This window comes from Gossypium hirsutum, chromosome A02 (genome assembly GCF_007990345.1).
Source record: "Gossypium hirsutum isolate 1008001.06 chromosome A02, Gossypium_hirsutum_v2.1, whole genome shotgun sequence".
Taxonomy (NCBI): domain Eukaryota; kingdom Viridiplantae; phylum Streptophyta; class Magnoliopsida; order Malvales; family Malvaceae; genus Gossypium; species Gossypium hirsutum.
Window position 1 is genome coordinate 79,056,700 of NC_053425.1, and position 72,089 is coordinate 79,128,788.

The 72,089-nt window shown below is 32.9% G+C and overlaps 1 protein-coding gene and 1 non-coding gene across 6 annotated transcripts; one reads left to right on the forward strand and one right to left on the reverse strand.

Moving 5' to 3' along the window:
• Positions 1-19,876: 19,876 nt before the first annotated feature.
• On the forward strand, positions 19,877-43,843 carry LOC107936811 (probable protein S-acyltransferase 4). Of its 5 annotated transcripts, XM_016869580.2 has the most exons (6): positions 20,010-20,560; positions 21,217-21,402; positions 31,436-31,744; positions 33,285-33,518; positions 42,757-43,306; positions 43,424-43,843. In XM_016869580.2, the coding sequence occupies exons 1-5, from the start codon at positions 20,498-20,500 to the stop codon at positions 43,264-43,266; spliced, it is 1,302 nt and encodes a 433-aa protein (XP_016725069.1). In that variant the 5' UTR covers positions 20,010-20,497; the 3' UTR covers positions 43,267-43,306; positions 43,424-43,843. The 5 variants fall into 5 exon arrangements, with proteins under 5 accessions (XP_016725068.1, XP_016725070.1, XP_040942143.1 ...); XM_016869579.2 differs by having other exon boundaries at positions 19,877-20,560; positions 42,757-43,843; XM_016869581.2 differs by having other exon boundaries at positions 19,877-20,560; positions 33,378-33,518; positions 42,757-43,843.
• A 10,706-nt stretch (positions 43,844-54,549) lies between these two features.
• On the reverse strand, positions 54,550-54,656 carry LOC121217182 (small nucleolar RNA R71). The gene has a single exon (XR_005913340.1). It is a non-coding gene; the product is annotated as a small nucleolar RNA R71 (small nucleolar RNA).
• Positions 54,657-72,089: the final 17,433 nt, after the last annotated feature.

The window sequence follows — 72,089 nt, forward strand, 5'->3', positions numbered from 1 at the left end:
CGTGAGAAATAACTTATCCATCGGAATTTAGTATTCGAACAAATTATAATTATTTTCACTCAATTTCGAGATTATGGACACTTTCATACAATTCAATATTCAAATGGAATATAATCCTTCTTAATAATTTCCAACATATATCATTTCATTCATTGTAATGTCCATATAATTTACATACACAATCAATGTAACATAACATTCAAATCAACACATTTTCATGTTTATTTAAGCATTAAACATATAATAAAAATAACATGTTGTATTGTTTTCATACAAGCTTACGTCGATACCAAAAATGGTGAAAAAGACCTAACCGTCAAATATTTGTTTTTCCCCGTTCTAAGCCCGAATCTCATTTCCTTTGATCAAAAATATCACATTTAGCTTACTAATTAGTCACATTATTCAATGTGACCCAAAAATCATATTATGGCAAAATTATGTTTTTTCCCTAAACTTTGTCATATTTACACTTTTGTCCCTAGGCTCGTAAAATGATTTTTATTCAAGTTCTTTGCATTTTAGGCCTAGCCAAATCATTTTCATAACTATAGCAGCCCACAATTTCCACTAAATCACACTTTTATGACAAGTTTTATAACTTTTACAAATTAGTCTTTTTTAGCCTTTTCATCGAAAACTACATAGTAAAAGTCGTTTAACACATAACAACATTCATATTCCTCCCTTAAACATCAAAATACACACATGTAGCACATGGGTAAATTTTTAAACATCAACCCTAGCTCAAATAAATGGTAGAAATAGATAGATCTTGTTACAGGGATTGTAAAAACGTTAAAATCATAAAAAACGGGGCTACAACGGACGTACAATCGAGCTTGGAAGCTTGAAAAACCCTAGCCATGGTTTCTCCATGCAATTTTCAGCCATAGCTTGAAGATGGACAAAAATTGGCATTTAATTTTGTTTTTAATTCATTTTAATTACTAAATGACCAAAATGCCCATACCTTAAAAATATTTTATTTCACATATTTCATGTCCATTTTTGTCCAAAAAGTTAACCAATGGTCTAATTACCATATAAGTACCTCCAATTTAAAATTTCATAACAATTGGGCACCTCTAGCATTTAGAACACAACTTTTGCACTTTTTACGATTTAGTCCTTTTGACTAAATTGAGTGCCCAAACGTCAAAATTTTCAAACGAAATTTTCACAAAACCATTTTGTGAAATTGTAGACCATAAAAATATAATAAAAATAAATTTTATTACATCGGATTTGTGGTCTCAAAACCACTGTTCAGACTAGGCCCAAAATCGGGCTGTTACAAGTTGCTTTTGCCTAGCAATGCCACCTTCTTTTTTAACAACATCACTTTCTATTATATGACCTTAGAGATTTCTAACCTGTTGTCAAATGCAGTAGTCAGTTCAGGTTAAATTCACACTTAAGGAGTTTGTTTTCTAAGAAATTTAGTATTTTAATTTATGTTTTCAGTATTTAGGCCTAGGATAGAAAGATAATAAAAATAAGTGTTTTTAACACACTTTGTAGGTGTTGTGACCCAATAGGCTGACACAGGCCTTAGGTTGTGAAAATATGTTCAATTGAGTGTGTAGGACGAAGATATAAAGGCCCAATTGACGTGGAAGCTAGGGTCAAGTGATGCACAAGCTTCATGGGACCTCAAGGCACCAAACGAACAACGAAGGCAAGATGTGGATGTCATGTCACGCCATGCAAGGGGTGTCACACGACACACATCGACATGCTACCTAAGTGTATCGGGATTATTTTTGTCAGCACAATAAAACTTATATGAAGATGTAGGACGTGTCGAAGACCTAATTTGGGCTACCAACACCTTTATAAATAAAACGTTAGGGGTTTGATGTAACTAAGTTACCCTAGACGCCTTCAAAAACCCTAGTAATTTAGAAGTAGATTTTGTTTATTTTCTTTTTAACTTTTTAATACATTCTTATTTTCCTCTTCAAATCAGTTTGGTTCAAGAGTTTGTTTATTTAATTCAAGTATTTTAGTTTATATTTTCTTTTGCATTCAATTTAATTCTTTATTCTAATTAAGAGATTTACTACTTCGTTCCCTATTATATATTATATCCATGATTATTCAAATCTCTTTTCTTATCTGAATCGATCATGTTCTTTACACAGTTTATTTAATCGAGTGAGAGATTATGAATAACATGAGTGGTTAAATCGCTTAGGGTAGATTAACAAGTGGATAGGGATGTCATTAAAGGAGGTTTTAAGGTTTCTCAAAAGGGATTAGTTAGTATGAATTATGTGTGCTTAAACCAATAAGCTTAACAACTATAGGAAGTTATCATAGGCAAAACGAGGTCGGGAGATAAGTCGAACCAAGTAAATTGTAATTTATCCTGGTTGAGAAAGTGAGATCAGAAAATAAGCAAATATCAACGAATCGATTAGTTAATTAGGGGCCGGGAGGTAATAATTGGTTAATCAATAGATAATCTACCCCAAAACCCGAATTCAAAGTTATTTACAAACCCTAAAGTGAGTTATTCTTCTTGATTGGTTTATTGATTTATTTTATTTGTTTATTTTTCTTTATTTTTTTATCTCTTCAACTTATTTTATGGTTCATCATAATATAAGAAATAATTAATACTACTTAGAATTTTTATTGTTAAAAAATTTTCATTAGTTATTCCATCTCCCTTGAGTGTGATCCTCGGAATACTTCCAAAGTATTTTTTTATACTAAACTATATTACAATTTGACCCGTGCACTTGCTAACACTATCATTCTTAACTCTTATATTTTTGGTGTGATATTTAACTATAAACGATAACACATTTATAGGTGGTCATTTTCTTGCTTTTAGATCTACTTTTGGAAGTATGTAAGATTGTAGGCATAGAAACATAATCAATGACGAAAAATAAGCATAACCAGCCCACTTAACAACACACTCTCGAATCTCTTTACTAAAAAATTTTCCTATATCGATGGACCTTTCTATCATGATAGCATATAAAAAAAGCATAAGTTCCTTCAAGATAGTGAAACTGTGTAAGACAAGCATAAGATTGAATTGTATGAAATAAAACTATACATTTGCTGTCGAGTTCAGAAACTCTCTTCAGCAAGTATGAGTACCCGTTTTGGAAGTTATCCATGTAATAGCCCAAAATTGGGTCTAGTTGGAACAGAGGTTTCGGGACCACAAAATCTGAGATATAAATAATTATTTTATGATTATTTTGAGGTCTATGATATGATTGCATGATTGTGTGAAAATTTTGTGAAGAAATTCTATGCATAAAGTGCTTAATTCGAAGTTAGGGACTAAATTGAATAAGTTGCAAAACTTGCATTCTAGAAGTTTCTAGTATGAAATTGATTTGAAATATTAATTAGGAGGTCTTAAATAGAAATTTGACCAATTTCTAAGTTATGGACAAAAGTTGGACATGGATGGAATTTTTGGAAAGTTTAGTAGTAAGGGTATTTTGGTCATTTAGGGGTAAAATGAATTAAAATACAAAATTGAAAGCCAATTTTGCTCATCTTCTTCACCATGGATGTGTATACCAAGGGAGACTCCATGGCTAGGGTTTTCAAGCTTCCCAAGCTCAATTGTAAGTCTGTTCTAACCCCGTTTTTCAAGTTCTTTACGTTTTTGGAGTCCCGGTAACTTGATTTAGCTTATGCTAGCAATAATTCAACCTAGGGTTCATATTTGGAAAAATACCCATAGGTAAAATTTGTGTATTCTGGTGTTTTATGATACAATATGAGGTTTTAAATTATGTTAGACAACTTGTGCTACTCGGTTTTAAGTGAAAACGAGCAAAATGGCTTAATCGGTAAAAATACCTAATAGTCATAAGTATATGTTAGAATGAGAATTTGATGTTGCCATAGAAGGGAAAAGTGATCATCATGTCATAAAACATAATAATAAGGGATGAAGTTTAATTCCCGAGCCTAGGGGCAAAAGTGTAAATATGCAAAAGTTTAAGGGCAAAATTGTAATTTTTCCAAAGTTTGAGTTAAGGATTGTTTTGAATAGTAAATTAATTAAATAAGTAAAATATGATGTTTTAGATCCCGAAAAACGAGATTTGAACCTAGAATGAGAGAAGAATCGAAAATTAGGAAAGTTGGTAAAATGGTCGTTTTAATATCAAGGTAAGTTCATATGTATAATAAGCATTAATTTATGCATGTTTCAATGTAAAATTGATATATTTACTATGATTTCTGAGGTGCTGAAAGTATGTAAGTTGGTATGATAATAATACAATAATAATGCTGTAATTTATATTTGAAAGTTAAATTTAGTGAATTAATTGAATTATGTTAAATTAAATGATTATGGTGCCAAGTTTATGAATTGATTTAAAAATATGTCTATGGTACATGAAGTGCATTGAATTATCATACATAAATGTGATTTCTATGATTATGGATATTATGGGAAATTGTAAGTTCATATGATTTTTAATAAGACAATGTGTAATTTAATGTTATTGCGTTGATATTAAATGAGATGTAAGTTTATATATAAGTAATACATCACTATTACTTGTATTATGATATTTTATAAAAATATTGGAAATATGTTTGTGAATAATTACTTGATTGGTGAAATTGTTGGAAAAGAGAGAGAAATCCCGGTTGAACCTTCGGAAAGATTGGATGATACAGATGGTATGTAGCTAGGTCACATGTATAGTGCTGAGTGCACATCATGTGTACAAGAGAGCTACAAGACATTATGATGTAGCTAGGTCGCATGGGTGATACTATGTGTACACCATGTAGACAAGAGAGCTACGGGATATATGTAGCTAGGTCGCATGCGTGGTTCCAAGTGAAGGACACCATGTAGACAAGAGAGCTACGAGATAAACTGGCTAGGTCACATGGGTGGTACTAAGTGTTCACCATGTGTACAAGAGAGCCGAACTATATGATGGGTGGAGCTATGTGCTGAAACCACCAAGTATCGAGGATTGATCCGAAGTGTTCAACGGGAGACTCTCTATGTATTGCTTTGTGAGTTTTGTGATGAATAAGTGCAGGAACTTGGTTATGTGAATGATGTGTTCATTAAGTGACCAGGATGTGGTAAGGTTATAAACAAGTAAGTTATACATGAGGATGATTTTATGGTGACCTTGTGATCATGGGCCTATACTTGTGATGTATGAAATGTGGGAAAAATGATTTGTGGTATGTATGTTAAAATGAGGTTAATACAAAGAAAGTGTGAAAGAGTGAATTAGCAATAAAACTGTTTTGGACAGTAGCAGTGACGTGATTTTGAAAAATCACCAAAAATAGTAAAAATTGAATCAGAAACTGAATGAGAAATCAAATTAAATCTTAATGAGTCTATTTTCATATAAAAGAAACATAGAAAGCAAAGGAGTTCTATATTTTGAGATATTTATGTTTTTGTGAGACTGATTCAGAATGATTACGTGATCCCCTGTTCTAACTTTGGAAAATCACAAAAATTTGGAGAAAAATAATTAGAGGCTCAAAATTATATTTTTAAAATACATAATGAGTCTATTTTCAAGATAAATCAACAAGAACATTATCTGAGTTCTGTACTGTGAGATAATTATTTTTTTAGTGAAGAGAGGTCAGAACTGTCAGAAAGTGAAATAGGGGAAATTTTAATGAATAAACTGTACTAATTGGCTAAACCAAAAATTATGAAAATTTTATGGTGGAAAGATATGTGAGTCTAGTTTCAGGGGAAATTTACGGATCTTAATTTGGAGCTCTGTATCTCGAATTATAAATAATTAAGTAACTATGACTCGTGTAGATAGTTTGATGTGAACATTTATTAGTAAATTGTGAAATCGTACTTACAAGAATGCTATATACATTAAGGATGTGGAATGGAGAGGAGGAGGAGGAAAATAAATATATGTTGAATACATGGAAACTATGGAGGAGGAGGAAAATAAATATATGTGGAATACATGGAAACTATGGTATATGAAATATTGATATAATGAAATAAATGATATGTGTTTATAAGAAAACAAAAAGAGAATGTTATGTATCATGACATGTATATATATATGACTAGTCTCAATGTAATGCTTGTTGGGTATGGAATTGAATTGAAATGTTTCAGGCAAACATGTTATTCTGCGCATCTGAATCGTGGTATTTTATAAAGATATGATCTAGCTTTAAATATGAATGCTTGATGATTAAGCTGAAGATATTTGGTAAGATGATAATCTTGATATAAATGTATAAGTGGTACTATAATAAACAAGGTAAAATGAGTATGAGAGACACATGTATGATGACATACAAATGCTATGTTTGTGCTTTAATTGAGGATGTTTAATCATTAAATGAATACCATGTTATATGCTTTTGATTTTGTATAAGTGTGTAAGAGATCAAGGTTGACCAAAGCTTGGAAAATAGCCTAGGTATATTCCACACAGGCAGAGACACGACTATGTGTCTCAGTCGTGTATGGAACACGACTTTGGGACACGGGCGTGTGGAGCCTTAAAGCATGAAATTTCCAAGATTTTCGTAAGTTCTCAGTTTAGTCCCGAACCCTTTCTAAAGTATGTTTTGGGCTCCTTAGACTCAAATAAGGGACTATGTGTAAGAGAATGAACGCTTTGAAATATGAATAAAATTTTATGGCTCGTATTTTAGTTTAATGTCTGTATGTTTGCCTGGTAACGCCTCGTACCTTAGCCCGACCTCGGATACGAGTAAGGGTTGTTACAATCCATTTAGTTCTAGGAACTGTAACTTCCGTTAATACTTTTTTCCATAACTCCCCATCTACGTGGTTCAACATTCTTGTATAATCATTATTTTTTGTATTGGGTAAGTGAAAGAAACCATTGATAGCTTTAGGAACAAAGGATACCTTCTTGCCTTGGATAGGAACATCTATTTCGATTGGTGAAGTCAAATTTGCATAGAATTTTCAAACCAATTCAACCTAAAAAAGTTGTCTTTTTTTACAAAACATATCCCGCTTTAATACATTGGCAATTTTTTGAATGTTTGACAATACTGTAGTCTGATCAATGTTTGCCAAGTTGAACCCTTTTTCTGGGAGCATCATTTGACTTTTGAAAATTGATTTGGACCTCTCTTGCTTCTTCATTATAGAATCGATCCTGGAGTTCATAAATTTAAGATGTGTTTCCCTTCCTCTTATGAGACATTCTTCGAATGTTTGTTGTAAGTTCAGAAACTATGGAAAATCGGCAAGAATTTGGGTTAATGGTGTTTAGGGTGAAAAGGTGGTGTGTAGGGGGTTCAACCGGTGGTGGTTGCGAATGTTTAAGGTGGTTAAGGATTAAGGGTGGTCGGTGGTTTTGGGAGAAAGGGGTGTGGAAGAGAAAAGGAGATATGGGCAGCAGCAAAGGCTTTTTAGGAGAGGAGGTGGTTGATGATAGGTTGATATGTTGAGGTGTGTAAAGGGGGTTATTTACTGGGGTGATTTTAGGTTAAAATTTGCATAAGCATAATCCTAGTAAAATGAGGAAAGGGTTAACCTAAGAAACTAAAACACTAAAAACAAAGAGGATTAGTTTTAAATGAAACAAAATCCTTTTATTTTTCAAAAGATAAATATCAATAAACATAAAATATGTATATATAAAATTTTAATTTTGGCTGCACAGAATATTTATAAAAAATTAAAGCCATTTATTTGAAAGAATAAAATCAAATAGTAAAGTATCTGCACTACAATAAACCAAAAAGACCAGAAAAATTAATACCTAGGCCAAAACTGACCCTTTATTCAGAAAAATTTAAATTTATTTAGCTAATTAGAAAATATTTTCCCAAAAAATTATATTAAAATCAATTCCCAAGCAAGATTGGAGGGGTCATAGACAGTCCCGCTTAAAACCTAATCTCCTAGAAAGAATTTCTTCTAATATAATGATCTAGAAAATATTGTCTAAGTTGGTTATTAAAATAAAAAGGAACTTATTGATCCAATAAAATGGGTGAGGTTTTATTTTGCTCATCTACACTATTCCAATAGTTTAAGGCATTGGCCATTAACCTTGAAGTTACCTCTCTTACCGTCTTGTAATTCAACCACTCCGTATAGATAGACTTGGTAAATAGTAAATGGCCCAAACCATCAAACTTAAGTTTTCCATGACATAACTTCAGTCTCGATTTGAATAATAGGGCCCTCTATCCTACTATAAATTCCCTAGGTTGTATGCATCTGTCATGTCATCTTTGGTCTTTTCTTTGAAAATTTTGGCATTCTCGTAAGAGAACAACCTCAACTCTTCTAACTCACCGATTTGCAACATCCTTCTTCCTTCAACTTGTTTCAGATCTTGGTTAAGTTTTTTTAGAGCCTAATGAGGTATATGTTCCAATTCCAACGATAGATGACAAGCTTTCCTGAAGACCAACCGATTTGGAGTCATCCTTAAAGGTGTTTTGAAACTTGTCCAATACACCCACATAGCATCATCGAGTCTTCTATACCAATGTAACAACCCGTTTTTAGTCAAATTGGAACAGTGGTTTTGGGACCACAAATTTGAATTCAAAATAATTATTTTATTACTATTTTAATTACAGCATGATAATATGATTGTGTGAAAATTTCGTTAAGAAATTTTATTGTTTAGTGGTCAATTAGGTAAAAAGGACTAAATCGCGTAAAGTGTAAAAGTTGCGTTCTATAAGTTAAAGGTGTCTAATAGCTATGGATTATTAAAATGGAGGTCCTTATGCTGAAATTAAACCATTAATAGTGGTAATAGACATTTATGAACATCATTAGTATTATTTACTTAAGGTTAATTTAGTAAATAACCAAATAAACTAAAATTAAAGTAAGAAAAATAAAACATTCATCTTGTCTTCTTTAGTTTCAACCGAAATTAGCTAGAAGGAAGCTATTAAAATAGCTTCAAGGTTTGACTAGTCATCATCCATGCATGTAAGTGTGATTTCGTCCCGTTTTTAATGATTTCTATATTTTTGAGTTCGTTGCAACTTATTCTAGCTAGCCTAGGGACTATTTTGCAATGAACCACAACCTTGGCAATAAAAAACAATTATATAAAAAATATATAATATCACATCTATTCTCATTTATAACTCAAAACATGCATAAGATTTAAAGAATGTCACTTTCTATGTAATCAAATCATTTAAGAAGAAGAGAAATTTATTTTGATTATTTGTTTATAATTATAGATAGATGACAACCTGGCTCTATACAATTTGATGGAAGAACGAGTTTGAAAAATGCAATAGAAAATAAATTTAGGGGAAATAGAGTTTTAAAAATTTTTCCATAACAAGATCTTGGTTGTGATATCTAAAGTAATAAACACTTAATCAAAATTGTACCTTTTCGATACGTCTAGGATGAGCGCTTCGACCAAGTAGTCTTCTTCACTATCTTCAAGATCACGTTTGCCAAGTGTGAGCTCGCTTCAAATCATAAAATCTTTCAAAAAAATTACTAGTGGGGTAATTTTGTAATTTCTCTAAACTTTTGGGTCAATTTGTTAATCAAAAAATATCTCTACAAATCTTCTGAAATAATATCTTCAGAGAATTTTCTCTGTACAACGTTCTCTTGAATTCAAGTATGTGAAAAACAATAACCCAAGGCCCTCTTTATATGGGGAGAGTTTAGAGAGTTCAACTATGATTAAACTTGATCACTTTAATATTAAATTAATATAATATTTATTAAGATAAATATTAGATTAAATATAATATTAAATCTTATTAAAATAATAGAATGTTTATATACAAGATAAACATTAAATTAAATTTAATATTAAGATAATCACTTTAATATTAAATTTAATATTATTTTTGGAATAATTAATCTGAAATCAAATTCTCTGGTAGAGTCCTGATAGGAGTGTAACTCTTTCACTACTCAACTACCAAAGACCAACCGTCGCAGCCACCAACACTACCGTGTCTGGTAATCAGGTGCGACACCATTACGACACCCTGAGCTGGTTTGATCTGGGTCAATGACGACCCGACTAGTTCGGTCTAGCCACTGGTTGGACCATCGGCCCGATTTCACATATCGAGTTCGATTCAGTCAATTTTTGGCTATTGGTCTCAGTTTTGGGTTCCCATGCCCAATTTATGATCTCAGGTCCAATTTTCAAGTTCAATTACCTATTAGGCCAATTATTTGACTTAGAAATTTCCAAAAATATCATATTAATTTTAACTAATTTGATTAATTTAATTTTACTTGATCAAAATTAATTTTTTCAAAAATCACTTAGATTTTCTAAAATAAATTTTCATGAAAATTCTTTAATCAAATTCTCTTATTGAACAATTTTCATGACTCAATTAAATTCCACATCGAATAAATTGACTCAATTAAATTATTTCCAAAGTAGTAGAATTTTCTTCTAATTCAAATGTAGTCTGATCAAGTTTTTGTTGAGCTAGAGGAGGGACTAATCGTTCATATACAATTAGGCTCTAGTAATTGCAATTATGTCCAGAAACATCATTCCAAAAATTTACAATTACTTAATCATGGAGTCAGTCCACAAGAAGTACCATGATTGAAAACTCCTTATTATATACTTTTTACGAAAACAATTTCTCCAACTATTTTGTCCAATGACCTCGTTATGTTTGTGTTACCCTTATATGATATCTTTTATTCCTTTGAGTTAAATCCATTCACTCAATACAATCCTATTTTATCTCATTGTCATGATTTTGTCTTCTTAATTATTAACATGATCACTGTCAATAAATGACTATGATAAATTACTTGTTCAAGAACAAGCAACTTGTTGCCACATTTCATATTTATCAATCCACATAATGCAAATGAGAGGATATCATTAACTCTTTAATTGAGCTATGAATTTCACAGTTGCTAATAAAGTCATGTCATGCACAAGTCATGTACCCAACATACCGGCTATGGGCTCAATCATTTTTAGAGCATAAGCCTCCACTTATATCAAAACACATAAGTTGCATGGTCAGTGACTAACTCAAGATTTAGGTAAATCACACCATGAACATCACAAGTAAATTAATTCACAAACAGATTCAGAATTAATTCATCTTGGATCCAGTTCAATATATTATTGTACCAATGAATACATTTATATCTCTACCTGTGGAGTCAACTGCTCTGATAGCCAAAACTAGCCATCACCCCAATTGGAATTGTGGACGACATAATAATCCTTCTCAGTATTTGAATCAAATGCTCACTTCAATTCTTTTATGGGATTACAGGCTTATTTAGATTATCTACAGAAGTAAGTTGTCTTTCTCGCAATGTAAACGTTCTTACAATGACACTTATCTTCAATTTGCTCTGATGGAAACATTGATGATGCTTTGAACTATATTTTTATGGTCGATCTGATAATTGTTTATTGAAGTTTATTGACATATTGAAGCGGTATGTGCTTAATGGTGTTAAATTGCCCAAATTTGGTGTTAATTTTGCTATTGAGTACAGAGTATCGATAATTGGGCATAAAAATTGATACCTCTGAGCTGATTCGAATGTGCAGGAAAACAGTAGCTCATTTTGGTATTGATACCAGTTCTCGAGTATCGATACTCGGGGTAAAATTATAGATACTTTTGATATTGTATTGATAATTAATGAGTTTTCAATTTTTGTTGAGAAACAGAATGCTAATTTGGTACCGAATTTCTAAGCAGTATCGATACCATCTATGAGAAATATCGATACCATCGAATGAGTATCGATACCTATGTGAAATTTTAGAAACGTTTGCTAAATGGTCTTTAAGCATGCTTCTAACTCATGATATCATCATTTAATGTATGTTTTGTGAATTTTAACCTCACCAAGGGTATTCTTAACTTGGAATCTCTATAAATGTTCAAATTTGAGGATGTTTGCATGCTAGTGAGACATTATGTAATGTGTGATGTTGTGATGGTGATGTGGCGTCTTGTTACTCGAGCTCCGCGTCTTGTTACTCGAGCTCGGCGACTGGGCCGGGTAGGGTGTTACATTTCCAAACTTAAACTACACTAAAATATCAATCTAAACATCACAAGTTCATGAACTAACAATTTTCCCCTTAACACTCCAATAATTCCCATTTGATATACTCTTGCATCTTTACATTTGTACCATTTACATACCTTAACACACTTAAAAATAATCTACTTAAATTACCAAAATTCAATCATACTATTTTCATTCATACATTACACTTAGTCTTTAGATTCTCACTTTCTTATTTATTTTATGATTTATCCATGGAACTTAATTTAATATTCTTTATCTATTTTTCCTCCTCTTCCTTTTCATTCCATGTCCAATATTCATACAAATAAATCTTTACTTTCAAGCAAAACATACATATTTGGAACTTTAATCAATAATAAATTATACTCATATATCATATATTCTTTCTCATATAAAACATAAGTATCAGAAAATCGCTAAACTCTTACCTTTCTTCTCCGAATGTCATTTACAAGTCAATATTTTCCTCCACTTTTCTTTATTTTCTCTCACTTATTTCTAACTTTTAAGTTATTGAATATGCTCTTTAGAAACTCTACTTCATTTTTTCACCTAGATTCATATGAAAATTCTCAAGATTTTGGAGTGAAATAAGGGAATGGGATGACAAATGACCAGATTGCATAAAATGGAAAAGTTTTTTCTCCCTTATATTGATGAAGAGAATTTATCATGTTTCTTTAAAAATATATTCATTTAATTAATTAATAAAATATTTTACTATAATATAAAATTTCCAACATCACCACTTCATCCAATGGCTCATATTTGTTCTCAATTTTCAATTTGATCCAATGGTCTATATTTTACCAACAACCATGATATATAAATATTTTCATAATTATCTCATTAAGAAATTACCTTGTGTTTTTTTTTTTTGCAATTTCATCTAATTCATTATATTTTGTTGGTATAGTTACACATCTAGTTATTCCTCTTTTCTTTTCTTTTTTTTACAATTTAATCTTTATGACAAATCTTATTAAGTTAAACATTCAGTCACTTTTCACATTTTTCATATAATATTTTGGCAATTTCATAATTAATCAATCTATCAACATGTTCATTTGGCAATATAAATATTGAACTCTAATTTATCCTTGTTTACTTATTTAACATTTTAAACATTTATTTTAGTAATGTTACACAAATAATTTCTTTTCTAATTTCATTATTCAACTTTCGACTTAATCATCATAACAACAATTATTAAATCAACCCCCATTATTAATTAAACTCTCCAAATATTTATTTACTTAGTATCTTAAATTTAAACATATATTTTAAATTTCACATATCTTATCATTAAGCCTTTAAAATGCCCATAATATCATATAAATTTTATCCTAATTTATTCATGACATATTAACAGGGAAGCTGATAGTCTAATCAAGTTTTTGAAATCTCCCCATTTGAGAGTATGAGCTGGTTGCTGTAATTTGTTTTTATTTTCTTTTATCTTTGTCAAAAAAAAACAAACAATTTAACATTATTAAATATGCAAACTTAATAATAATTTCTATACTGAAAATTAAAACATAAATAATTTAAATTACTTACCTTCATCTACTTCTTTCCTTAGCTTCTAATCTTCTCCATGATTCACCTTAATTTACTCCGTTCTCCAATTCTTATAAAGAAATCACTTTTAGATGAATTTTGTAATTAAATTTCATGAAACTTTCAATAGAATTCAAGTAGGATTACTATGAAAAAGGTTAAAACTCTATTATTACCTCTTCCTATGCACCCCACGTTGGGTATTTGAAGAAGAGAATGACTTCTCTTTCAATTTCTAGACTTTTCTATTTCTTTCTTTACTTATTTATGTACTTATTTAGTTATTAAATCAATGGTTATGATTGAATAATCCAATGGTCCATATTCATCCCATCAAAATATATCTTTTTTTTTATAAAATTTAAAATAACCTTTCATGAAGAGATGATGAAAATGCTCATTAAAAATCTTAAATTTTAGTCATGAAAGTATTTTTGTTTATTTCACCCTTAAAAAAAAAAAAAAAAGCTTTCTCTTCCTACTCTCTTGCTCCCCCCGTCCATGATGTCCAAATATGGACACGTTTCCCTTTTTTAAGCTTTCAATTTCACCAACCAATCTTAACTTCCACCATTTTGCACATTTAATCACCAAGCCTTTTCTATCAATGGACAATTAATATATCTAATTGTCCAAATTAATCCCATGATATTTATTTAATCATGATTTAATTGTAAATTGATTTTTTTTTACAAAATGACACAATTATACTTCATCTATATTTTTCAGATAAATATATATGTTACATGCCTCTCATTCATCCCACCTTTTCTTTCTATGATAATTTTTTTTTCTCTTACTTTTATTAAAAAGTCAATTTTAATCTTTACTAAAAATCCACTAAACTTTCTTTTCTTGTTATTTAATTTAGCTTTACTCTCGTAATTTGTTTAATAACGTCATAAATTTTACTATTTATTTATTCTATATTTTATTTTTTACATATTATTAATCACACAAATATTTTTTTTTGGATGTTACAAAAAGTTTAATGCTTCAAGGCTTCTGACTTGTTGTGATAGTTGCATTGGTAGAAAGTGTAGGAAAATCCAAAAACGCTTACAAACTTATTTGTATTGGTAGAAGTCCCCTTAAGTATCGGTAGAAGTTTGATGGATGGCTTGGGATGTTGTCTACTTTTACCAGTAGAACTTCTCTCAAGTATTGATACAATTGGAGATGCATTGGTAAAAGAGCTCCCAAGTATCGATAAAAGTCTAGAGGAATGCTTGGGGTGTAACATCCCGATTTTGGGTCTAGTCGGAACAGTGATTTCAGGACCACAAATCCTACAAAGAAAATTTTACTTTTATTATATTTTTGTGATCTACGATTTCACAGAATAATTTCATGAAAAATTTCGTTCGAAAATTTCGACGTTTGGGCACTCAATTTGGTCAAAAGGACTAAATTGTAAAAAGTGCAAAAGTTGAATTCTACATGTTAGGGGTGTCTAATTGTTATGAAATTTTAAATGTGAGGTTCTTAAATGGAAATTAGACCATTAGTTAATTGTTGGACAAAAATAGACATGAAATGAGTGTAATAAAATATTTTTAAGTTAGGGGCATTTTGGTAAACTAATAATTAAAAGAATTAAAAAGGGAAATAAGCCAAATTAGCTATCATCTTCTTCATTCAACCGTTTCTACCAGCAGCAGCCATGGTTAGGGTTTGTTCAAACTCCCAAGCTCGATTGTAAGTGATCCCTAGCCCCGTTTTTAAAGTTCTTTACATTTTTGAAATCCCGGTAACCTGATTAAGCTTATTCTAGCAATAATTTAACCTAGGGTTTATATCTGGAAAAATACCCATAGGTGAAATGTGTTTATTTTGATGTTTTATGGTAGAATATAAAGCTTGAAATTGTGTTAAACAACTTTTGCTAAGCGATTTTACATGAAAACGAGTAAAATGACATAATCGGTAAAAATATCTAATGTTCATAAGTACATGTTAGAGTGTGAATTTGATGTTGCTATAGAAGGGAAAAACGATCATCATGTCATAGAACATAAGAAAATAGGATGAAGTTTAATTTACGAGCCTAGGGGAAAAATGTAATTTTGACAAAGTTTAGAGGCAAAATTGTAATTTTTCCAAAATATGATTTTGGGTCAATTTGAATAATGTGAGTCCTAATTAGGCTATATTTGTAATGATAGAGCAAGGAAATTTGAAATTCGAGCTAAAATCGAGAAAATACCAAGTTGTGAACTAGAATGGTAAATTGTTGTTTCTGGATCCGAGGTAAGTTCGTGTGATTTAATAAGCTTATTATTCATGTTATTATTGTTGTACATTAAATATATCTTGCAATGATTGCATTGAATATAATATTTTAAATGAAATGAGTAAGTTTGTATTTCTATAAACTAAATTTAATATATATTTATCTGGATAATTATCTAAAGTACATGATAAATGAAAATGAAAACAAGTGTTATTATTATTGTATGAATATTGATTTGAAATGTACATTGACTGTTATTTGAAAAGTGAATTGTAATTGAATACCCTATTAATAATGTCGGGCTAGTCGGATATAATTGGCATGCCATAGGATTGGAAGTGTTCAGGGATATTCCGACTTTGTGTCGATGAGACCCTATAAGTGTCGACCACTGTGACTATTCCAGATTCATTCCGATGAGGTACTCTGTGTACTGCTACTATTGCTGTTACCGATACGGTGTATTCCAGCTTCGGCTGATGAAACATTGTATGTTATTCCAGTGTGTGGGTTGGATCCGTATATCTGTCCAGGTCCGAGTCATGTTAATAGGGGTAAATAAAGGTATTGAATAATTGACTGTTACTGCAAGACTGACTGTTATTGAACAATTGACCTTTATTGAATAATCGATGGATACTGAAAAATATTGACTGACATTGGGCTTGGAATATAATGGATTAATGAATGAAATGTGATAGTTGAATGATATTTACGAGAAATGAACTAAAAGATCTTGCCATGATAGACTTGATTATGTATATATGATACTAATATGATGCATATGATTGTCATGTTTGAATGAGCAGTTGTGCTAAGAGATAGCACAGGTATGTACTCGAAACCCATGAACATGTATTTAACATGTGAAATCAAATGGACTTGTGATGAGAATGCAAATGAATGATTGATGCTTATGAGAATAATTTTTATGACAATCCGATGGTGATTATGATTATATTACACTGGAACAGTTTGGACAGTTGCAGTGGTCCAAATTTAAAAATACATAAAAAATTGTGGAAATTGAATTAAAGACTGAATAAAATATGGAATTAAAGCTTGTTGAGTTTAGTTTCTCATAAAAGAAATGGTATAAGCAAAAGATTTCTATATTATGAGATATTTAAATGTTTGTGAGACAGAGACAGAATGATTTCAGAAATCCCCTATTCTGAGTTAGGAAAATCATTATAAATTGTACAAAAATAATTATGAGTTATAATTTATACGAATAGAATCATCAATGAGTCTACTTTCAGGAGGAATGGACGGGAACATCATCTGAGTCCCGAACTATGAGATAAATAATTTTCAGTGAAGAGAGGTTAGAACTGTTGGACAGCAAAACAGGGGAAAATTTAATGAATAACCTGTACTAATTGGCTAAACCAAAAATTCTGGAAATTTTAAGGAAGAAAGGTATACGAGTCTAGTTTCAAGAAAAATTAATGAAACTAAATTTGGAGTTTCGTAGCTCCAGATATAAATGATTTAGTAACTATAACTCGATAAAATAGCTTAACCTGAACATGAGTAATTGTACAATTATAGTGTTTTTTCTTGAAAACCATGTTAGTAATTGCTTATTAATTTCATATGGACTTACTAAGTGTAAAGCTTACCCCTCCTCTCCATTTCTTAGTATTGGCAGGTCGGCTTAGGGTTGGAGATCGTCGGAGGCAAAATCACACTATCAAGCTATTACTTTTGGGAGAATTAATTCAAATATTTGAAATATCGAGTGAGTGGCATGCATAGGAAGTTCGTTTCATGTCATGTATTATTATTATGATTTGGCCAAACGTATTGGCCTACATCAAGCTATTGTATATGGCCATGAGATGTGGCCTTTATTCATTATGGTTTATAAGTTTAATTTTTTTTTATGTCATGTTCTATGTTTTTGATGTGATGATGTAGTTAGGCTTGTTTGCTATATATGATGGTAGGCAAATAATATGTTGGTATTAAAATATAAGGTTCATTTCGAGTCCACATGGTTTGTCACACGGGCGTGTGACCAAGCCATGTGAAACACATGGCTTGCACATGGGCGTGTTGTTAGGCAGTGTGTCCCCTGCACCTAAATAGTTACCACCAAGTTAGTCCACGGGCGCGTGTCTAGGTTGCCACGGCCGTGTCTTAAAGTCAGTTTAGTACACAGGCAGGCTACACGGGCGTGGGTCATGGCCGTGTTTAAAAGTCAGTGTTGCACACGAGCTAAGCTACACGGGCGTGTTAAGTTAGCCACACGGGCGTGTAGTACTATTCAAAAGAAGAAATTTTATAATTGCACGAAAAATTTCTGAGCTTTCAATCGAGCCTCGGTTTATTTTAATTATACTTAATAATTACTGTGGGTCCATTAAAGATATGATTAGCTATTTAGTGTTGCATTTAATCATTTTTTTAGTGTAAATGTACTGAAATGACTGGTAATACTCTGTGATCCTGTTCCAGCAACGAGACGGGGTTAGGGGTGTTACATGAGGTGTTCTGTGACTTACTTCTATTGATACAAGTACCCACTTGTATTAGTAGAAGTGTCCCAAAATTGTAAATATTGTTTTGAATCAAAATTTTTTAGAGACATTTTATAACTTTAATCATTTGATGGGTTAGTAAATACTTGAAATTATTTTTATAAAATTATACCAATTGATTTCAAATTTGACTAAGAATTTTTAATTTGTCTTTGTATTATAAAGAAAAAAAATGGAATAAATTGAAGATAAATTTAAGATAACTTCCTAGAAAGTTAAAATGAGTATATTTGTATAAAATTATTATTACAATACTAATTAGAATAATAGTATAAAGAAAATTAAAATTAATAATAACATTTATAAGGTGAAGCTTTGATATTAGATAAAGAAAAGGGAAGTGAATAATGACGAGTTTCAAAAAATATAGTATAATATGAATTATAAATTAAATAAATGTGTGAAGAAGATGATGAATGAATACTATAAATTTTACTTAATTATTGATTAAAATGTTTTTTCATCTGTTTTTGATGTTATTATCATTTGATTATGACTTGAAATTTTTATTATTATTTGTAAGACACTTCGAACTTATCAATGTTAATAATTTTCTTTTGTTGAATATTATTTACAATGATAAATCTTAATTTTAATTGGTATATAATAGTAACACTAATTAAATGATAATTGATTTAAAATAATATATCTTATCAATAATTAATATAATCAATTGTGTCAAATTAATAAAAAACTTTATTATGCAAAAAAATTATTGATTGATTTTATATTTTATTTTTATAGAAAATTTTTAACTAAAGTTCAAATGAATAAAACTTCTATTATTATTTATTTATTTTTTAAATGAAAAAGTTCACCGACTTCAATATTTTTAAAAGGAAACTGTATAGATGCTAAAAGAAATCAAATGAAAAGAAAAACTGTGGAGGGAAGGGAAACAAGAAGAACATAATGTGACGGCACGTTGGCTCAACAAATTGCATAATCTAATTATTATCCAAAGAAAAGAATCAAAATATAATAAATTATCAGAACACGTATTAATAAAACAAATAAATGTTATTTTATTATTAGCTGTAAGAAAAAAGTGTAGAAGAAAGTGTTAAATTACATTTTGGGACTTAAATTTGACAGTTTTTTCATATTAGGTTTTGAATATTTTTTTATTTAAGTTAGAACCTAAATTTGACAATTAATTTCACATTAGAATTTGAATTTTTTTATCCAAATTGGGTTCTGAACTTGATAAATGTTTCCATATTGAGACTTCAACTTTTTTGATCTAATATAGTTCTTAAAAATCTTAAATTTTAAGTTTAATGTGAAAATAACTGTTAAGTTCGAACTTTAATATAAAAATAAATTATTACATTCAAGGCTTAATTTGGACTAAAAAATATTTAAACCTCAATATGAAAAAAATTGTCAAATTTAATTCTTAATATGAAAATAATTTTGACAAATTTAAAACCTAATTTAGATAAAAAAATTAAAATCTTAATATGAAAATAATTGTTAAGTTCAGGAGTTAACTCAATAAAAAAAATTAAGCATAAGCAAGAGAAGAGTAGGCGCGTAAAAGCCGCGAGGAATTGAAACATCCGCCCAGCTCAACCTGCTTGGATTGGAGATGGCCAGCGTTATTCATTTCTTCCAAGTATGTACATATATTTTGGATAGAAAAAGAACGAACAAAAAACTAACAAAATCTTTCAAAGTCTACATAGAAATTAGGGAACAAGGGGCAGCAAAGTTTCTCTTTTTTCTTCTTTCTTTTCATTTTTTCCTTGGTTGAAAAAAAGTGGAACGAGAGAGAGAGAAAATTACAGCTTGGTAGTATCCGTCTTTGCTGTTGTAATGTTGGCAGAGAGACGAGAGAGGGCAGCAGCTGGTTTAATCCAAAAATACTCTCTCTGTCTCTCCTCACTGCTCATAGATTGGCAGCCGAATTAAGCCACATTCGCATCAATTACCACTCTTAATTATTTGATTCTCCCCCTAAGTCTCTATTGGAAGACGAGCAATGAGCTTTGGTTTCTTTTGGTTTGGGTTATTATGTTAGGAATTAGTTATTAGTTATTCTGGGTTTTTTGTTCTGTTTTCTTTTTCTTGTTCGTTATCAATAATCATCGATCGTCGGGTCAATCAGCTATGGCCCCGAATAGCGATCCTACTAAATCCAAGAGGCTTTATCAAGTTTGGAAGGGGAGCAATGTGAGTTTCTTCTTCTTGTTGTTTTCTCTCTTTGAATTGCGATTAGGATTTTTTTTTTTTGGTTTTCGGTTGTGGAAATTATGATTTAGCAATCACTATCTTAGTTTACTCTACGGGACACTGTTACTCCTTTTTTGCTTTTTCTTTCTAGCAAACAAATGGATGGACGAAGGTCATAATTTACAAACGTTCCTGTTAGCTCTAATTCTGAGCCTGCCTGGGTCGATTGGGAGATTTTGCAATTATGTTAATTTTCATTAATCCCAATTAAATTAAATTAAATCAATTTCCTAACCCAGTATTGATGATGGATGGATGAAACTTTCTTGAGTTGAATGAGAGTTTGTAACATTTGCTACCAAAAAACAAGGGCATATGATCTTTTGTAGCTGAGTTGTTGAATTCTCTCACCTCATATTTACTTCATTTATCCATTTGAATATTCTTGATCTGCTGTTCTTCTCTTCTTCCCTGCTTAAGCCTCCAGGAAAGGAAAAATAAAATCCAAACGTCTTCCAAATCTTTCTGTGTAAAACCATGATCACAGTCGTGTTTGACAAACATTAGTGTAGCTACTACATACTTACTGTTATTATTGTTGTTGGTGTTGCGACAAAGTTTTATTATTGAGGGTGGTTTTGTTTTGTTACTAACAGAGATTCTTTTGTGGTGGGAGATTGATCTTTGGCCCTGACGTTGCATCATTGTTTCTATCCACATTTCTTATTGCTGGCCCCGCCATTGCTTTCTGCATAAGGATGTATATTAAGATCAAACATGAAAATACCAATGCTGGCCGCTGTTATTCCATATTAATTCTGGGTGCCTTACTCTCTGCACTGGTATGTCTTCTTTTTGGTTGAACTTCTAGTTGTGTCAATGGTCACTGCTAAACAAATACGTGTGCCAAATAGTTTTCAAACCAGTAATTTTCGTTATTCCACTGTTCCTAAGCAAAAATTTATAAGCTCTTTAAATGTGATTAAGCACTTAAGTAATCTTCATTTTATGAACAATTCTATTTGGCTATATTCAATTGGGTACTGTGTTTGAGTGAAAAAGAAAAGCTTCTTGTATGGGGACAATTTTGATCCAAGGTGTATCCTTATTGATGGGGTTTAGGGGAAAAACAGCAGTAAATTAGCATAATCAGGACTGAAAAAGAAGTAGAAAGAAGTTTGAACTCTAGAAAATGTAGGGTTATAGAAAACCTCTAGTTTCTCTCTATTAGTTCAAAGGAAATAATAAGAATGTTGTCGCTTTAAATAGGTTACAGCTTATTTATAATAGGTTCCCTTGCAAGTAAAGTTACAAGGCTTTCTTGCAAATAAAGTTTTATTCCTAGCCCTAATAATCCAAGCTGTCGAAAATATATCTAATACCTAGAATAATTATTATAAAATAAAACTGAAATAAGAAAATAAATGAAACTCTTGTATCATTCTCCTTGGCTTGGAAAACTCAACTCCTGCAAGAAAACATTAACAACTTCGGCATAGATTTTTGGGTCAACACGTTGCAACTTTTTTTCCACAATCCAAGAACTTTCACTAGTTTGCCTAACCTTTCACCAAAAATCTCCTATATCAATTATCTCCTTTGAACCTCGCTTCTTTAAAATCTACACATGTTTGATAACCTCAGACTTAGCCTTGGGAAGTTGCTGCACCTGGCCTGAAATTTCAGCAACATTCCCATCAAAACCCTCAAAGGGATATAAGCCATAAACATTAAAAACTGGACTGATAATCTGAAGGCAACTCAACCACATAAACATTAGAGCTTATTTTCTTCAGCACCTTAGAAGGCCCAAACTTCATTAACTAAAACTTGTGAAAAGTGCCCTTTGGAAACTTCTCTCATCTCAAATGTATGAGAGCTAATCTCCCTCTTCAGATTCTTTAATCCAAAGTGATTAACTGCTGTAGCATTGTTCTTATTGCTTGTTTTCGAGACAGTCATCACCTCTTGATGAACTTATTGTACATGATCAGAAAAGGTTTCACCATCATCACTCACCCTAGTTCCAAGTGGCAAAGGATCTAAGTCAAGCACATTGCTGGATGCCTAAGATAGAGATCTAGTCACAGGGCGATTTGACTTGGGTTTTTTTATGAGAACATATGGTGAGAGAATTGTAAAAGAAAGAGTGGAGCTCTTCAAAGGGGGCTACTAACCTTGAAGCTCAAAAAGAGAGAGAAAGAGAGCTGCCCATCTCAAACTTGAATAATTTTCTGCTTTTCTTTTCATTCATCACGTCGTGCCATTTAAATAACAATGCTAGGCTGAGTAAATTATGAAGTACATGATAATAGGAATTTTAATCCCTTTATTTTAATCCCTTTATTATATGACTTGACCAAGGGTCTATTTGGACAACACAGAGTAATTGAATGAAATTGTAATTATTAGTGTATTAATTACACTCTCTTATAATTACAAAGAATTGCAATTCCCTAGATGTGTTTGGCTAACAAGTGTAATTACATCGAAATTTTCTATATCATGTTTGGTAGTATAAATTGTAATTACACATTTACATAATTTATATATTTTTAAAAATATTAATTATTATAAAAGATTATTGTTATGATAAAAACATAATTTCTAACCATGTAACAAAAATTAAAATCATATCATCATATGTATCATGTTAGTTTAAAAAAAGTAGTTGATAATATGAATATTGAAAAAAAGAACTCAACCTGTTGCATTTTTTCTAGGCTAAGGCTGTACAATATTTATACAAATGGAAGTGAACTATTGTGAATTCCATGAGATCTGTAATCTCCCAGCAAATTAAGAGCTAATTTATTCTATCCTAAAATACATTAGGAGTAAACTATTCTAACCTAAAAAAATAGTAGAAATCCCTAAAAAAATAGTAGAAATCATGGAATATACATAAAAATTATAGCTGTACAGAAAAGATATTTAAGATTTTTCAACAATTTTCCCTCAAGATGGTGAATAGATATTTTCCATTCCCATCTTGCATGTAATGTCTTCAAAGTTGGAAGTAGGCATTCCCTTAGTTAAGACATCTGCCAATTGATTACTTGATGTTATACATGGAGTGCATATCATGCCGCTGTCCAGCTTTTCTTTAATAAAGTGTCTATCTACTTCAATGTGCTTTGTGTGATCATGTTGCACTGGATTGTGTGCAATGTTGATGGCAGAATTGTCACAATAGAGTTTCATAGGTCCTTCCCACTTGATTTTAAGGTCATCAAGTATTATTTTTAGCCATAGCAATTCACAAACTCCATGAGCCATAACTCTGAACTCTACTTCAGCATTTGATCTTGCAACAAGCGATTGCTTCTTACTCTTCCATGTTACTAGGTTCCCACCAAGAAATGTACAATATCTTGAAGTTGATCTACGTTCTACAACAAAACCTACATAATCAGCATTGGTATATGCCTCAATGAGCAACCTTTCATTTTTCTTGAACAAAATTTCTCGACCCGAAGTTCTTTTGAGATAGGATAGAATTTTGTTTACAGCCTGCAACACTTACGACAAATGTTATGTCCGGCCTTGTATGGGACAAGTATATCAGTTTCCTAGCCAACTGTTGATATCTTCCCTTATCTACGGTGCCATCATCCTTTTCTTCACTCAATCTCAAGTTAGGCTCAATGGGTGTGCTAGCTGCCTTGCATCCAAGATTGCTCGTTTCTTTAAGCAAGTCTAAGACATATTTTTGTTGGGAAATAAAGATACCTTTACTTGAGTATGCCACCTCAATTCCTAAAAAATGCTTCAGCCTCCTTAGTTCTTTAATTTGAAACTCCTTTGCTAAGCACTTTTTGAGTGTTTCTCTTTTAATTTGATCATTCCCAGTGATGATGATGTCATCTACATATACAAGTAGGGTTGTAACTTCTCCTTTTGAATGTTTTATGAACAAGGTGTGATCTCTTTCACTTTGTTTGTATTGCATTGCTAGCATCACTTCAGTAAATTTTCCGAACCAAGCCCTTGGCGATTGCATTATTCCATATAAAGCTTTCTTTAACTTGCACACTTTCTTCTCAAAAAACATTTCATTTAAACCCGGTGGAGGCTCCTTGTACACCTCTTCTTCTAAGTCCCCATGTAAGACACATTCTTAACATTAAATTATTGTAAACACCAACCAAAGTTAGCAGCTAAAGAAAAAAGAACACGCACAGTATTCATTTTTGCTACGAGTGCAAAGGTCTCTTGGTAATCTACCCTGTATGTCCGTGTATATCCTTTTGCAACCAACCAAGCTTTATACCTTTCTAATGAACCCCAGCTCTATATTTCAAAGTAAACACCCACTTACACCCTACCATTTTCTTTCCTTTGGGCAGATTTAAAATTTCCCAAGTCTTATTTCTTTCTACAGCATTTATCTCCTCTTTAATAACTTGTAACCAGATCTTATTTCTAAGTGCCTCTTATAGTTTGTGGGATTGAAATGGAGTTGATGGTGGTAAGAAAAGTTCTATGATCTGGGGAGAGTTTATGGAAAGATACAAAATTTGAGATTGGATGCTTAGTGCATTCTCGTATTCCTTTTCGAATAGCAATTGTCTAAATAATTAAATTCACAAGGAATAAAATCAGATTGTAAAAACAAAGGTGCAAAATTTCCAATACCTAATTGTGGTTTAGATTCTTGGACTTGCACAGGTTCAGAAATATGAACTTTCTTCCTTGAGTGGTATAGTAGGATTTAAACCGGTTTTTCTCTTAGCTCTTAGATCAGGTTCAATTTCTTTACTAGCATGTTCACCTTCAATTTCAAGTTGAGGTTCAGGTTCACTGCTGGCATGTTCTCCTCTGGAGTTAGGTGTATGGTCAGGTTTGAAAGACTTTAAGTTGGGTGTAGGACTTTGAAAATCAAGAAGAAATTCCTTATCTTCCCAAGAACTCTCTCCCTGCAGATGAGGATTGTTACTTTGAGAGTAATGCTCATTTTCAATAAATGTGACATCCATGGAGGTAAATTTTTTTTCTGAAGGTGGATAATAACACTTGTATCCTTTCTTTGTGTTTGAGTGTCCCACAAAAATACATTTTAAAGCTCTTGGATCAAGTTTCCCTCTTTGGTGTGCATGAACATGTACAAAAGCAACACAGCCAAACATTTTTGGTGACAATTTGCAAGAGGCAATAAAATCATGGTAAAAAACAAAAAGAGCAACAATGGGACTCTGATTATTTAGCACTTTGGAAGTTACTCTATTTATCAAATGTGCAGCAGTTAAAACAGCCTTCCACCAAAAGGTTTTTGAAACTTTATGGTGAAACAAAATTGCTCGTGTTACATTTAGCAAATGTCTATTTTTTCATTCAACAATCCTATTTTGCTGGGGTGTGTCTGCACAAGATGGCTCATATATTACACTCTTTTTGGAAGAAAGATTAGAGAACTTGATTAAAATAGTCTTTTGCATTGTCAGATTTTACCTTTTTAATCAAACTTCCAAGTTGTACGATTAAATTATTCTAAAGGTGGATAATAACACTTGTATCCTTTCTTTGTGTTTGAGTATCCCACAAAAATACATTTTAAAGTTCTTGGATCAAGTTTCCCTCTTTGGTGTGCATGAACATGTACAAAAGCAACACAGCCAAACATTTTTGGTGACAATTTGCAAGAGGCAATAAAATCAAGGTAAAAAACAAAAAGAGCAACAATGGGACTCTGGTTATTTAGCACTTTAGAAGTTACTCTATTTATCAAATGTGCAGCAGTTAAAACAGCCTTCCACCAAAAGGTTTTTGGAACTTTATGGTGAAACAAAATTGCTCGTGTTACATTTAGCAAATGTCTATTTTTCATTCAACAATCCTATTTTGTTGGGGTGTGTCTACACAAGATGGCTCATATATTACACTCTTTTTGGAAGAAAGATGAGAGAACTTGATTAAAATAGTCTTTTGCATTGTCAGATTTTACCTTTTTAATCAAACTTCCAAGTTGTACAAATAAATTATTCTAATGCATATAATATAATTTTTATAACTTATATAAAAATAAATTTTTTAAAGTTGGATTTGGGTGTAATTACATGGGTAGTTCTTTCAATTCTCACTACCTAAAATATATAAGACTAGAATAATTTATAGAATAATTAATTGATATTATTTTATATTATTGCCTTAATTTGTAAGATCTTGATTGTATTCTTGATTCTATTGATTCTTTCCATTCGTAACATTCACTCTCCTCCTCAAGCAAGAGCTTGTCCTCAAGCTCGAATTGCATGTAGAGAGATTTAAGGCTCCAGGGCAGTGACAACACTATTTACATTCTCATTCTGCCTCGTATTTGCTATTTCCAACCAAATAGGTGTTTACATTTTTGGCCACTGGTGTATGTCTCATTGCAACCAAGATTAGATTCATTAACAAGACTACTTTTTGTTATGTCAAGCTGGTTGTGGGCAACTTATGGAAGCTTCATTTGGGCTCCCATTGGTTCTTGTTGTGGCTTAGCATAAATTTCACTCAGCAATTTTTCAATTGCATGTTGCATTGCAGCCAATTTTGTCTATTGACATTGATTTCCTTTTCCTTGGCATTTAGTGCCATCAACCATGGCTTAATAGCAAATCCTAATACAAACCCTATGATCTAACCATAAATTAATGTGGTTTAGAGGAACAACACAAGTAAATTAGTAGAATTAAGACTAAAAAACAAGTGAAAAGAGGTTGAAATTCGGGAGAAGTAGGGTTATACAAATCCTCTAGTTTCTCTCTATTAATTCAAAGGAAATAATAAGAATGTTGTTGTAAATAGGTACGATTGTTAACAAAAGAGAGAAAAAGACGATAGAAAAAGAAGAGAATTGGAAGAAAATTAGAGAGAGAATTTTTGCTCAATAACATTCAATCTTTTCATAACCTTTTTTGGTCCTTGTCGCCATATATAAAGTAAAGAAATGTAAAGGGAAATAACACCTTAAAAGTTAGTTAAAATAAATGGTAAACTAGACAACATTAATTAAACAAAATGCCCCGTTTAAATAAATCTTTATGCGCATTGTTTCATTAATAAGCTCGTGACAAATACCCTTTGCTCGAAGTGATCCTTGTCCTAAATGATAAATGTGTGGAAAGTTCTCCTTGAGCTGTTGAAGGGGTTCCCACGTGGCATCTACTAAAAATGAGTTTGCTCATTCCGCCAAAACCTCGGTGATAGCAGCATTGCCTCTTTCACCATTCTCCTCTTTATAATCTTGGCAAGTTCCTTTGACCAAGTTCCTTGCTCATTGATCACTGGTAAGTGTGCTTGAACAAAAGCTGTACCAACATGCTTTTTCAACTGTGATACGTGGAAGGTGGGATGCACACGAGACCCTCGGGGAAGTTGAAGCTTGTAAGTCATTTTTCCAACTCTGTCTTCTACTCGAAAAGGCTCAAAAAAACTTAGGTGCCAGCTTTTGATTTAAGGTCCTCATCACTGAATGTTGCCTATAGGATTGGCGTTTTGATTTAGGTGGTAGCTTTTGTGTTTGTTTGCTTGCCGTTTCATCCGATCTTGGGCTTTCTTTAGATGAAATTATGGCAACTTCCTCGTAGCCTTTCGTTGTTGCAGCTTTTTATCCATAGTAGCTACTAGGGATGCTCCAGCTAGGTAGGGAATATGGAGAGGAGGGGTTTTGCCCATACAAAGCCTTATATGGGGTTACTTGGACAGCTGAGTGGAAGGTGGTATTGTACCACACTCGGCCAAGGGAAGCCACTTCTGCCAGTCTTGTGGCATTTCTCCTGTCATGCACCTCAAGTACCCTTCAAGGCACTTGTTCACTATTTCAGTTTGCATCTATCTCTGGGTGATAGGCAGTGGACAAATGCACCTTGGTGACCATCCTTTTAAAGAAATCTTGCTAAAAGTTATTAACAAAGACCTTATCCCTGTCAGAAATTATGGAATCTAGCATCCCATGTAGCTTATACACATTATCCATGAACTTTCGAGCTACACCCGCATCAATAAAGGGATGTCCCATGGCTACAAAATGAGCATACTTAGTGAGATGGTCAACCACCACAAAAATGACATTCTTATCTTTGGAGTTTGGAAGCCCTTCAATAAGTTTATAGAGATGGAGGACCAAGCTCTTTCTGGGATTGGGAGTGGTTGTAAAAGACCCGGTGGTGCTACTATTTTTTACTTGCATTTTTGATATATCAGGCACTCTCTCACCCACCTTTTGACATCAGTTGTAAGGCCCTTCCAGAATAAAAGGCTTGTCAGCCTCCTTTTGGTTGCATGTATCCCTGAATATCCTCCTATGGTGCTTGCATGAAAGAGTTGGAACATTTCCTACTTGAAACTAGCAACATTTCCCACCACAATCTTCTCATTTCTTCTAAGGAATCTACCATCCCAAGAATGCCTTGAATGTTTGGAGCTTTGCTTCTGAACTTTTGAACACTGCCTTTGAACATTAGGATCCACCAAATATGATGCCTGCACTCGATCAAGATTTTAGAATTGATAGAGCTTCCAGTGAGCTGTAGATATTGCCCCTCTTTTAGTGCTTGCTTCCTTGACAAAGCATCTGTAGCCAAATTACCGGACCCTTTTCTGTAAACCACCTCATAGTCATACTCGAGCATCTTGCTACCCACTTTTGCTGGAAGGGAGTGACTGTCATTTGGTCAGCTAAAAATCTTAAACTTTGATGGTCAATTTTTATTTTAAACTGCCTTCCCACTAGATATGAATGTCATTTCCTCACAGCTAAAAGTACAACAAGCATTTCCTTCTCATATATGGAAAGGGTTTGATGCCTTATTCTCAATCCCTTGAAGTAGGCCACGAGCTTACCTTATTGCTGAAGGATTGCCCCCACCCCATAACCTAATGCATCCGTGTCCATACAAAACACCAAGTTGAAATCAGGTAGAGTCAAGACAGGTACTAAGCATGAAGCTTGTTTCAATTGCTCAAAGGCAATTGAGGCCTGATCCCACCACCCTCAAGCAACTTTCTTCAGCAAGTTGGTGAGTGGCCTAGGAATGACACCATAGTTTTTAATGAACCTCTTATGATAACCCAAAAGCCTCAATAAGCCCATTAACTCTTTGATGGAAGCAGGAGTAGGCCACGTTGCCACACTGTCCACCTTGGTCTTGTCCATAGAGACAGTCTCTTTGGAAATTATATGCCCCAAATACTCCACTTGATCGGTTCCAAATGAGCATTTGCTCTTTTTGACAAAGAGTTGATGTTATCTCAACAACTCAAAAACCTCCCTTAGATGGCCTAAATGCTCTAACCAGATGGGGGAGTAAACAAGAATATCATCGAAGAAAACCGATACTGTTCTCCTCAATAGTGATCTAAAAATGGTGTTCATTAGCCCTTGGAAGGTAGAAGGGACATTTGTGAGCCCAAAAGGCATCACCAAGAACTCGTAGTGGCCCTTATGCTTTTTGAAAGCTGTCTTGGGGATGTCAGCTTCATGCATCCTAATTTCAAATCCAGCTTGGGAAAGATTCTAGCTTGTCTGAGCTCATCCAACAGCTCCACGATGATGGGGATAGAGAATCTATCTTTAATTGTCAGCTGGTTAAGGTGCTTGTAATCGACACAAAGCCTCCATGTTCCATCTTTTTTCTTCATTATGACCATAAGAGAGGCAAAAGGGTTTGAACTGTCTCTTATTATCCTAGCTTTAAGCATTTCCCCAATCAACTTTTCCAGTTCTGATTTCTGAATCATAGGAAACCTATATGGCTTTACTTTGACCACTGCCCCTTCATCTTTGTGGGGTATCCTATGATCTTAAAGTCGTACAGGGGGTAAGCCTGAGATAGCTTGAAAAAATGTCTTGGAACAAATTAAGGGGCAGCTGCAGTTCCTCTGGCATAGACTGATTTGAAGCTGCTGAGAGAGCCACTTGTTCAACACTGGTCAAAACTAATGCACATGGGTCCAACTGACCTACCACTTGGGAAAAACACTTTGCTGACTGTCCTTGACTTAGCATTTCAATGTTGCTTGATGAGATACCCCTGATAGTACAAAGGGTTCCTTTGGAAGTGAACTGCATGGTCATGGAGCCAAAATTCCAATTTATGGACCCCAAGGAGAGTAACCATTGTATCCCAAGGACCACGTCACATCCTTTAAGAGGTAAAACCATAAAGTCAGCAATAAAACTGAACCCTTGAACCTCCTATTCGATCCCTTTACAAACACCAGTAGTAAATAGATGCCTCCCATCAGCTACAGTGACCCTCATTTGTTCATAACCGTTTTTGGTCCTTGTCACCGCATATAAAGCAAAGAAATGGAAAGGGAAATAACACTTTAAAAGTTGGTTAAAATAAACAGTAAACTAAACAACATTAATTAAACAAAAAGCCCCATTTAAATAAATCCTTCTGCGCATCGTTTCATTAATCAGCTCCCAAAACGCATCCCACGGTCATATTTCAGCTTGTGACATAAATATGTTACAACGTATTTATAATAGACTTTCTAGCAGGTTACTAGCTTTCTTGCACATAAAGTTTTATTCCTATCCCTAGATTTAAACCAGTCCAAAATATATCTGATACTTAAATAAATATTATAAAACAGAACTGGAATAATAAAATATTATAAAATAAATAAAGCTCTCATGTCACTCTTTCATGCAATTGGCTATGGGTTAACTTTCTTTTGTTTTCCGTGGCCCTCATGAATATTTTTCATTTACATACTGTATTGGTGTTTGGTTTTTATCACTCGCTTTGGCGAATGGTATGTTTGACTATTTTCATCTCTTTATTTGAATTTAAACTAGTTTACACCACAATTATACTTTTTGTGTAAAACTCGCGTTTCCGGATACAAAATATAAAATTGATATTAAAGTCAACTTTGCAGGATCTGCTGTTTCTATTCTTTACCTCTGGTAGAGATCCTGGAATTCTGCCCAGAAATTCAAAACCTCCTGAATCAGATGAAGCTTTGGATGTAACGACCCCATCTATGGAGTGGGTCAATGGTAGAACTCCTCATTTAAAACTTCCTCGTACTAAAGATGTAATAGTTAATGGCCACACTGTGAAAGTAAAGTACTGTGACACCTGTTTGCTTTATCGTCCTCCCCGAGCATCTCATTGTTCCATATGCAACAACTGTGTTCAAAGGTTTGATCATCACTGCCCATGGGTTGGTCAATGCATTGGAATAGTAAGTTTAAATTTCCTCTGAACTTTTTTATCGACTAAATGTACTTACTGGTAGGATGTACTTAAATATTGAGCAATTGAGCATGGGATATTTTTCTTGACATGATTTGAATTAGGTTGGCATAAACATGGTATTTTATGACATTAGAAATCAATTGGGCTTTGATAAATATTTTCCATAGCATTAAAATTGAAGTAAATATTATACGGGGCCTTAATTATTTTCTTTTTAAACTTGATTGTACGTGCTGGCTACCCTCTCTCAAATTTGCTGCTTATCCTCCACATCTTCAAAATAAGTCATACTTTATGCACTTGAGGTAAGTTCACATCTCTATATGCGTGAAATGGCTTCCATTATGGAGGAAGGAGTAAAATCAGGTTTGGATGTTTAATTTTAGGTTGCATTGGGGGTGAAAAGGTGGGACATTAACAGTAATTTATGTTCTATGAAATTTGGTAGCGCATTAATGATTTGATGAAAAAACGTAGTCAAAAAGCTGTTTGGAAGCTGTTTTGCATGGTGGAGACTGGAAGGTAATTTAGTGTTTAAGATTGAATTTCGATGTTTGGTTCAAGTTGATTGATGATGATTTAAAATCTGAATAAAGAGATCCATAAGCTTCAAATTTAGCATACCTTAAGAGTCTGACTTGGACTTGATTTCACTATACCAGCACAGGAGGAGCAAACATGCTTGGGAAATTCTGTAAAAATAATTCTAGAACTCTAACCTTATTATTAGTTTACCTAAAAATGAATCAATATGATTAAAATCTGGAAGTATAGAAAGTATAAAACAGAACTTCTAGACTCCAAATTTGCAATTTTTGGTAGATCACGAATATCAAGTTTTCCTGACACTTGAAACTCAAGGAAAGAAAAAATTAAATAAAATTTGCAGCTTAGCCAAAAGGAACACATTTGACAACTCTATATAAAATATTCTAGTTAATTCTAGTCTTAAATCAGTTCACCATTGAATGGTGCTTGAACATCTATGTCTTTCAATATCACCATTTTGTAGTTTTGTATTGCAAATATGGACAACTTATATGGTGCTTCTCATTAAACCCAACAAGTGCACGTGGGATATAACTCTGCTAAATGGCAGTAGTTGTAAAATTATGGTACCAATAAGGTTGCCCCAAATCACAGTTGTTGCACAATCATGCATATCTTCTCTAAATGGCGCTTCTCATTAAACCCGGAAAGCGCACATGGGATTTCCATTCATCTTGTTGATAATATTTTTATATATAGGCCACTGGTTGCTTCTAGTTGAAATTTTGATCTTTAGGATGTACTATATCTTTTTTTATTGGCTTCAGGATTATTATTTTTAGGGATGTAACTCTGCCAAATGGAAAAAGTTGTAAAAATATGGTACCAAAAAGGTTACCCCAAATCTTAGTTGTTACACAATCTTGTCTATAATCTCTAAATAGACGACTTTTAAGTATTATGTATTTTTGAAATGTTGTAATTTATTTATTCGTGGTTGCAACTAATGGTGCTTTTGACTTGTGTGTTGGTTGCAGCGTAACTATCGATTCTTCTTTATGTTTATATCAACCTCAACCATCTTGTGCTTATATGTCTTTGTTTGTTCTTGGATCAATGTGCTCGAAAAGGAAGCTGGCAATGATAGCAATATTTGGAAGGCTATGTCGCATGATATCCTATCCATTATTCTCATAGTCTACTGCTTCATAGCTGTATGGTTTGTTGGTGGTCTTACAGTTTTCCATTTCTATCTGATTTGCACTAATCAAGTAAGTTTCTTGTCAAAGCTCCATGTTTTTCTGAAGAACTAAGTACTGTCCATTCCTTATCATATTATATATTTGTCATGCCTAAGAATACTCTGACTGGTAGGGCATCTTAATTTGGCTGGCTATATAACAGTTTGCACAACATTTTGGGCTATTGTCGATCAATGCATTCTTAAATCTTTCTAACTTATATTTTTTGCCATTGTGTCCGTTGTTAGTTTCACCACTTTCTTATTGGTGCTTTGGGCCAATTTGACCCTAGAACAGTTGTAAAAAGTGTTGTTGAGGTAGAGTTGTTGGAAAAGAGATGTTAGATTGAAAATATCTTAAATAACTAAGAATACTTCTTGTCTTCTCAAGTATTTTATGAAGACATTCAATTGTTAATGAAACTCTTTGTCAATACTTTAAGTTTCTGCCTTTAACCTTTGGAGACTTTCCTGCTACGTTCCTAGACACCACTTTCTTATTGGTGCCTTGAGCCAATGTGACCCTAGAACAGTTTAAAAAATGTTGTTGAGGTAGAGCTGTTGGAAAAGAGCTGTTAGATTGAAAATATCTTAAATAGTGAAGAATACTTGTTGTCTTCTGAAGTATTTTATGAAGACATTCAGTTATCAATGCAACTCTTTGTCAATACTTTAAGTTTCTGCCTTTAACCTTTAGAGACTTTTTTTGGTTTATATAGAAACTAAAGTTATTTTTTCAAAAACCTTGTTCGGCCCTGTTACCTTCTTAGACTCCACTTTGTTATTGGTGCCTTGAGCCAATTTGACCCTAGAACAGTTGTAAAAAATATTTTTGAGGTAGAGCTGTTGGAAAAGAGATGTTAGATTGAAAATATCTTAAATAACTAAGAATACTTGTTGTCTTCTCAAGTATTTTATGAAGACATTCAGTTGTCAATGCAACTCTCTGTCAATACAGTTTCTGCCTTTAACCTTTAGAGACTTTATTTGGTTTATATAGAAACTAAAGTTATTTTTTCTCAAAACCTTGTTCGGCCCTGCTACCTTCTTAGAACAAAGAAACTGGTCCATAAGTTGGCAAATACACACTTGAATTTTTAACATGGTCTTTAAAGTCTCAACTGCCTCACGAATCCAGATAATACAACAATGGGTTGAATGAAAAGGTCAAGGTTAAACTTGACATCCACAGGAAGTCACAAACTATGAGAATAACTATCTTCTCATTAGCTGAATACTTTGTGAGCATAGTGTGATCAGTTTGTCCTTGAATGCATCCTTGTTTTTTTATGAATTGACTGAACATTTTGAACCAAGCTTTTGACAACTGTTTAGTCCATGTAAAGATTTTTTAGCTTGGAGATTTTTTATCCAAACTTTTTCTCAAAACCTGGTGATGGATCCATGCTGAGTTCTTTGTTTAAGTCTTGTTAGGAAACACATTCTTCACATCAAGCTGTTGTAGAGGCCAATCAAAATTGGCTGTAATTGACAAAAGCACTGCCATTGTGCTTAATTTTGCCACTGGTGCAAAGGTTTTTAGGTAATCAATGTGTAAAACCTTTAGCCACCAACTGTGCCTTGTATCCCTCAATCCATCTGACTTGTATTTGGTTGTAAATATGCATTTGCATCCAACTGTTTTCTTCTATTTTGGAAAATCAATTAGCTCCCATGGTTCTTTTTTCAAGAGCCTTTATCTCTGAGAGAATATCCTCTTTCCACTTAGGAACCTGTAGAGCATTCTGTACAACCTTTTGAATTTTCACGCAAGACAAATTGTTAAGGCATAGAAGATAGGTGATAGTGTTTTGTAAGAAACAAATTTTGACATAGAGTGTTTGGTTCAAGTTCTAACACCCTTTCATTTAGCAATTTGAACACTAAGTTCAAGAAAACTAGAGTCGAGATAAGGAAAATTAGGGGGAGTTTTGATCTGCCTCTATTCTTCTGCAAGTAAACAAGTTCATTGGTAAATGTTGTCTCTCCAGTGCCATTTTTATCTAAATTATGAGATGACTTTGCAAAATCTTGACCTTGGTTTTAGTAGGCTAAACACTAAGTTCTCATTTATGCTGAAATTGGATCCATTAGAAGTCAATGTGTTGTTTTTGGTTTTTGTAGGAAAAGAAATATGTTGACGATCAAACATACACTAAATAATAATGGAGATATTATCACTCGCAACAAAAAAAATGAAAGGAACTCTTGTTCTTATTATCAGATTGATATAATTTATAGGGGAGAATGATAACAAATATGTCAATGAATCCCTTAAAAATAGAATAAAGAAAATAAAATCTTAATAGATTTCTAAGGAATAAGAATAATCCCTTAATTTAGGCAACAAATATACGCTAAATAATAATGGAAATATGAAACAAAATAGTAATAATAATGGAGATTCTGGATATCTCCATATTTAAAAATAGTAACCAAATCAAAGGCTAAGCCCTGGAAATTAGGAATTAATTTTATGATGTATCTTCCTAAGCATACGTTAGTTTAATGCCATTCCATGACAGCTAATGTTAATTTCTCAATCCTTCCAGTTGAGCTAATTAATGGGAAATATTTTAATCACCGAAAAAGAAACAAAGGAAATATTCATAAAAAAAATTTGATGGAAAAAATCTCATTAGTCCATACTGCTTTTTAAATCTGTATTAAAAAACTGATTTACTTGAACAGTAACAGTGCGAAATAGTGTCAGGAACAAGTATCGCATATAATATTCTTAAACTGGCTGCTTTATGTTTGGCCAAAATGAAAACTAGCTGCTTTATGGTTTGCTGAAGTTATTGAGTTTAATACTGCATTAGGATGACCCGAAAAGTACTGATGATTATTACATAAATTATCCAGAGACATGCAAAATTAAATAACGAACTTGTGGGATCATTGGTTACTAAACTGGTCATGATTCATTGGTTAGAGACAAGATCACCTTACTAAAATTGTCAAATTTTCACTGGCTACGTTCTTTTAAATGTAGAGAGTTTCAAGTATTAGTTTGGTAGATACTTATTTCCTCTCATATACGACCTTGATCTCCACCATTGCTGAATTACCCTTCTCTTTAATGGCTGAAATGCCATTCATGGCAGAATACCCTTTTTCCTTTTGAAATGGTCAAAGGTCGATGATTATGGAAAAAAAAGCCATTTTCCTTTGCTTTCTTTTTCTTGGTCTCCAAGTAAGGAACCATGGCTGATGATTTCAAAGGAAGTTTCTTCTTTATACTTTTTTAACTGCCAAAAGGCAGATTTTTGTTTAATATGATAATCGCCAATTCCAATTGTAACTTAACTGCTGCCTGCAAACATTTATCCAAAGATAGATATTCTTTTACTATTTCTTTCTCCTGTGTGTAAAAAAATAGAATATCGATAATGACAATATATCGTAAAGAAAAGAGAAAGAAAAAATAAAGAATACACAAATAATTTTTACGTGGAAACCCTTTTGGGAAAAAAACCACGGGCAGAGGAGAAAATTCACTATGTCGAATTCAAATGATTACGGAGGAGTAGACTATGTCTATTTATAGGCTTGTAAAACCATATTCTAATAGGAGTGTAGTAAGATAGAAATACCTTATTCTAATCAATATCAAATAAATGGAATTTAATAAAGTTTAAAAAATCTTATTCTAAAATAAAATAAAATAAGTATAGTTCTTATGGATTTTACTTTTATTTTATTTTATTATTGTATTTTATTTAAATAATGATTCGGGTCACTCAATTCTAACAATCTCCACATTGACACAAATTCTTAATGAACAAGTTTTTCATCGCGAACACTAAACAAACAAGTTTTTTATCTCTTCCATAAAACCCTTTAAGGGTTTAATTTCAACAATGAACACCAACCAAGTCCAAGCAATGCTCAAACTTGGTTATAGGAAGTGACTTAGCCATAATATCTGTAGGATTTTCATGAGTACTAATTTTGCTCATAATAATATTACCACGAGCAATAATATCACGAACAAAATGATACCGAACATCAAATTTGTTTTGTTTTCTCATGAAACATTTAATCTTTTGTAAGGAAGATGGCACTCTAACTGTCACAAAATATTGTAATGATTTAAAGGTCTTCATTGAGTTCACTAAAGAGTCCCTTCAACCAAATGACTTCTTTATAAGTCTCAAAAATCGCCATGTACTCGATTTTAGTGGTAGACAAAGTGACTGTAATTTGTAAAGTGGCTTTTCAATTGATTGCACAACCTCCGATTGTAAACACATAATCTATGAGAGATCTTCTATTAAGGTTTCCAGCAAAATCAGCATCAACATACCCAATGACTCCATCTTTAGTTTTTCCAAAATGTAAGCAAACATCACTAGTACCTCGTAAGTATCTTAAAATCCATTGAACTACTTTCTAGTGTTCTTTACTGGGATTCGTCATGTATCTGTTAACTGCACTGACTGCATATGATAAATTTAGATGTGAGCAAACCATAGCATATATGATAGATCCTACTACACTAGAATATGGAACATGTAACGTACTCAATCTCATTATTTGATTGTGAAGACAAAGCCGATAAAAGTCTGGAATGGGCTGTTAAAGGAGTACTAACAAGTTTAGCACTCTGCATATTGAACCTGCAAAAAATTTTCTCAATATACCCTTTCTGACTTAGGTACAATTTAGTTGTTTTTTTATCTCTGAGAATCTCTATACCAAGTATTTTATTTGTTGGTCCTAAATCTTTCACTTCAAATTCTTCACTTAGTTGGGTTTTAACCTTTCTTATCTTTCTTGTATCTTTCGCTGCTATCAACATGTCATCAACATAAAAGAGTAGATACACCAAAGAATCATCACTGTTTTTTTTAAGTAAACACAACTATCAAAGCTACTTCTTTTGAAATCATGAGAAGCCATAAAAGAATCAAACCTCTTATACCATTGTCTTGATGACTGTTTCAAATCGTAAAGGGACTTTTTCAGCAAGCAAATATAGTACTCTTTTTTTGAAGTTGTAAAACCCTCTGGTTGTTGTATGTAAATATCTTCATCAAGTTCTCTATGTAAAAATTTAGTTTTTACATCTAACTGCTCAAGTTCCAAATCATGCATGATCACAATACCAAGCAAAGCTTGAAGCAAACTATACTTCACAACTAGGGAGAACACATCTATGAAGTTCACTCTTGAAATTTGGTTGTAACCCTTTACAACAAGCCTTGTTTTATATCTGAGTTTTTCAACTCCTGAAGTCACTTCTTTCGTTTTAAACACCAATTTACAACGAATAACTTTTTTACTTTTAGGAAGTTTCACAAGATTTCATGTTCTGTTTTTGTGGAGTGATTCCATCTTCTCTTGCATAGCAAATATCCACTTTTTTAAGTCTTTACAGTTAACTGCCTCAGAATAATTAGATAGCTCTTGGTTTGCATCTATATCTTCGGCCACATTTAAAGCATAAGCAACTAGATCAGCCTCTACATACTTTTTTCGATGTTTAATTTCTTTTCTAGTTCTGTTTTTAGCGATAGAGTATTGTGGTGAAGAAGCAACTCTATTTTGAATTTTTGTATTGGCTTGAGGAGTCGACTCTGGATTGATCTGATACTTTACCTGCTTTTGATATTCTTTATTGGAAGAGTTTTTAAGAGATTAGTTAGGTAGCATAGCAATTTCATAAAAAACATCACTGCTAATTACAATTTTTTTATTTTCAAGACACCATAACTTACACTCTTTTACATCAGCTTTATAACTTAGAAAAACACATTTAATAGATCTCGGTTCTAATTTTTCATTATCAACATGAGCATACGCAGGATACTTAAAGATTTTTGAATCAAAATAATCAATAGGATTACCAGACTATACCTCTTGTGGAGTTTTTTTCTTAATGGCAATGGATGGAGATCAGTTGATCAAAAAAATGCAGTAGAGGTTGTTTAGGCTCAAAACGACTTCGGTAAGTTAGCATTTGACAACATACATTGAACTTTTTCCATGATCGTTCTATTCATTCGTTCTGAAATGCTATTTTGTTGTGGAATATGACGAACTGTCAAGTGTCTCATGATCTTTTCCGACTTGCATAGTTCATTAACTTATCAGAACAGAGCTCTAAACCATTGTTTTTGCGGAGGTGTTTTATTTGTTTTCCCTTCTGTTTTTCAATCATAGTTTTTTAAGACCTAAATGCAAAAAATACATCGCTTTTCTACTCTAGGAAGAACGCTCAAACTTTTTTGAAAAATTCATAAATAAAAGTTATCATATAATTAACTCCACCTCTCGAAGGCACTTTGGATGGCCCCTCATAGATCTGAATGAATATATTCCAACGTTCTATTTGTGTTATGGATTCTTCTGGTAAATCGAACTCTCTTTTGCTTCCCAAAAACGCAGTGTTCACATAACTTCAATTTCCAAATTCTTTACTCATCAAGAAGTCCTCTTTTGCTCAATTTTGTCATGTCATTCTCACTCATATGCCCTAGGCACATATGTTAAAGTTTAGTAATATCCTCGTCTGACAGCGACAGTTGCATCACTAGTAACAGTAGAACCCTACAAAAATATAACTTGGCAGCCTTTTTTTGCCCTTTCATCATAATGAGTGAACCTTTGGGAATCTTCAAAACCCCACATTCAGCTATGTATTTGTACCCTTTTGAATTAAGAGTACTTAACGAAATTAAATTTCTCTTCAATTCTAGAACATGTCGCATGTTACTAAATGTTCTAACAACTCCATCAAACATTTTAATTTAATCATTTCAACACTTGTAATTTTACACGAATCATTATTTCCCATTAAAACAACACCTTCTGACACTGTTTCGTAAGTTGTAAACCAATCCTGATTGGGACTCGTGTGGAAGATGCAACCCGAATCAAAGATTCACTCCTCATTCACTTTAGAATTATTGACAGAAGCGACTAAAAGTTCACCATTGCTGTAGTTTTTTACAACATCAGCTTCACCAGATTTTTCTCATTGTTTTCCCTTTTGATTCGCAGCCTCCTTTTTGATCTTATTCTGTAACTTATAGAACTCAGATTTAATGTGTCATTTCTTCTTGCAGAAGTTATAAGTTTTACTTCTGTTTGAAGACTTCAATCTACCTTTAGATTTATCACGAGAATTCTATTTCTGTGTCCTTACACGATCATCATCAGCATTCCGATCTTGTCTCTCACAAATAATGAGACTTTCCCTGAGAGTCGGGTTTAACCAAAAGATGCTTCATCTTTTCATACGAGGCTAAAGAATTATAAACATCATAAATTGTGAGAGACTTTCGGCTATATAAAATCGTGTTTCTAAAAGTTGAATAAGACGGGGGCAATTAATAAAGTAGAATTAACCCTAAATCTTCCTTATCATACTAAATCTCTATGGCCTCCAAATTTGAGAGAATTTCCTTAAATACTGTTAAGTGTTTGTGCAAAGACGTACCTTCCTCCAAACAATTAGTATAAAGACGCTACTTCATATGAAACTTGCTGGTTAACCTCTTCCATAATGCAGCTGTGGTCTTCTCCTTCATCACATCATGCAAGATTTCGTTAGACAAATGCAAATGTAACTGTATTAATGCCTTTCGATCCTTACTCTTCTTCTTTTCCTCCGTCAATGTCGAAGGCATCTTATCTATCCCTAACAGGTTATCCTCTAAGTCCATCTATGCAAGAATTGCCTATATCTTTATCAGCCATAATGCAAATATAGTGTTGCGATCTAACTGCGAATTTCATACTTTAAAGGTCTTATTATCGTGATTGAGATGAACAACCCGAAAGCTTGGATACCAATTTGTAAAAAAAATAGAATGTCAGTAATAATATATCGTAAAGAAAAGAGAAAGAAAAAATAAAGAACACACAGATTTTTACTTGGAAATCCTTTTGAGAAAAAAACTACGAGTATAGGAGAAGAAAATTTACTATGTCGAATTCAAATGATTACGAGAGGAATAGACTATGTCTATTTATAGGCTTGTAAAACCATATTCTAATAGAAGTGTAGTAAGATTGAAACACCTTATTCTAATCAATATCAAATAGATGGAGTTTAATAAAGTTTAAAAAATCTTATTCTAAAATAAAATAAGATAAGTGCAGTTCTTATGGATTTTACTTTTATTTTATTTTACTATTGTATTTTATTTAAATAAGAATTCAGGTCACTCAATTCTAACAGTTTGCGGGTACAACTTGAGGAATGAAAGACATGATTGTAAATTAGTTTTTTTTCTATAAGCATATCAAGGCAGTTCCTTTTTTAACACATTTTTACTTTTGCTAAATTCTTCCACTACTAAACCTATATTTAGCTAAAAGAAAAAAGGGAGAGAGAGAGAGAGAGAGACCGTATTTGTTTTTTACATTAAGAGTTAAGATGGTATGAAAGAGTGCACAATGTCTCTTAACAAAATATAATGAAGCATGTTTTGAATGGGTCTTAGAATCATTCCAGTATAATTGAAACTTGAGGATACTATAGAAGTTTTATCTTTTGTTTAATGTTATGATTTGGAAATTGCTAGGAACTTTAAGAAGTGTTAAAAAAAAAAAAAATCTCTTAAGATTTCTCTCTGTTGGCCCCCTAGAATGGTATGATGTTTTTCTAGTTCAAGATTGTTTAGGGGGGTTTAGAACTGTTTATATTTGATGATTGTCACTGTATTGTTTAAGCTTACTACTCTTTTGGCTTTTGCAACTATAATAAACTCTCATTCGCTATGTTTAGGAGATACTTATTTGAGGACTGGAATTTCTATTTGTATTCAATAATCCAAATTCATCCTATTGGAAAACTTTTTATAAAGCTGGTTGTGAGTGAACTAGAAAATTTTAAAAGAATCCAAATTTCTAAGGAATTTGCAAATTCAACACATTTCAATTCTCTCCCTTCAATCTCGAATGGCAAATTGTAAACTAATCTAGACAAAGGATTTCAAATTTATGAATTTCAATTCAAATGATTTCCACTCTGAAATATTGAAATCTGAATACAAGTACGGCTTTAAGTTTCCAAACTCTACCATAAGTCAATATTGTTGTATGCTAATATTTTTCGATTTGCTTTGTGTTTGACCTTAACAAGTTGTGTAAATTACCATGCTTGAACTTGTATGTGCTTGTATTTCTACCATATGTTTCCTTTTTTGTTTTTGAGAATTAGGAAATATTCGCTTATGAAAAATCTTTAGATATCAACCCAGTGGTTTTGTTTCTGAATAATATTTGATTGCAGTCTTGTCCAATTTTTTTTACAGACTACGTATGAGAACTTCCGTTATCGATATGATAAAAAAGAAAACCCATATAACAAGGGAACAACAGGAAATCTTGGTGAAATGTTTTTGTCCAAGATTCCACCTTCATTAAATGATTTTCGTTCATTTGTGGAGGAAAGTGAGCATATGGTTATGGGATCAATGATGCCAAACTTTATGAAAGGTCATATTAGCTCAAAAGAGAAAATTGACATTGAGATGGGAAATAGGCTTGCAGAAGATACTGGTTATTCACTTCCTGAAATTTTGAGAAATTTGGAATTTGATGATTTTGAGGACGAATTGATGATAAAGCAGGAAGGGGAAAGAGATATGGATTCATTCTTTCTTGAAGGGCAAGATATGAAACCATCAGATGTAATCTCCATTCTGGGGAGTGGAACAGTTAGAACTGAGCAAAGTTCAGCTTCTAAAAATGGAGATGGAGAATTTATGGAAAGCTACAGTGCAAGAAATGAAACAGATACGTCAGGGAAACCAATAATGTAGCAATTCTCATCCAACAAAATTGTCACCACTTCAAGTAGAAGTATAATATTCGTGTTCTCTCTCCTTTTAAGTTAAAATTCTAGTGCTTTTTTTATTTAAAACTTTGGAGGCAAACACTGACGTAAGTGATAATTAAACAAGTTTTTGTTAATAACAGCTTTGCTTGGGGTTGGGTATTTTGAAATTGATGTGAAGGATCTCCTTGTCTTGTAAAATCGCAGTGGTGTGCAGCTTTGGAGGAGTGAAAGTTGTTGAAAATAGAGATACAAGCTCAAAAAAAGTAAATATATATATCTATCTGTTTTTTTGGGGGTCCAAAACTCTTATTGATTGTTGTAAGCTGTGAATGTCGTATTTTGCTCGAAATAATGCAGAAACTCAAAAACAAATGGTGTGATTGCGAGTGTGAGGGTGAAAAAGAAAAAGGTCTATAGTCTGTGTTGTAGGTTTTATCATTTTTTACTGTTTCTAAAATATGATTGGAGAATAGAGATTTCTCTTTCATCAGTTAGAACTGTAGCATGTTTAAAACTAATTAGATTTTGTGGTATGTATTTATTTTATGAATGATTTCTTACACCTTGATGAAGTTTTCAAATTTAACAAAGTGATAATGTTTTTCCCCGAAAATGCATGCTTTATAATTGAGTATAATATCGATAATCTAGAGTGGCTTTTATGTACCAATAAATTAATATCTATCTATAACTATGTATAATTTTAAGACAGATGGGGGACTGTACATGTTAATCTTAAAATCATGATACCTTGCTGGTTTTTTCAAGGATGTGAGATGAGTGAAGAAAAAGGAGAGAGAAAGAAGAAAAGAAAAAGGAATGAGAGAAAAGGGTTTAATTCTGTTTTTAGTTTCTATATTCTTCCCAGATTTAAAATTTAATTTTTTAATTTTAATTTTAGAATTTTTGTCTCTATTTTTTAATTTAATAATTGAAGTTTCATAAAAAAATAATTAGATTAAATTATGTGACATTAAAAAAAAAGTTCCTCACAGGATCAATTTAAAGTCGTGAATAAGACATGTAAGAAAACAAAAAGACTCACTTTATTTCTTTGAGTAGTGCTGAAAACCTTATAATGCTAAATCAAAAACAAAATACTTACAACTCCAAATTTAATATTTTTATTTGTTTATTTGGTTTTTCAAATTTTATTTAGACATGTAAAATTTTAATTTAAATATTGCACGTAATTCAATTTAACAGAAGCCCTTAAGTATTGTTATTAATTGAACTTTAATTTTTAAATCGAAAGAGTTGAGGGTTTGGTACATGTGAGAATGAAGTTTGTCAAGAATTTGTTCTTTGAGGATTGATTAGAGCCATTGATTGAGTTTTTTGGAAAATATTTTTCAAAGGGTTCAATTGGACTGTAACACCTCTTATCTGTCTCAATGTATGGTATGAATGGGAGGTTTTACCGGAGCACAACTTTTTATTTATTTGAGAAATTAAACATTAAAAACATTTTTATCAATTCATAGAAAACAAATAAAACTAATTTTAGAACATTAAAATCATGCTCAAATAAATTAGAATCGGTTTGTAAGTATTTAGATGTATTTGAAACTAACTACAAGCTTCGGAGGGCGTAAAATCATTAAAATAGTGCAATAGGCAACTTGAGTGAGAAGTACATCTACCTCTAAAAAAGCATCGATATAATTTCGTGAAATTGTAAATTTTTTTTAAATTTATTTGACTTGTGATACTAGAAGAACCAAGTATCAAAACCACAACCTATAGCCAAACATTAACTTAAATTTCACTTGTTTCACCACCAAAAGGTTTAATAGCAAAAGTTGGACTTAGAGAACTCATAAGTTTAAAACGCCATAAACAACTACCGAAACACCTCACACTTGGTAAACTTGAAACATGCTTAAAGAACGACCATAAATAGGTGTAATCCCTTCCTAGAATATGTTCGACTTATATCATAATTCATCAAAACATGGACAACATATCAATACTTTCATAATTCCATTAAAAATGTGTTTTATACTCATCAAAAGCACAAAACAAGTGAGACTATATGGATGCATGCAAAAGAATACCCAAACATCTTATAGCTTGTTGATTTGAACCTGACGATAATTGCAAGGAAATATGAGCAAAAGTGGTTGTGGAAATGGGTACTATTGCAAGCACTACAAAAACCAAAATAAAAACAAGGGATATCAAAATTGTTTATGTAGTTTAGTTTCCCCACATTTGTGGAACCTAGCTCACTGAAAAATCTATTATCTTTGAACTCAATACAACTAGTGATCCTAGTCTAACACGCATTGGTCTAGAATCCTCATTTTTGTATTTAAAGACTAGATCTCTCACCAGTAAATTTTCCCGCTGAGAACTTAGTCTGTAAAATCACAATACAAAGATTTTACAATCACAAATGCACTCGTAGATAATGTTCCTCACTTGAATAGATAGGTGCCCTCAATACTCAACGTGCATAAACTTATACAAGTCTCTCAAATGTATAGAAGTTTGAGACTTGCTAACATATTAAGAATCAATTACTATCAAATATCTATTAAATAACAACTAAAATAGTTGAAAATAATATATTAATAAAATATGAAATAATGTGGACTGTTGAAAGATATGTCTTCAATGCTCTCGATCCAATCTTCACAAAGTAAAGGGATTTAATTATTTAATCTAACCTAAACTTTAAAAATTATTGCTTCACAATATGGAACTTCAAAAATACCAACACATGCCACAAAATCATTTAATTCATTTCCTAATTCATTTCTAATACATGCTACAAGTTATATTATCTGTCGATATGCTAGCAGTAAAGTGTGCATTCAGTGGATTCAATTTTTACATGACAACAATTGAATAAAACAAAAATTATGTAATAATCAAAATAACCCAAACAAAATAAAAGGATAATCGAAATAATCAAACCAAATAAGATTGGTTCCGTTTAATTTGTCTATTTTTGCTCTCTTTTTTACCCAATTCATCATTGTCATTTAAGGTGCATTAAATAGATAAGAAATACAATTAGAGTAGTAAAAATAAATGAGGAATGAACAAAAAAAAAGAAAGATAATTAGACAAAGAGGCTCTAATTCAAAGGCATTATTATTATTATTATTATTATTATTATTATTATTATTATAGCTTCAATTTTATGGACCCGGTTTCATGAAAGTATTTTGAAATCTTAATTCAGAACACTAATTATCTATAATAGATTTCTATTAAATATTTCATTCGAATAATCTATTACTTTTTCTAATAAAATTGATTTGTAATTTGTAATTATGGTCAACATTTTAATGAAAACAGGAACAAAGCAAACAAATTGAGTAGGTAATTCATGCAGTTAACATTGAAAAAATATAAATATTCAGTCAAATCTTGGAATTTATGAATTTATTGGTTAATCAGAAATGATTTAACCGTTTGGGAGAAATCAGAAATGATAACAAATTAATGATTCAGCCATTTAGGTTTTATGGGGTTTTTAAATTAAATTATTAACAAACTATTTAGTTGGTTATCTAATTTTTTGAGTATTTTTATTTTAGTCACCTAAATAATAATTTTATAATATAATTATTATCATTACAATAATTTATTATTTTGGTCACCTATCTATTTTCTAACTAACGAAAATTGATGTGGCATGACACTTCATCTCCATATAACCACTCACTTGACAGGTAAAAAGAGTTGATAAATAACTTAAATTATGTCATCTAAAAGTTAATCGACCTAATCCCCTAATCAGAAAAAAAAAGGAAAGGTCAGTTTAAAAAAAAAAAAAGACCAAAGGTGAAAAAACCATGAGAGGGATGAACCTCACAGAACATAGGGAGTTGTGGTGAAACTGCACCGATGCTCGCAATTTTACTCTCTACTTCTTAATTTCCCTTCCTCTCCTCTTAGCTTTTTGATTCCATCCCACTTAATTTTTGTGACACTTTATTAGCATTAATTACCTATTTTAGTAGGTAAAAAAAGGTGGTCAGATTCATTTGAAGCAGTCATGAGAGTATTACTTTTAGTTTACCTATGGTATCGTAAACTAAGGTAAAAACCATGCAAAAACATGTAAATAGAGTAAAAATTTAGCTTTTTTAAAATGTAGTTGTTAAACAGAAATTTGATAAAATGTAGGGAACTAGGTATGTTTCGACCTTTCACGGCGAGACATGAAACAAAAGTGTATAAAAAGATTCAAGAGGTAAAAGCTAGGATTTGGGATTTTATTTCTGGGTACTATAAAAATTTTGCATAAATGGATAGAGGCAAAGTCTGAAAAAAATTTTAGGAGTCAAAATTAAATTATAATTTTTACAATAATAAAATACAATTTCACCATTCTAATAGTCTATATCCTTATAATTTTTAAAAGATTAAATCAAATTTTTATTATCTTTAAGGGGGTCAAAGTGTAATTTTACCTTTACTAGTTTAAAATTTTAAAAATTTTAAAAGACTTAAATGAAAAATTTTTTCATTTTAGGGAGAGCTGAGGCTGGCAAGAAAAATGTAACACCCTACGCCCAACTCAATCGTTGAATTTAGGCATGGAGTATCACAAGTTAAAACCATTTAACTAATTATACCATTTGAAAACCAAAATCCTAGCTTGGCGGGTACCAGCTTGCTAGAGAGGAGTCCCACTAAATTGAAAACATATAATAAGTTGAAAGTGGTTAAAAATAGTGTTGTGCCACCAATAGATGAGTATGACTAAACAGTTTTTGGTGGAGGCTTCATAAATATTCACAAGTTCAGATAAAATCTCATCATCGAGTTATCATTTGAGTAGTAATTTAAAATTTGTTTTAGTTTAGTACCACATAAAACCAAGTTTGACATATAGCCCAACAATGCTACAAATAAACATCCGGAATTACAAAATATCTTTTTCAAATACAGGTTGATAATTTCAACAGGTGGCAACTAACAAATGTCCTAAAAGAAAAGGCTCACAATAGGCCTTTAATCTGGCTAATTCCCTACTATGACAACGTCCAACCTAAGAGCCTGAAAATAAGAAGAAAGAAACTAAGTATGTTCATAAGAACTTAATGAGTTCCAATAGAAATTAACGCTATGTTTGGTTTGCCTGAATAGCTAAACCATTTCAAGCATATTCAATTCTCAATAGTATTTAAAACGTTTGGTTGATTGAATGTTTATTTTGTAGAATAGCCTAAAATAAGACTAAATAACAAAGTCCTGTAATAGCTATTTAGGACACTCATGCCTAAATGGCTATTCGACAAATGCCCGGAATAAGGAATTTTTTTTACCATATTACCCATGCACAAATAAACCATCTAAAACTCAAGATTTAAAGAAAAAAACTCAATCAAAACTTTCTAACAGAGGAGTCAACTTAAAAACTGTAACACCCCTATCTCGTATCCGTTGCCAGAATAAGGTTTCGGGGCATTATTAGGATTTACATATCATCTAACAAAAATTTCAATTAAATACTTACCGATTCAATACATCATATAACTAAACATATTACCGTTCAATCAATAGCTTGGCACTTGTATAAGTATCAAAAAATAATATTTTTAGTAGTACATATTTCATATAATTTCAACATTGATATACCTATTTTCTCGACATATCACACTTGAGTTTAATAATAGTCTCAATTTACATAATTTCCTTGTATCAACATATCAAAGATAATCATATATGTACATGTCACGAAACATATTATTCTCTTATCGTTTCTTCATAAGCATATATCATTCATTTCTTTATATCAATATTTCATGCACCATCATTTCCATATATCTTATGTATATTTATTTTAGTAATTGTTCATGTTAAACTTAACATAAATTAAATTCCATGTACCAATACTTATTTCATTTATCTATCTTCTTAATTATTCCATACAACTGTTTTGTACATATATTTCCATATAACCAATTCTTGTAAACATTTCATACAACCATTTTGTATAAACAATTCATATAACCATTCGTCATCAGGGACATATTACCTGAATATTAGTTGTTAAACAGATGTCTTGGCATCTCTCATCCACGATCTTATTTATCTTCAACATGATGCCATAGTGTCTTTCAACTATGGTCTTACTCATTTTCTGTCACGTTGCCATGGTGTCTTTCAACCATGGTCTTATTCATTTCATGTCACGTTGCCATGGTATCTTTCAACCATGGTCTTACACATTTCATATCATGTTGCCATGGTATCTTTCAACGATGGTCATACGCATTTCATATCATGTTGTCATGGTATCTTTCAACAATGGTCTTACACATTTCATATCATGTTGCCATGGTATCTTTCAACCATGGTCTTACACATTTCATATCATGTTGCCATGGTATCTTTCAACCATTGTCTTACACATTTCATATCATGTTGCTATGGTATCTTTCAACCATGGTTTTACACATTTCATTTCAGAAAGCACATTCCCGCGAACCTCATCCTTACAGAGGGATTACCAGTCTAGGCTAAATCCCCTGTAACAGCAATTACTCTAATGAGCTTGGATCTGAATTACCAGTCCAGGCTAAATTCAAAACCTAATTCGGATTACCTGTCTGGGCTAAATCCATTTTACACGTATTCTTTGGAAGGGCTATATCAGGATAGGATCACCCGTCTGGGCTAGATTCTTTTTACCGTCAATTCCTTTTCTGAGATTCATCGAATTTTCCTTTCATTCAATCGGGATTTCTTCCCCTTTTTATTAAATATATCAATGTTTCATCAATTTTCATACAAGGGATATTTAAATCATATTCACATAAATAACATACATTACAATTATTTAAGAATATAATTCAAGTTACACGAACTTACCTGGCGAAATTGTAGAAATATCAAGATTCAGGGGCATTTTGGTAATTTATCATTTTCTCAATTTTCACCCAATCTTAAATTAATAATTTCATTCAATTTATTAATTTAGATAATAAAATAATTCATTCCCTTCAATTTGGTCATTTTGACATTTTTACAAAATTGTCCCGTAAAGTTTTACTTTTATTCAATTTAGTCCTTAAGCCTAAAACATGCAAATGAACCATACTAGCTGAATATTCATATATATTTTCGTCCTCCTCCTCTCCATTCCACATCCTTAATGTATATAACATGCTTATAAGTAACATTATCTATTTCACTATTTACTTATATGTATATCCAAAGCTGTCCATCCGTGTCATAGTCACTAAATTATTTTTATCTTAAGATACAGAACTCCAAATTAAGATCCGTTAATTTTCCCTAAAACTAGACTCATATATCTTCGTACCATAAAATTTTTAGAATTTTTTTTGTTTAGCCAATAAGTACAGTTTATTCTTTAAAGTTACCCCTGTTCTGCTGTTTGATAGTTCCGACCCTTCTTTACTAAGAATTAATTATCTCCTCGTACGAGATTCAGATGATGTTCCCGCTTATTTATATTGAACATAGTCTCATTGAGGATTTTAAAAATATAAAGTCCTTAATTATTTTTCTCCAATTTGTTATGATTTTCCAAAGTTAGAATAGCGGGACCAGAAATCATTCTGACCTTGTCTCACAAAATTTATTATATCTCATAATTCACAATTCCATTTCTTACACTGTTTATTCTATAAGAAACTAGACTCAATATGCTTTAATTCCATATTTTTTTTCATCCTATAATTGGATTTTCACAATTTATGGTGATTTTTCAAAGTTAGCCTACTGCTGCTATCCAAAACTATTTTAGTGCAAGATGTGTATATACCATGTTTATAACACCCTTATTTCTTTCTCTACACTATTTCTCATCACTTTCTCTTATTTTCTCTTCACTAACATGTCAATAACATAGGTCCATATATAAGAAAACTCTACATTAACATCAATTCCATGCTTTTTTAATAATATCAAACTTAAAGATATATTGAAATCTTGATGTTCTTACCTTTTCTTATTGATTTCAACATTTAACTTGATTTTTCTCTCTCCTCTAGCTTCTATTTCTTGAATTCAACTTGATATTCTAGCTTCCCCATAGTCTCCTTGTTATCTTTCTCTCTTGATGGCTATGGAAATTCTTTTGATTTCTAGGTGAAAATGGTGAATTTTTGGTGGAAGAACCAAATTGTAAGGAAAGGAAAACTTCTTTTCTTCTTCTTCTCCTCACGTTATTGCATGAGAAAGGTGATCATCCCCCTCTTTCTTTCCTTACATTTATATATATTAAATAAAATAATAATAAAATAATAAAATATCATTTAAAAATCAATTTAAAGTATTAATAAACTAATATTTATTTATTTATTTTATCTAAAATATCGCCGACATCATCATTTTCTCTAGATTTCTCTCTCTTTCTAATTGACCATATTGCCCTTGATTATCTTTCAAAATTCCATCATTGAGTCATCATTTAATTTGGTAAAATTATAATTTAGTCCCTCATAATTCTTCACCTATTCAAATTGGTCCTAATTCATCCATTTTTCTTGGTTTCTAGATCATTCCACCCTTGAAATATTTACACTATTGGTCCTTAAACTTTTCATATTTACACTTTAACCTCTCAGTTTTTGAGTATTTACTTTAACCTCCCAGTTTTTGAGTATTTACTTTAACCTCTCAGTTTTTGAGTATTTACTCTTGTGCATCAAAACTTTTCACACTTTTACAATTTAGTCCTTTCCTAAATCAAGATATCATAATTTACTTCCCAATGTTGTCATAACTCAAAACTTTCATTTTTATCACTTATTTCCTTATTTTTCTATATCAAGGATAATATCTTACTATAGAAATTTTCAGGGTATTATAAAAACACATAAAAATAGAGAAAAATAAAGGATTCTTTATCTCCTTAGGTTTTAGGTGAAATTTCATATTCCAAATGAAGAGAAGAGGGAAAGGTTGAATGTTGGTGTTCTGTATTCATGGCTGAAAATGGATAGTGTGTAACACCCTTACCCGATTTTGTAACACCCCTTACCCGTATTCGACGCCGGAACAGGATACGAGGCATTACCGAACTTAAACACAAGCAAACATACATTTCGAGTTGTAAATTTGGCACCAAATTAAAACTTTTTAACAACCAATCATATCATCCCTAAAATGAGCCTACGAGGCCCAAAACATGCTTTGGAAGCGGTTTAAGACTAAACCGAGAACTTTAGAAAATTTTACGACACTTAAATTTTTTTTGCTAAAATAGGGGTCACACGCCCGTTGATAAACCGTAATTTATACATATTTCTATCCCATGCTTAGTGCATTCTATGGATGATTTTTCCTTAAAATTGGTGAATTCGATGCTTCTAATGCCTTAATTTCATGTTTTATACTTAGGTGAGCATAGGAGAGTGAAAGGAACGAGAAACGGGCCAAAAACGGAGAAAATAGGCCAACGTATGATATCAACACGGCTTGGACTTCCTCACACGGGCAGACCACACGGCCGTGTCAATTTGGCAGAATCGAAGCACGACTCACACGGGTGGACCACACGCCCGTGCCTATTTAACAGGCTTGACCACGGCCTGAAGTAATCGCACACGGGTGTGTCACACGGGCGTGTCCCTGCTGAGCCCAAGTTTAGTCCAATTCGAAAAAGGCCAATTTTGAGGGTTCTTAGGCGTTCTAAAGCCTATAAATACACTCTAGAGGAGGAGGAAAAAGGGGACACAGAGAGGGAAGCAGGAAACTGCTCAAGGAAAGCCGATTGATCCATCTCAGAAGCTGGATTCATCATCAAGACTGAAGATCTCCCCTCAATTTCCCTTCAGGAGTTTTGGGTTTTTCTTTATGTTTTGCATTCATTATTCTTCTGAGATGTTTACCTTTTTAGTTATGAACTAAAACCCCTAAATACCTAAGGGGAATGAAACCTAAGACAGATCTTGTTATTATTATCTGAATTGTATGATAAATATTTGACTTGTTCTTAATTATGTGTTCTTAATTCTTGTTTTGATATTCAAGGATATTGATTCAAGTTAAGCTCTTATTCAAAGGAGGAATAGACCCTGTCTAAGAGTACATTTGTCATAATTAAGCGGAGTGGGTTGTGCGCTTAGAGATAGGGTGACAAGATTTTAACGGATTAGGGTGAAACCTAATAAGGGGATCCATTGATCGAGTTAATGCAACCCTAGGGAGTTAATTATAAAGATATTTCAATTATTCAGCCTAGGGTTAGACGTTGTTAGTCTCGAGAGAGAAAATAATATAACTTAGGAATTTCTACGAATCAAGTCAAATGAATAAATCGTCCGATTCAGAGTCAAATAAAAAGTGAAGTCTAGGTGGATTTTTCCTTAGGTATTGTCTCAATCAATCGAGTTTTCCAAAAGTAATTCCCCAATTCTATTTTCTGTGAATTTTTAGTTTAGTTAATTAGTTAGTTAAAACAAACCCTATATTTTTAGGCTAGATAATAAAAAGACAGTCATTACTAGTACTTTTAGTTCCTTTGGGTTCGACAATCCGGTCTTGCTAAAGCTATACTACTGTTCGATAGGTACACTTGCCTTCATTGTGATAATAGTTAGTTTCAAGAACGATTCATTATAAATATTTAAAACCTGTCACGAATATCACGCATCAAGTTTTTGGTGCTGTTGCCAGGGAACTAAGATATTAGGAACACTCGATTTTTATTACTTTAGCCATTTACTTTTACTGCAATTTAAATTTTTATTACTAATTCTTCTTTTTCCCTTTTTTTGGCAGGTTCTTATAGTTTATGACTAGAAGAAACCCGTCAGGACCATTACTTTTTAATAGTGAGATCGATTGCACAGTTCGCAGAAACCAAAGAGAAATAAGGCGAAGCTTAAGATACACAGAGAACGACCAAGAAGATGATATTCAAACCACAACCGAGGAGATGGCTGAGAACCAAGAAAATCCGTTACCTCCTGCAATTCCTGTTAATCAAAATCCTGCTCCGCACACTATGTATGATTATGCTGAACCTAATTTAATAGGAACTGAGTCAAGTATAGTTAGACATGCTATTGCTGTAAATAATTTTGAACTGAAACCTAACACAATTCAAATGATACAATAGTTTGTTTAGTTTGATGGTTTGCAGGACGAGGATCCCAACGCTCACTTAGAAAATTTCCTAGAATTTTGTGATACCTTTGTGTTTCCCTTTTCGTTAAGGAATAAGGCTAAACAATGGTTGAACTCATTACCACGAGGGTCAATCATTACTTGGGAACAAATGACCAAAAAATTTTTATTAAAATATTTTCCACCGGCTAAAACAGGCAAATTTCGTAATGATATTTCTTCTTTTGTGCAGATGGATTTAGAAACACTCTACGATGCTTGGGAGAGATACAAGGACCTTTTGAGAAGATGACCTCACCATGGGTTACCGCTTTGGCTACAGGTTCAAACGCTCCATAATGGCCTGAATTCTTCGACTCGACAGATGATTGATGCAGCCGCTAGAGGAACTATCAATAATAAGACACCCGAGGCGGCTTACGAATTTATTGAGGAGATGTCAATAAATAACTATCAGTGGCAAGTTATGAGAACAAAGCTGACGAAAGCAGCCGGTGTTTTCAACCTCGACGTGGTTACTATGCTATCTAACCAAGTAGAACTCTTAAATAAAAAGATTGATGGTTTGTCTGGTTCTACTCAGGTACATCCAGTGATGAGGTGCAATTCGAATGGAAGAGGAGCATGCACAGAATATCAACCCTTCAACCCTAGCATCGAGGAAGAACAAGTCCAATATATGGGTAACAGTAACTCTAGATCCCAAAATAACCCATTTATCAACACTTACAATGCAGGTTGGAGGAACCATCCAAATTTTTCATGGGGAGGCCAAGGAAATCAGAGACCACCTCCAAGCTACCAACAACCACCCTACCAATAGGAAAAGAAGCCCAACCTTGAAGAGATGCTCTCAAAGTTTATATCAGTGTCAGAAACTCGTTTTCAGAATACCGAGACAGCACTTAAGAATCAACAAGCATCGATCCAAGGGCTTGAAACTCAAATTGGACAGCTTGCCAAGTTGATCTCTGAACGATCGCAAGGTTGTTTGCCAAGCAACACAGAATCTAACCCAAGGGAGCAACTCAACGCGATTACTAGTCAAGATGAGTAAGGGTTAATTATACCTGAACTAGAACCAATGCAAGAAACTGAGATAAGCAAAGTAAAGGTGAGGTAGACCACAATAAGCAGAAATCAGTAAGTACAAAATACAAACCTCGTGTGCCATACCCTAATGCAATAAGGAAAGACCGCTCAGATGAACAGTTTGGTAAATTTCTTAAACTCTTAAAAAAATTACATATTAACTTACCATTTATTGAAGCTCTATCGCAAATGCCTAATGCAATGAAATTTTTAAAGGAGCTTTTAGCAAATAAGCGAAATTTGGATGAGGCTTCGCATGTGAAGCTAAACGTAGTTTGCTCAGCTATTTTACAGAATAAACTACCCAACAAACTAAAAGATCCAGGGAGTTTTACGATTCCTTGCTTAATTGGTAGTTTAGATGTTAATAATGCATTAGCTGATTTAGGGGCTAGTATTAACATCGTGCCTTACAAAATGTTTAAACAACTAGGTCTTGGGAAACCCAAACAGACTAGGATGAGCATTCAATTAGTAGATAAAACTATAAGATTTCCTAGGGGTATTATTGAATATGTGCTAGTTAAAATCGATAAATTTATATTTCCGGTTGACTTTGTTGTTCTAGACATAGAGGAGGATAGCAACACTCCTTTGATTTTAGGAAGGCCCTTTTCAGCAACTGCTAGAACGATTATTGATGTTGGCACAGGTGAGCTCACACTTTATGTGGGAGACAAAACAATCACCCTTCAAGCTCACAATTCAGGCAACACATCGAAAATTGAAGGTGATTGTCTAAACCATTCTACTAAAACTGACAATATGGTGCAACCTACTTTGCAGGAAATGAGTTTGCAGGAAGTACATGACCCATTTTCAAGAAATAGTAGAAGACCTATACATGAAGAAAAAAGGCTACCAATCGAGGAGCTAGATGAATAGCGTATACATAAACTGAGAACACACGATAAACCAAAACTACACCAGAACAAGCTCAATACCTCTCCAAATCAACTTAAGGTTGGAGAAAAAGTTTTATTAGATGTCGCAGATCCTCACATTGTCATTGCCAAACTGAATGAAGAAATTCCTCTTACAGTACTTAGCATGTTCCCATTCGGTACAGTCAAGGTAAGTCATCCCAAGTTCGACACTTTTAAGGTAAACAATACCCGCTTAAAACCTTATTTTGATGAGATTCATAGCAGGAATGAAGAGTATAAACTCCTCGAACCACCATGACCATTCAATGGAGAGGTAAGTCGAGCTTAGACTATAAATAAGCGCTTCTCGAGAGGCAAGCTGAGCACTAACTGTATTAACTTCTTTAAATTTTAGTGTTTAACACCTAACTTACTAACGAAGCTCTTGACTACAGGTTTACCACACAGACACGGCCAAGCACACAGGCGTGCTTAAGACCGTGTGGAAATAGGCCGTGCGACATGGCCGTGGGCAAACCTGCTAAAACAACACGGGCGTGCGACACGCCCGTGCCTTAAAACCGTGGCTGAACCTGTCAAATTAACATGGGCGTGCTACACGCCCATGTTTTGAAACCATGGGTAAACCTGTCAATTTAACACGGGCATGCACCTGCATACATGGGCATGGGAGAAGCGAACGGAGACCGACACGGCCGTGCAACATGGCCGTATACACCAATACTCCTAATTTCAAAAATTACGAAATGCACGGGTTGAGCTTAGAGCACATGGGTGTGCCCCATGGCCATGTGCCCCAATTTCTCCATAAACACCTATTATTTTATTTTATTTTATTTTGATCTCTATATTTTGAAATTATTTTTTTCCTTTTAATACTATTTTATCCTGAGTTTTTTACAATTTTTATTCTTCGACTATTTTATTACGAGTAATTATGTTTCAGTATACCTCTTAAAGAGTTCCTGATTTTATCATAGTCAAAAAGAGCTCCTAAAGCTCACTATTACTTAGGAACTGGAAACTCCACTGGGAAAGGTTCTCCTCGACTGCCATGTCCTGCTCGACCACGACCATAGCTACCACCAGATATAATATTCTTTTGGCGAAGGACTTATGGACTAATGAACCTCTACCACCGCAGGAGTATCCTCCTCTACCCTCACGCCAATTATTCTCCAAAACTTCAGTTCAAGGAAATTCATTCATCACTCAGGAAGTTTCACTTCTCTCCCTATCTTATATTTATATTCTATCTTTATACATTGAGGGCAACGTACATCTTAAGTGTGGGGGTATTGGTATTCATTTCACTATCAGAAAAATCCCTGAATGATTGCCTTGTTCTCTTTAAAAGCTCTCATATCATGTTTAGGATAAATTTTGATTGATTTATGACTTTTATTGATATATCTTGAATTAAAACATAGGCATTTATGTATTGATTGTTTAAACTTTAAGACATTAAGGAATCAAGCATGATAAGTTTATTTTTAAAGAATTAAAAACTTTTGGGTTGTTTCCCTAAGTTTAGGTATTATCTTGAGTTGGAATTCACAAGTTTAAACATCAAAAGCCATAATTTTTGTGAGATCTCGAGCCTTGAGGGCATCTATTATTTCTTTCATGCTCACTTTCATTATGAGTGCGTCAGTATTGAATTGTTATTCTAGAACTTGCTTGATTATGCATGTCAGTACCACACCATTTGATTTGATATGTCAAAATGATAAAGGCACTTAGGTTTAACCCATTTACTCCATAAAAGCCTACCTTCATAATTAACCCTTAGTGAACCTCCTTGAGCCTAACAACCCATTTATTGATTTACCCTCGATATTAACCCATAACTTATTATTGTTGAAATCCCCTAAATTAATTTAATCCCTATTTTTGTCGAGATTTAAGTTGGAATAATTACTTAGCTATGTTTTATTCTATTTTGTAATTTGACTTGTTCTTAAAAAAATAAAAAATTAAAAAATACATGTATTGTAACACCCCAAACCTGGCTTGGAAGTTTGGCTCGAATCTGGCGTGCACATTGAAGTGTTTTTCGAAAACCATGTTTCCATTAAAAACCCTTCTTAATAATTAAAAACTTATACCCTTTTTAAACCTTTTTTAAAAACCTTAGCTGAATAACATTCTTAACAACTTTGTGAAAATCTTGGCAGTTGCGGAAGCTTAATTTAAAAACAATTGCGGATACGTGATGTTTTGAACAACAGTAGTTACTTTGAAAAACCGTGTTCTAATACTAGCAATTATAAGAACAATAAATAAAATTCCAAATTTGAAATCTAGAAAATTACATCGGCTTTACTACGACCCACATAAAAACATTTAAAAGTAATAATCAAAACTGTAACATAAACAGTATGTATGGCTTCTTCCGAGCCCCTCGCAGCTTTGATCCGTCTAAGGCTGGAAATTACCTGAAAACTCAGTGTGAAATCCCCTACTATATAAAAGGAACAGTCAGTCATATAAAAGAATTAAAAGTCTGGCCCCAGCCCTACTTACAGTTTCAGTATCAATTGGGCCTTAGCCCATTATAACAGACAGTACCAGATGGGCCTTAGCCCATTACAGAATAAGAAACATTATCAGAACTAGAATCAAAATAAGAATGAGAATCAGAATCAAAATCAGAATCAGAATCAGGTGACAGAATTAGAGTCAGAATCAGAATCAGAATTAGGTAATAGAAAAATCAGAATCAATATCAGGTAACAGAATCAGAATCAGAATCAAAATCAGAATTAGGTAATAGAATCAGAATCAGTATTATGTAACAAAATCAGGATCAGAATGTGAATGCAAACCCAACCCAATCCATCCGTATACACCTCCGTACCAACCTTACACCATGTGGGGAGACAACTCGACCCACTCGTCCACTACACACCACAGAATTTGCAGCATGGCTGCCAGAACAGATATTATGACAGAGTCACCAGATACAGATATTGTGGCAGAGCCACCAGAATCAGATAATGTGGCAAAGCTACTTAACAGAATACGTGGCACAAAGCTATTGATAACGGGCCTATAATCGGCACGACGCCCACAATAACGGCACACAGCCTTCGGTAACATGACCGGCACTCAGCCATCGATAACGGGTCTATAATCGGCACGAAGCCTACAATAATGGCACACAGCCTTTGGCAACATTATCGGCACTCAGCCATCGATAACGGGTCTATAATCGACACGAAGCCCACAATAATGGCACACAGCCTTCGGTAACATGATCGGCATTCAGCCATCGATCGGTCAACAGATATTGTGACAGAGTCACCAGATACAGATATTGTGGCAGAGCCCCCAGAGCAGATATTTGTGGCATAGCCACCAGAAACAGATATTTGTGGCATAGCCACCAGAACGCTTCCTCCATCAATATAACCCATATCCCATGCAACAGATATACATGTCATGGGATACAACATACAGAATCAGAATATCATGCCCATATTTGAATCAAACAATCACAGTCAAGTCATTCATATCACCAACATATATTCACAATCAAATCCGTCAACCACATAGTCCAAGTCAGTCACTTGCCCACAAGGGCAAAACATTCATTTAACACCCTAGGGGTAAAATGGTAATTTTACCCAATAAGGGTATCTCGGTAATTCTACCCTATAGGGGTATTTCAGTAATTCTACCTTATAGGGGTATTTCAGTAATTCTACCCTACAAGTGTATTTCAGTAATACTAGCCTACAGATATGAGATTCACATAGTCCAATCCAATATTTACTACACAATCAAACAACTTATCCAATTGGGCCTGTAGGCCAATTGGGCCCACATGGCCCCTTTTGGCCTATCGCGGCCCGAAGTAGCCATCCTACGCTAGAGTAGTAAGAAATACACACCTGATAGGAGACTGGAGTTAATCCGCGCTCCGAGCACTCTTAGCCGATGCCCAACCCAAACGGGCACGCCATAAAGCGAAAGGGATCAGCCAAGAAAGGTACCTTTACTCTCCTCATGGTTCTCTCTATTTAAAGCTAGCTTCACATCCACTCTTATGTTAGCTTCCTGATGTGAGATCCCTTCATCATCAGAGTTTAAATTCAACACCAACTCTTGTCGCCCCCTGTTAGCAAAATAAATGCTCATTGATTGCCATGAGTTTCGAACCCTGGACCTCCTTGCCAACTCTATGACGCCACCTTCCTGCCTCTTATGTGGGGCTACTTTGCCACTAGACGACAAGGCTTTTTGTGGCACAATTTCTCTAACAATATTCTTAAGGCCTACCTACTAGATCCAGGGTTTGATTCACCTTAAACCAAAATTTTTGCTAGAGTCCAGGTTTGAACCCAAGACTTCTCCAACACTTCTCAGCACACTTAACCACTAAAACAAGCCTTCATTAACGAAATTTACATGCACAACAAAATATTATAAGCTACCTTCAACCGCTCCCATTCTCAAGGCCCAAAACTTCTAGGCCCAAATTTAGGGTGTTACATGTATACATATTAGTAGTAGTGATCTTCTGAGATAAAGAAGTTAAATTCCATATTCTGAGAAAAAGCTCTGTTGTTCGTAATTGATGACTAGTCATTTTTTTCTAGTTAGGCAATTTTTCAATTCAATCTCGATTCTAACCCTTTCTTTCAGTTTGTGACCACACCCTCTAACCAAAGCCACGTTACAACCCTTTAAAGACCTTTTGATTGATGTTTCATCTCAATTTTGGTAGAGATTTGATTTTCATGCAAGCCTATGGTAATGACTCTTTATTATTGACTATTGAGTCGTTCATTTATTGTCCTTAAACACCTCGAGTGATTTGAGTGAATCTTTAGTGAGGATGTGAAACTCTGTGATATTTTGAATCAAAGGTAATTACTTAAATGAGGGGAGAAACCTATGTTTTCATGATAAAATGCTCAACTTGGAATGTTTGAAACCTTGATGTTCTTTCAGTTGAATTTTCAATGTATGATTACCTATGGATTATTTTGAGATATTATCAATAGAAATTATAAGTTGATAAGAATTTATTTTGATTATGAGTTGAGGATTTTGCTTGAGGACAAGCAAATGCTTAAGTGTGGGGGTATTTGATAAACCGTAATTTATACATATTTCTATCCCATGCTTAGCGCATTTTATGGATGATTTTTCCTTAAAATTGGTGAATTCGATGCTCTTAATGCCTTAATTTCATGTTTTATACTTAGGTGAGCATAGGATTGTGAAAGGAACGAGAAACGAGCCAAAAATGGAGAAAATGGGCCAACGTATGAAATCAACACGGCCTGGACTTCCTCACACGGGCAGACCACACGGCCGTTTCAATTTGGCAGGATCGAAGCACGACTCACACGGGTGGACCACACGCCCGTGCCTATTTAACAGGCTTGACCACGGCCTGAAGTAATCGTACACGAGCTTGTCCCGGTCGAGCCCAAGTTTAGTCCAATTTGGAAAAGGCCAATTTTGAGGGTTTTTAGGCATTCTAAAGCCTATAAATACACCCTAGAGGAGAAGGAAAAAGGGGACACAGAGAGGGAAGCAGGGAATTGCTCAAGGAAAGCCTATTGATCTATTTCAGAAGCCGGATTGATCATCAAGACTGAATATCTCCCCTCAATTTCCCTTCAGGAGTTTTGGGTTTTTCTTTATGTTTTGTATTCATTATTCTTTTGAGATGTTTACCTTTTTAGTTATGAACTAAAACCCCTAACTACCTAAGGGGAATGAAACCTAAAATAGATCTTGTTATTATTATCTGAATTGTATGATAAATATTTGACTTGTTCTTAATTATGTGTTCTTAATTCTTGTTTTGATATTCCAAGATATTCATTCAAGTTAAACTCTTATTCAGAGGAGGAATAGAACTTGTCTAAGAGTACATTTGTTATAATTAAGCGGAGTTCGTTGCGTGCCTGGAGATAGGGTAAGGGTGAAACCTAATAAGGGGATCCATTGATCGAGTTAATGCAACCTTAGGGAGTTAATTAGAAAGAGATTTCATTTATTAAACCTAGAGTTAGACGTTGTTAATCTCGAGAGAGATAATAATAAAACTTAGGGATTTCTACGGATCAAGTCAAATGAATAAATCGTCCGATTCAGAGTTAAATAACAAGTGAAGTCTAGGTGGATTTTTCCTTAGGTATTGTCCCAATCAATTGAGTTTTCCAAAAGTAATTCCCCAATTCTATTTTCTGTGAATTCTTAGTTTAGTTAATTAGTTAGTTAAAACAAACCCTATTATTCTTAGGCTAGATAATAAAAAGACAGTCATTACTAGTACTTTTGGTTCCTTTGGGTTCGACAATCCAATCTCGCTAAAGCTATACTACTGTTCGATAGGTACACTTGCCTTCATTGTGATAATAGTTAGTTTCAAGAACGATTCATTATAAATATTTAAAACCTGTCACGAATATCATACATCACCCGTGTGGGCAGGCTGTGTGGTCTCACACGCACGTGTCCAAACCTCATGTAACTCTTTATTTGTCACCCAAGAACAAATTGGAGTCACACAGTCGAGGCACACACTCGTGTCCCGAGGCCGTGTCCTTCACACGGTTGAGACACATGCCCGTGTCTCTGCCCGTGTGCTTAATTTTGAGCATTTTGTTTTGCAACAATTTAGGTGCAAGTGACACATGACCGGATCACACACCACACACCCATGGGGCTGACCGTGTATCACACACGACCTAGACACACGCCATTTAGCCATTTAGCCACCCTTTTTCACACATACACTTACCCCAATTCAAAGGCACAAAACAATACATACTTGGGCAACCGAAACATCCACGTTCATGATTAAAACATATCAACTCAATGTCTTTATCTAACAGTTTCACTACACATATTAAGCCCTAAATCAAACATACAAATTTCACATTCATTAGGCTTCATTCAACTACTTTCTAGTTACCAAATTATATACAAATTCCCAATCTCGTCAATAGGTCACATTTCCAAAAATTACATAATCATGCCAAAAATCACTCTTCCTAACATTCCATGATCATATCACCATAGATATTGACACATAGATGAATATACTTCGGCTTACAACCATGTTAGCCAATATAAGCCAACTTACATGGCCAAATAGCAAAAAGTCTTTGATGATTACAAGCCATTACATTGACGAAAATCATATGACGCATATAACAAAATGACCAAGTCCTTATACATGCCGTAACTCAAAATACTTGAATTCATCAATACCCAAAACAATAGCTTGATAGTGTGATAGGATCTTCAGCGATCTCCAACCCGAGCTAACTTGATGGTACTATAAAACATGGGAAAGGAAGGGGGTAAGCTATATAGCTTAGTAAGTCCATATGAAAATAATAAGCAACTCTTACCAATCATTTACCAAGTCCAATAATATAAACACAAGATAATATAAATTGCATTAAAATTCACAGTTATAATTATTCAGTCACATTGTTTGCTTTATGAATTTGCAAGCATAATTTAACATGTTTTGACCTTAGCCTAACAACTGTAATCTCTCCATTATAACAGATTACCACAATCAACCTATCATTTCAAACCTCATAATAAAATGCACATTAATTATGAGTATTCACTTTTCAAGCATATATTTTAACATCTTTTAATTGTTCAAAAATCATATCTCCCCATAATCATTTTAATAGGCAATTATGTCAATCTTTCCTTTTTCTCATATCCGATAAATCACAATTTGAGTGAATAAAACAATATTATACCATAACTCAATTTGGCCCAAAAGCCAATTACACGATCGCCTACTGAATTCACCATGTATTTTGTACATCATAAGTATAGACCAAAAATCACAAGGCTTTCACAAAAACATTCTCATGGAAACCTTGAACTCACAATATCATGAAGTCAATGTTTATAAACTTTATGTACATACTTGTACAAATTCGTAATACTTGTAATAGCCCATTTTTGGTCAAATTGAAACAGTGGTTTCGAGACCACAAATCCGATGTCAAAATATATTTTAATATTATTTTTAGTATTTACAGCATGTTATTTGATATGTGTGAAAATTTCGTGAGCTAATTTTATCGATTGGATGGTTAATTTGATAAAAAAGACTAAATCGCGTAAAATGCAAAAGTTACAGTCTACTTGTTAAAGGTGTCAAATAGCTTTGGTTTTTAACTATGGTGGCCTTAAATGGTAATTAGACCATTTTAAATGTTCGTGGACCATTATGGACAACCATTAAGTGATTATAATAGTTTTATAATAAGGTTATTTTTGGAATTTGATAATTAATGATTAAATAACTAAAAAAATCAATTTTAAGCTTCATTGTCATCTTCTTGGCTGAATATTAAGAGGAAGAAAACCATTCTTAGGTTTTAAAGCATTCGGCACACTTCTAGCTTGATTAAGGTACGATTTTAGCTCAATTTTTTTTATGATTTGTATATTTTTGTAATCATTGCAGCTCAATCTAGCTAGCCGGTATCTTTAATTTCAAAATTGTTAAAGATTTTGAGAGTTGTCGTTGTTGAATCTATGTGTTCTTGGGTATTTGAAGATGAAATATGAATTTTTGTAAAGTGATTTTTGATGAAAATGCATAATAGGGATTAAATTGTGAAATGTGCTAATTGTGTGGTTGAAATGTGAAATAAATGAAAGTTTATATCATACGAGCTTACTAAGATATAAAGCTTACTTTGTGTTATTTTTCTATGTTTTATAGTGAATCAAGGCTAGCTTGGATTCGGGAGTCGTCAGGAACATTATCACACTATCAAACATCTAACTTGGTACTTTTGGATTGTACATTTTTGGCATTGGCATGTATAGGATAGATGTGGTATTTTGGTTGTGATTATAGCCATGAGATTTGGCTTGTAAATTGTATTTGGTTTGTATATATAGCCATGAGTGATGGCTTATTTTGGTATGTTTGGTATGAATGTGGTTATGATTTCATAGTTGTTCAAATGGTTAATTGATTTGTAGAGTATAAATGCTTGAGAAATGCTTTGACGAAGTATGATTTTAGAAATTGAGTTGATAACTATTTGATTAGGTAAATGGCATTGATTTGAGTATTGAATTTGGTTGAAATGGATATAGTATGAATTGTGCATTTGGTTGATAATTTTAACTGCCTAATTACATGATGAAATGGTACCATTTTGATTGTTTAGGTGAGCATGAGTTGGGATGGAAAATTGGCCTTGCAAATGGCCTATTTTTGTCCACACAGGTAGAGACACGGGCGTATGTCTCGGCTGTGTACAACACACGGTCTTGTTACATGGCCATGTGTTCCCTGGTGTTGATATTAAAATGAAATCAGTATGCCGTGTGTGAGACCGGCTGTGTGGTACAAGTCAGTATGCTTCCTAATTGGCACATGGCCTAGCACACGGGCTTATGACTTGGCTGTGTTGTATAAGTCAGTATACCATACAGTTTTGGCACGGCCTAGAACACTGGCTGGTACACAGGCATGTGTGGCCACTTCAAAGGGCACACGGGCTAGACACACAGGCGTGTGGTTGGCCGTGTGACCCAAGTCAGTATGTATTCCTTGTTTCCACATGGCCTGAGGCACGGGCGTGTTTGGAGCCGTGTGAGGCACACGGCCTGTTTACACGGGTGTGTGACCCCTGTTTGGTTGAATTTTTTTTAAGTTTTCAAAATTTTCATATGTTATCAGGTTTGTCCCGAACCACTTCTAAAGCATGCCTAAGGCCTTGTAGGCCCATATAAGGGACAATGTGATTGTGTTAAATGATATATGAGAATGTATGTTATATGTTGTGAGTTGATCGGTAATACCTCCTAACCCTACTCTGGCGATGGATACGGGCTAGGCGTGTTACAATACTTACATGCTCTTTCTCTTCTTTGACATACTCGTTAAATTCCCTGTTGAACCACTTGGAATACTAAAGGATACTCAGGAATCTCATACACACAGTACTGTACCAATGCCATATCCCAGATATGGTCTTACATGTAATCTCATATCGATGCCAATAGCCCAGATATGGTCTTACACGAAGTTTCATATCGATGCCATATCCCAGATATGGTCTTACATGTAATCTTAGTAACCCTAATGTCATGACATTTGTATCCTATCTATTCCTAAGGTTCAACTTGGACTTTCGATGTATTGAATCTCTGTCGGTCATTTTCGTAGTATCGTACTCAATAGCATTCACATTTCATTTCAATAATATAGCATTTACCTGTAACATCCCTAACCCATATCCGTCGCCAAAACAGGGTCTTAAGGCATTACAGAATAAAACACAATTCTGTACAGTCATACATATATATATATACATGAACAAGTTTCGAAAGTCACTCTATATTTATTTCACAAACTAACATAACTCTTAATTTTGAAACATTTAACATCATACTTATATACAGTTATATCATTTATAAGCAATAATATGTAATATAATATTTATAAAATTAAGGTATATGCCAAACTTAACAATGATAAAACATACACCTAAATGAATAATCCAATTATTATAATGCAAGAGTATATATATACTGACTCTTAAATTTATTAAAGAAATCATTACTCAAATCCAAGCTTTAGCATCACTTAAATGTCTACTAATAATTTAATTTATACTAATAGTAACATATCAAAACATTGTTCAAACACATGTCTTAACAAATATATTGTCAAAGTGACTATCCTAAATAGTGCCGTATATTTGTGCAAATTAACACCAAGTAATGGTTCATTTATAAAACTATTCTTTATGACTCAAGGATATGCCTTGTCATGATAACCGAACATATATGTTACAAAATATATAGGTTTTATACTTAGCAACGAACATAGATCATGTCTAAATTACTAACTACCTTACTCCAAACATTTTGACTTATGAGCATATAATCTAAACTCTACATTAAACCCATTTATCAACCATACCTATTTTACTAATTATCTAAAATATAATACAAGTATTTTCTCATCCATACAACCAAATCAAATTGGCTAATTAATGATTCGATTATATATATGTAATTACCATGTTCGAAACAATTAATAGTCCTTTTACAAGTACGATTAATTATACCATGACCGAACATATCATTTAAAATCACATATACAACCAAAGTTTCCATCAGCGAATTATCATACCTAACATGTCAAACAATTAATCTAAGACCATATTAGGTCAAAACTAATCATAATAATCATATTCACCTGCATACATATTCTAGTATAAAACATGTCCAAACCAAACAAATGTTATTTATTGTCAATTCATTTATGCCACTTTCAAGCTCGTAATCCACTTTTAATACTCAAACTCATATCACTACGCATCCATTCCAAAATATTTGCTATCCATCACCTATGTTATTCATTCCCATTTCATAGCATAAAAACTAACACATTTTAAACCACAATCAAGCACAATTAAAAACCAAATTTGGAAGTAAGCCATTTTCGCATGGCTTTAACTTTACATATCCGAATTTCAATATTTCAAACACACATCCTAGCCTATACATGCCATAATTTGAGTTTGACTTATAAAGGTACCAAAATAGCTGGTAGTGTGATGAACTTGCTGACGGTCCCTGAGCTTGTAGCTTGATTTCAAAATGTACAAAACAGAGACAAGAATACACACAGTAAGCCATTATTGCTTAGTAAGTCAAAAGAAAATAAACAACCCAATGATATGTCCAACCCATTTTAAGTTAATCAGAATCTTATTATCAATATCAAGATTAACCTTAAACCTACAAATGAGGTAATTATTACATTTTCATGCACAATATTAGCTTGGCTAAATGCTCACATAACCATATTAACCAAGTATTAATTGACTTTCTAAGTTAAAATGTCATTATATAATCAAACTCACATATACACATTTATATAAGCTCAAGAATCCAATTATTATATCATGTACATAAACTACTTTCATGGCCAAATATACATGATTACATATAAATACATATCCAAGAATCATTTCCATAATATTCACACCATTTATTCAAAACCGAATACACTTATTTAAATCATTTAAGTTTATCCCTTATGTCATATATAACTTATATCATCATACAAGTCACATACTTACCTTCTCACTGATAGCTAACAAGCTAAATCATACCTGTCCCTTTTTGCTCATTTTACACATCCGATCATGATTTACCTTTGCCCGATGAACCATTCGGAATTGGATAGGACACTCGGATAATCACACAAGTCGTACAATGCCAACGTCTCAGATGTGGTCTTACATGTAATCACATATCGATGCCACTGTCCCAGACAGGGTCTTACTTGTAAACACATATCAAAATAACATATCGATGCCATGGTCTTACTTGCACACATAAATCGGAATCCTATGTTATGACATACGTATCCTAACTATACCTAAGGTTCATACGGGGCTTCCGGACTTTGTAACTCGATCGAAACCAATTCGAAAACATAGTAATTAAGCTTAAACATATTCAGCTATAGCATAAATAAAATCATAAATTTCATTTCAGCATATATATTTTGTATTCATTTAAAACTAAGTACGTCTATTTTCTTATAAACTTACCTCGGACATTATAAAATGAGACGGGGCTGCTAGTCGACAACTTTCATTTTTCCCTGATCCAAATTCGATTTCTTTGGTTCTTGATCTAAACATATTCAAATAAAGCTCATTCAAACATATTTTCATTCAATTTAGTCCAAAAACACATAAATGGGAAAATTACCATTTTACCCCTGACATTTACAATTTTTACAATTTAGTCCGTATTGCACAAATCACAAAATACACAAAATTTCAAAGTACCTATGTTAGCCCGAATGGTACCCATACCCATACAAACCCATATATTTCATTAATTTCACATTTTAGTCCCTCAAATTATTATTTTGCAATTTAGTCCTAATTATTCAAAATCATCAAAAACTCCAATACAAAATATGTTAATCTAAAACATATCTTTCATATTTCATCATCAAATAACAAAATCACAAGCTATCAACAATGGCACAACTCAAAATATTCATCAAAATAAAAAAGTAAAGCTTGGGTTTTGAAGATTACTAAGCAACAACCGAGCTAAACTCATGCCTTAATTGAGCTTCATATTGACCGAACCCTAGCTTTTGTTCTTTCTTTTTCTTTTTCTAAGTTTCGGCAATAGAGAATAATGAAAATAAGAAAATGAATTTGATAAATTATTATTAAATATTATATGTTTATTTGATAAATTAGTTAAATAACCTTAATGAAATAATAATGGAATTTTATAACCTATGTCTATTACCGTCCAAACATCTAGCTAATGGCATAATTACAACATAAATACCCCAACATAGAAAACCATTAATAATTTGGCCATTATATAAGTTACCACCTAATTTTCATTTTAAGCGATTAAGTTCTTTTTATCAAATCAGACACTCAAATGACCAAATTAAATCACAAAAATTTCACAGATATAAATTCACACAAAATAAACACAGAAAGTAATTTTTAAATATTTTTCTGACTCAGATTCATGGTCCCGAAACCACCGTTCCGATTAGGGTGTAAATCAGGCTGTTACATTACCACAATTATATCAATTAAGCATTTATACATATATAATTTAATACTTATTAAACATAGAAACTTACCTCGGCATAAAAATAGTTAAAAGGATCTAAATGTCAAATACTTGTTTTTCCTCGTTCTAATTCCGAACCTCATTTTTCTTGATCTATAATATCACTTATTTAATCATTATACTATTCAAATCAATCCAAAATCATATTATGACAAAAATTACATTTTTGCCCCTAAAGTTTCACATTTTTACATTTTAGTCCCTAGGCTCGTAAAATGATATGAACTCAATTTCTTCAATACCCATGCCTAGCCAAACCTTATACATGCTCATAGCAGCCCACATTTTTCTTTTATTTGTATTCTAACACCCATTTTTCAACTTTTTGCAAATAAGTCCGTTTTAGGCATTTTCATCGAAAATCACTTAGCAAAAGTCGTTTATCTAACAACTAACATGCATTTTCTACCATTAAACATCAAAATACATAAATATCCGTCATGGGTAAAATTTTATACTTTGATTATGTCTTAAATTAGTGGTACAAATAGATAGATCATGTTACAAGGATTTCAAAAACATAAAAATCATTAAAAAGGGGGCTAGAACAAACTTACAATCAAGCTTGGAAGCTTGGAAAACCCTAGCCATGATTTCTCCTTGTGAATTTCGGCCATGGGAGGAATATGGACAAAAATTGGCTTTTAATTTGGCTTTTTAATTCATTTAATTACCAAATTACTAAAATGCCCTTAATGAAAAACTGTAAACATACCTAACCATGTCCATTTTTGTCTGCTAACTTAAAAAATAGTCTAATTAACATTTAAGGACCTCCAATTTAAAATTTCATAACAATTAGACACCTCTAGCATGTAAAACTCAACTTTTGCACTTTTTACAATTTAGTCCCTTTGACTAAATTGTGTGCCCAAACGTTAAAAATTTCGAACGAAATTTTTACAGTATCATTCCATAAAATCATAGACCATAAAAATATAATAAAAATAATTTTTTCTACGTCGAATTTGTTGTCCCAAAACCACTGTTCTAACTAGACCCAAGATCGGGCTGTTATAGATTCGAACACCGAATTCGGGTATGGAGTGTCACAAAAGGACCCAATTTGAACTAAATACTAAATTCAAACTTAATGAATTGAAGTTAGACTTTATTAGCTAATATATAAATATAAATCTCTTATAGTAAAATCCTTAAATAAAAGTTTTCCTTCTTCAAGCCCTGACGCTATCGGGACTAACTAATTACATCATTTTCGCCGCCTTGGAGAAGTCCCTAAAGATAACCCTATTTCTATGCGCATGACACCTTCTTAAAAAACTCCTTGATCCTATACGATATGGTTTGGTCCCTTTTTGAGTTCCTTATTCTGCAGACCCTACAATCACAAAGAAACCCTTGTAAGTTCAAATGAACTTAGTGAGTTTCTATATTACATGAAACATATCCCTTTCTGATCGAGGGTTCAAATAAATAATATTTGAATACAATAAAATCCTTGCTCTTTTGGGGATATCTCCTTACTATGATCTGATGATTTCTGATTTATCTCCAAACTTATCTTATGGAGGATAAACCGTTAAACAAACTTTTCTGGAACCATACCAGCTTAATGGTTCCTTGAATGAATCCTTAGATCTGAAAAATCCACCTTTCCTTTACTTATATCCTTTCATTTGACCTTAGTCCATGGTGGATTTTTTCTTTCCGCCATTTAATTACAAAAGGGGTTTTTTGACCTACCCTTTTAATGACCCTTCAGGCTATGTCCGCCATGGCAAATATTTCACATCTGTTTAGTCCAAAACAGACTCCTTATAGTCTCGAAGTCTTACAAGACTTATTAACTTTCCCTCTTTTAGGATAACTAATGAGGTCTCTCACCACTCGAGTAGACTAAGTCCTACTAGGGTTAAATCAAGATCGATTTACATACTCATAACTCATCTCGTTTGCGATACCTGACCTTTAAATACAAGACACCCTTTCATTTTGGACTACTGGCCTTCAATACTCTTTAGACTCTCATCTGCGTGACAGTTTAAATTCACAATTTCTCTTACTTATTTGTTCCCTACTACACTAGTTGTTTGGCTAGTACTTCCACACTAGTTTACCCTTAAGGAGTGATAGTCTT

What these genes read in the sequence shown, in the direction of transcription:
- LOC107936811 (XM_016869579.2), top strand. Translation starts at nt 20,498, where the DNA reads ATGGCCCCGAATAGCGATCCTACTAAATCCAAGAGGCTTTATCAAGTT. An exon ending in TTGGTCAATGCATTGGAATA is followed by an intron (nt 31,745 to 33,284) that starts GTAAGTTTAAAT and finishes TGTTGGTTGCAG; the next exon opens with CGTAACTATCGATTCTTCTT. An exon ending in ATCTGATTTGCACTAATCAA is followed by an intron (nt 33,519 to 42,756) that starts GTAAGTTTCTTG and finishes TTTTTTTTACAG; the next exon opens with ACTACGTATGAGAACTTCCG.